Source organism: Ranitomeya imitator, chromosome 6, assembly GCF_032444005.1.
Source record: "Ranitomeya imitator isolate aRanImi1 chromosome 6, aRanImi1.pri, whole genome shotgun sequence".
Classification (NCBI taxonomy): Eukaryota; Metazoa; Chordata; class Amphibia; order Anura; family Dendrobatidae; genus Ranitomeya; species Ranitomeya imitator.
Genome location: NC_091287.1, coordinates 6,131,533 through 6,192,480, shown reverse-complemented (window position 1 = coordinate 6,192,480; position 60,948 = coordinate 6,131,533). Strand labels below are relative to the sequence as shown.

At 45.6% G+C, this 60,948-nt stretch overlaps 1 protein-coding gene and 1 pseudogene across 1 annotated transcript; both read left to right on the top strand.

The window, feature by feature from the left end:
• Window positions 1-3,892: 3,892 nt before the first annotated feature.
• Window positions 3,893-48,996, top strand: LOC138642375 (zinc finger protein 850-like; annotated as a pseudogene).
• On the top strand, window positions 48,969-49,797 carry LOC138642372 (gastrula zinc finger protein XlCGF71.1-like; the record flags this gene model as incomplete). The annotated part of the gene is made up of 1 exon (XM_069730495.1): window positions 48,969-49,797. A coding segment is annotated over one exon (291 nt), but the record flags the coding sequence as incomplete, so codon positions are not given.
• Window positions 49,798-60,948: the final 11,151 nt, after the last annotated feature.

The following is a 60,948-nucleotide window of genomic DNA, read 5'->3' as shown; positions in this document are numbered from 1 at the left end:
TGCAGCTACAACTGTTACTCCAAGAAGGGGGGCTTAGCCCACACAGGCTAGAGAACTACTTATGATATTTCATACCATATCGTGACAACCCCCCAGATCTTCTCCAATCAGCCTCTCATGCTGGAGTCCGGCCTCAATGACTTTTTTTTTTGCAATATTGTGGAATTTTCTCTGACTTCTGTATATACTGTGCTTGTGATATGTGTACACATATTATATGTACTGTATATTGTGATTACATGACATCTCTGGGATGTAAATCTATTTGTCATCCATAAATCCTGATGAGCAGAGTCCTTGTGACCCCCTGCCCCTCTCTAGAGAAGGATAACCCTGCTGTGCCCCGTCTGATCCCTAACAGGTCACCGCAAACTGAAGACTGAAGATTTTCAGAGCAGTTTGGAGAGTAAATGACACCTGTGGAAATCCAAAGATGGGGGCTGCAGTGTCCTGAGAGGGGACTGTGGTGTCCTGAGAGTGGGCTGATCCTGCTGCTCAGACACTCACCCGGCAGGGGCTCCTCCTGCTGCTCAGACATTCACCTTGTGAGGGCTGCTCCTGCTGCTCAGACACTCACCTTGTGAGGGCTCCTCCTGCTGCTCAGACACTCACCTTGTGAGGGGCTGATCCTGCTGCTCAGACACTCACCTTGTGAGGGCTCCTCCTGCTGCTCAGACACTCACCCGGCAGGGGCTCCTCCTGCTGCTCAGACACTCACCTTGTGAGGGCTCCTCCTGCTGCTCAGACACTCACCCAGCAGGGGCTCCTCCTGCTGCTCAGACACTCACCTTGTGAGGGCTCCTCCTGATGCTCAGACACTCACCTTGTGAGGGCTCCTCCTGCTGCTCAGACACTCACCCGGCAGGGGCTGCTCCTGATGCTCAGACACTCACCTTGTGAGGGGCTGCTCCTGCTGCTCAGACACTCACCTTGTGAGGGCTCCGCCTGCTGCTCAGACACTCACCTGGTGGGGGCTGCTCCTGCTGCTCAGACACTCACCCAGTGGGGGCTCCTCCTGCTGCTCAGACACTCACCCGGCAGGGGCTGCTCCTGATGCTCAGACACTCACCTTGTGAGGGGCTGATCCTGCTGCTCAGACACTCACCTTGTGAGGGCTCCTCCTGCTGCTCAGACACTCACCCGGCAGGGGCTCCTCCTGCTGCTCAGACACTCACCTTGTGAGGGCTGCTCCTGCTGCTCAGACACTCACCCGGCAGGGGCTCCTCCTGATGCTCAGACACTCACCTTGTGAGGGCTCCTCCTGCTGCTCAGACACTCACCCGGCAGGGGCTGCTCCTGATGCTCAGACACTCACCTTGTGAGGGCTGCTCCTGCTGCTCAGACACTCACCTTGTGAGGGGCTGCTCCTGCTGCTCAGACACTCACCTTGTGAGGGGCTGCTCCTGCTGCTCAGACACTCACCTTGTGAGGGCTCCGCCTGCTGCTCAGACACTCACCTGGTGGGGGCTGCTCCTGCTGCTCAGACACTCACCCAGTGGGGGCTCCTCCTGCTGCTCAGACACTCACCTTGTGAGGGGCTGCTCCTGCTGCTCAGACACTCACCTTGTGAGGGCTCCGCCTGCTGCTCAGACACTCACCTGGTGGGGGCTGATCCTGCTGCTCAGACACTCACCTTGTGAGGGCTCCTCCTGCTGCTCAGACACTCACCCAGCAGGGCCTCCTCCTGCTGCTCAGACACTCACCTTGTGAGGGCTCCTCCTGCTGCTCAGACACTCACCCGGCAGGGGCTCCTCCTGCTGCTCAGACACTCACCTTGTGAGGGGCTGCTCCTGATGCTCAGACACTCACCTTGTGAGGGGCTGCTCCTGCTGCTCAGACACTCACCTTGTGAGGGCTCCGCCTGCTGCTCAGACACTCACCTGGTGGGGGCTGCTCCTGCTGCTCAGACACTCACCCAGTGGGGGCTCCTCCTGCTGCTCAGACACTCACCCGGCAGGGGCTGCTCCTGATGCTCAGACACTCACCTTGTGAGGGGCTGATCCTGCTGCTCAGACACTCACCTTGTGAGGGCTCCTCCTGCTGCTCAGACACTCACCCGGCAGGGGCTCCTCCTGCTGCTCAGACACTCACCTTGTGAGGGCTCCTCCTGCTGCTCAGACACTCACCCGGCAGGGGCTCCTCCTGATGCTCAGACACTCACCTTGTGAGGGCTCCTCCTGCTGCTCAGACACTCACCCGGCAGGGGCTGCTCCTGATGCTCAGACACTCACCTTGTGAGGGCTGCTCCTGCTGCTCAGACACTCACCTTGTGAGGGGCTGCTCCTGCTGCTCAGACACTCACCTTGTGAGGGGCTGCTCCTGCTGCTCAGACACTCACCTTGTGAGGGCTCCGCCTGCTGCTCAGACACTCACCTGGTGGGGGCTGCTCCTGCTGCTCAGACACTCACCCGGCAGGGGCTGCTCCTGATGCTCAGACACTCACCTTGTGAGGGGCTGATCCTGCTGCTCAGACACTCACCTTGTGAGGGCTCCTCCTGCTGCTCAGACACTCACCCGGCAGGGGCTCCTCCTGCTGCTCAGACACTCACCTTGTGAGGGCTCCTCCTGCTGCTCAGACACTCACCCGGCAGGGGCTCCTCCTGATGCTCAGACACTCACCTTGTGAAGGCTCCTCCTGCTGCTCAGACACTCACCCGGCAGGGGCTGCTCCTGATGCTCAGACACTCACCTTGTGAGGGCTGCTCCTGCTGCTCAGACACTCACCTTGTGAGGGGCTGCTCCTGCTGCTCAGACACTCACCTTGTGAGGGGCTGCTCCTGCTGCTCAGACACTCACCTTGTGAGGGCTCCGCCTGCTGCTCAGACACTCACCTGGTGGGGGCTGCTCCTGCTGCTCAGACACTCACCCAGTGGGGGCTCCTCCTGCTGCTCAGACACTCACCTGATGGGGGCTGCTCCTGCTGCTCAGGCACTCACCCAGTGGGGGCTCCTCCTGCTGCTCAGACACTCACCTGGTGGGGGCTGCTCCTGCTGCTCAGACATTTACCCGGCGGGGGCTGCTCCTGCTGCTCAGACACTCACCCGGCCAGGGCTGTTCCTGCTGCTCATACAGTAAGGGTAGTAATGCCCTGATGGCAGATAACTGTTTTTCAAGTCTAACTCCATCATCAGAAGCTCTAGTGAAAATAAGGTAGCCGCTTAGCCATGCTCCTCCCAGGTGGGCCTGGCCCCGTGGCACAGCGGGTGTACGATCCACCGGCAATGCAATAATAAAAAACGAAGAAATATAAACCAGCTCACCCGTGATGCATAAACCAATCTTCGGGAGCACGGACCCGCTGTGTCCAGGCGTATAGAGTCCAAAAAAGAAGGGAATGTCCAGCTTCACCGAATCCGTAAAAAAGAGTTTTCTTTATTCACAAACTTTAAACATAGAGGATACAGACTTCAGCACGAACCATATGAGTAAGAATCTCAACGCGTTTCTGGAGACTAGGCTCCCTTAATCATGAATCAGGTCGTGCTGAAGTCTGTATCCTTTATGTTTAAAGTTTGTGAATAAAGAAAACTCTTTTTTACGCATTCGGTGAAGCTGGACATTCTCTTTTTTTGAATAATAAAGAACACCCCGCCTGGTAACACCCAGCTGTCAATATATCCATACACTATCAGTAAGAAAAATAGAGGAATGATATAAAGAGAGAAGCTCCAGAATTATATTATGGGAAATGTAAGGATTTACTAAAGCCGTCGTGTCCGGAGACCTGATGGCTCCTCTTTACTGATCTTCTCTGGTCATCTAGAACTTTCCATGTGACTTTTCCTTTGGTCGTTTTCTTGTGTTACTTTTCCTTCTGTCTGTGATTTTTCATTTATTTCTTTCGCAGCTTTGAAATTGTGGTGAAAATCGGAAAAATCTTACTACAGCCATAATGGAGAAAGAAGAGCGTGATGAGCGGAGTGGTGAGCGGAGCGCAGAGGACGATCCCACAGGTAACCACCCCGGTGAGGAGCCACCATTAAAAAAAGCAGAGAAGAGTCACGTTCTCCTCATTCTCTGGAATGGACAGCTCTGAGCCGGAGGTTTTCTTTTGTGTTTTCTCAGTTTCTTCAGCCATAGATTCCCCCATTCAGATAAATACAGGTGATATCTGGTGATAATGTGATAGCGCTATATGTGATAACACCACTGTGCATCTATAACATTGGGTGTAAGATACAGCGGGAACATGGAGGTGACATAGGAGTGTGACCAGAGCCGATACCTTCATCATCTGCTGTCACTAGAGATGAGAGGAGGATTTGCCCAATTTTGGGCCCACGGAGCCATTAGTTGCTCAGACACCTCACAGCCATAAATGTTGTGATTGGAAATGAGCGGATCTGACAAAATGTGAATTTTCCAAATTGTCTGCAAATTGAAAGTCCCTTATTATGTTCTGAGGTCTCTGGAACCTACAGCTTAATAAATGAAAGATAGGAAAAAAAATCCTTCTATTGACTCCCTGCTCACCTCTGTGACCCCTCCGCTCCTCACCGTCACCCGTCTGGTTCTCTGCACATCTTCTTATCACCGTTGAGCACAGACTCATCGGGCCGGGACTTGTGGCTCTGAGGCCTGAGGTGTTTCCGGACAAGTATGAGTAAGGTCACGACATCATGCCTGGAAACTGCTTTCACCAGAGCCGTAACTTCTGACTTGGCGTGAAGAGGTCGAGGATTCGTGCTCAATGGCGATGAGAAGATGCGCAGAGGACCAGACGGGTAATGGTGAGGAGCTGAGGGGCCGGAGAGGTGAAAAGTGAAGTGAGCATAAATGTTAACTTATTTTTAACCTTTTGATGGACTTTTTCAGTCCAGTAAAATGGCGACCAGCAGCTGTCATATTACTGAATCTGCGCAGAAGTGAGTTACAAAAAAATCCACATTTTGCCAAATGCTGATTGCAAGCTGATTGCAAGCCCAAGGTCCTGGTGGGCACACGGGCCACAGGCATTGGTGCTCCAAACGGGTGATGCACACAGGATATGGATAGCAGACAGGAGACTGTTAGCAGAGGTACTAGAAGCCACAGACCTGCAAATCATGGACTGGAAGCCTCAGGCAGCCAGTAGATGTCTTGAAGACTGTAGGCAGTTACTAGTGGTACTGAAAGCCGCAGACAGATAGCAGAGTTACTAGAAGCTATAGGCAGACAAGAGACATCCTGGAGACTGCAGACAGGTAGCAGAATTACTGGAAGCTGCCTGCAGTCAGGTAACAAAGTTATTGGAAGCCAGTGGCAGACCGGTACCAGAGTTACTGGAAGACTGGTGACATCCTGGAGTCTTTAGACAGTTAGCAGCAGTAATGAAAGCTGCAGGCCGGCCGAAGACATCCGGGAGACCACAGATGTGTAGCAGAGTTGCTGGAAGACACTGGCTAATAGGTACCATAGTTACTGAAAGCCACTGGCAAACAGATTACAGAGTTACTAGAAGCCACAGGAAAACAGATTTCCTGGAGACTGTAGATAGCTAGCAGTGGTACTGAAAGCTGCAGAGAGTCAGTTAGCAGAGTTAGTGAAAGCTGTAGGCAGGCAGGAAACATCCTGGAGACTGCATACAGGTAGTAGGGTTACTGAAAGCCGTAGGCAGACCGTAGACATCTGTGAGACCGAAGACAGGTAGCAGAGTTACTAAATACCACAGGTATCAGAGTTATTGAATGCCACTGACAGGTTGCAGGGTTACTGGAAGCCGTAGGCAGACAATAGGCATCCTGGAGACTGTATGTTACTTTTCACGGGGAGGATAACTTTATCATCCCCAAGGCTCACACCAATTTGTCATGAACCGGGGTTGTTTGGTTGCCCCTGGTTCTTTTCTGAAGGGGATTTATCTATATCCCACTTCCCAGTTGCGGTTTGCAACTTGCAGCTCTCTGGCGCCTCCTTACCAGCAGGTCAGACCGGGTACTGCACCTAGGATAACTAGTTGCCAGAAAGGCTGCCTTACTTTGTACTGGCTAATGGGCACGCTGGAGCGAGGGCGATATAACTACTCCCACTCAGGCGAGAAGAATAATTATCAACGCCGTCCGTCGCTACAAAGCCTCCCAAATGCACAGGACAAATCTGCTGCCACCAAATCCGATTTCTTAATTAATAACAGGTCTGGAGCCCAACCAGATTAGTAACGTAATTTATTTCTAGAGGACATGACAGTACGTTATAGAGCAAGGAGAAACAAGGCTAGTAATTTTATATTTTACTCCAAAAAGCTAGGCAGTGATTACAGAAGTATAAAAAGATATTATAAAAATAGACACGTATCGTATGTACAGTACAATTACAAATAAAATGGGATTCAAGTTGGAATACACTTACAGTTCGTTATGTTATTTCATCTCATGGCTGACCATGGGCTGTGGGGGATGGGCGAGCATATATCCAGATGCATTGCAGAACAGTCTTGCAGCTAGACCCAGGACAAAAGACTAGTGAAGTCTGATGCCTCACTCATTTATCTCCCAGCCCAAAACCAAGGCACTCTCCCTATGGTGACTTTACTCAGAGGCTGAATTCTCCGCCTTCTTAGAGTTATGACAAACCATTTCTATACATACCTCGCTGTATGAACCTCGTATAAGAACGACACAATGATCAGGATGTTCACCACATCAGGGGGGTTCTTTTAAGTATAAACATGTCGTAGATATATGACCCACTTACGGAGAAATCCGCTCCTTGCAACTCGTTGGGTTTATCTCTTCTATATACATATACAGTATATATATATATAAAATCCTTATATCTCTAGCCCTGATCGGTGCCAGTATACATAACTTTAAAAGAACAAAAGAATCCCATGCAGTTTGGAAAGTGGCTGTACCAGTTTTGGCTGGTATTAGGCGGGAGGGGGAATGAAGGGTTTTGACAGAGACTGGCTGTGCTACACAGAGCCATAAAAATTCCTCAGTGAATGTGCTGGCTGGTCTCACATTACAGTGAGATAGCAGGGAAAGGAAATTGCAGCGGAGAGCTATGTATGTGTAATTGACATAATAAGAAATTCTTCTTATTTCCTGACACTGTACATAGTTTACAATGGTACTGAAAGCCGCAGACAGCCAGGTAGCAGAGTTCCTGGAAGCTGCAGGCAGACAGGAGACATCCCAGAGATTGCATACAGGTAATAGGGTTACTATAAGCCGCAGGCAGTCCGGACACATCTGGAAGACCACAGACAGGTGACAGAGTTACTGAATACTGCTGACAGGTTGAAGGGTTTCTGGAAGCCGCAGGCAGACAAAAGGCTTCCTGAAGACTGTACATAGTAGGCAGTGGTACTGAATGCCACAGACAGCAGAGTTACTGGAAGCTGTAGGTAGACAGGGACCATCCTGGAGACTGCATACAGGTAATAGGGTTACTATAAGCCGCAGGTAGTATGGAGACATCTGGAAGACCACAGACAGGTGACAGAGTTACTGGATGCTGCTGACAGGTTGGAGGGTTTCTGGAAGCCGCAGGCAGACACAAGGCTTCCTGAAGACTGTACATAGTTAGCAGTGGTACTGAATACCACAGACAGCAGAGTTACTGGAGGCTGTAGGTAGACAGGGACCATCCTGGAGAATGCAGACAGGTATTAGGTTTACTAGAAGCCTCAGGCAGACTGGAGACGTCCAGGAGATAGCAGACAGGTAGCGGAGTTACCGAATGCCACAGGTAGACAGGTAGCAGAGTTATTGGATGTGGATGACAGATATGTTGCAGAGCTACTGGAAGCCACAGGCAGACAAGAGGCATCCTAGAGTCTGCAGTTAGCAGGTTTACTGAAAATCATAGGCAGACTGGAAACTCAGAGTGGAAGCCACAGGCACACAAGTGGCATCAAGGAGACCGCAGACAGGTTGCAGAGTTACCGAAGACCGCAGGCAGATTGCAGAGTTACTGTAGACTGCAGACAAATTGGAGACATGAGAACTGGAAGCCGCAGACAGACAGGAGGCATCATGGAGACCACAGGCTAAACTCTGGAGTAATAAGAAAGTGTAAATACCATGGAAGCCGGTGGCAGTTAGGAGATGCTCTGGAAACCACAGGCAGACACACAGTAAAGGTCCTAGAGAACCGGGAACAGGTAAAAGACAGAACTGTGGAGTAACTATAAAGTCTGAAAGCAATGGAAGCCGCAGGCAGATAGGAGCCGTCCTGAAGACTGTTGACAGGAACTTTGCACGGAAAAACTAAAAGTGTTACTAGAAAGCCTTTATACCAAGGTCTTGGGAGGTCTTATATGGTCCTAGGAAGTTCAAAAGATGGGAGCCTGCTGGGCTACTTGCAAAGCCTGATGTGGACCACAAGAAAATTTAGCAGATCGGGGTATAGTAAGCAGAGCCTAGACTAAGGACAGGCGCCTAACAAGAACTCCACCGTCAGACTCCTCTGGCATTGCTTTAATATCCCAGAGAACCAATGGGTTCAGTGTTTCAAGGATTCAATTCAAGGATTCAATTTACACTGTCTGCGGAGCATTGGGAGGGCCACATACACATTAGATGAACATCCGATTATTCTGACTAATGTGAATGGGACTGTAACTGGTCTCCTGGTCCCTGCTGTGAGGTCATAGTTCACACCTCTGAACACATTAGACTCCTCTGACAATTTAGACATCTGTTGGGCAGAGTGAATTTAATCTCCTAACCCTTCTGTTCTCCAGGGGAGTCTGGAAGCGCTTTCTCTGTTGTCTGAAATGTCGTTTTGGCAAAATATCTTTCATCACCTGATGCCATTGATGTTGTAGGGCCAGGAGTGCGGCTGTATTGTTTAGTATTAATCACAATATGTCAGGCCATGTCATATAGGCTCACACATTCAGGTGAATTCGTTAAGCCGTACAGTAGATATAAAAAGTCTGCACACCCCTATTAATATTCCAGGTATTTGTCATGTAAAAAACATCCCACCATCACTTCAGCGCTTTTCCATCTTTAAATGGAACCTGTCACCAGAGATAACGCTATTAACCTGGTGATATGGGGTTAATCTGCAGGAGAATAGCATTATTATGGTGCCCGGCATCTGCACACAGCCGAACGGTGTGGGGAGAAAATTGACTTTTTTCTTGCCGCCAGCATTCAGTGTCAGTTACGGGGCGGTGCGGGTTCAGTCATCACTTTGAGAATACATGACGGTAACTATAACCGCCCCTGGCCTTGACTTACAGCCGACCCCAAAGTAGAGGGAGGGTCAGTCACGGGGTGGCCCTGGCTCAGTCATTGCTTTGAGAATACATGACGGTAACTATAACCGCCCCTGGCCTTGATTTACAGCCGGCCCCAAAGTAGAGGGAGGGTCAGTCACGGGTTGGCCCTGTGTTATGATCAGGCGGCCTTGGAACAACATGAAAAGACCTTCGCTGGAGTAGTGGTAACTATACAGACCGCTAACCCTGATCTTATCACAGACACTAGAAGTAGCCGTGGGGTGTGCCTATCCAGACCTAGACACCTCGACACAGCCGGAGGACTAAATATCCCTAAAGATGGAAAATAGGAAAACTGACTTGCCTCAGCGTAGACCCCCAAAGTATAGGCAGCCCCCCACAAATAATGACAGTGAGTAGGAGAGGAAAAGACACACGTAGGCGGAAAACAGATTAAGCAAAGGAGGCAACTTCTACCTAGATAGGAAAGTATAGTACAGGATACTGAGCGGTCAGCACAAAATCTACAAAATATCCACAGCAGAAAAATACAAAAACTCCACCACCTAACTAAAGATGTGGAGAGTATATCTGCAACTCCAGCGAATCCAACCAGACTGAGAAAACAACAGGACAGTCGAAGCTGGAACAAAATAGAAACTAAGAATAGCACTGAAAAATAGACAAACAGCCTGTGAGCCTAAGAAAAAGAATCAGACACTTATCTTTAGCTGAAATGGCAGCAGGCATGAGAGGCCAGGCAGAGAAAAATTACTGGCAATAGAACATTGACAACTGGCAGGGACTAATGAGTCCTGCAAAGCTAAATACCCGAGTCAGCTCTGCAATTAGCAGATACACCTGTTCAATCCTGCAGTCCAGGCACAACTGCATTACCATCTACAACCACCGGAAGGAGCCCAAAAGCAGAATTCACAACAGTACCCCCCCTTGAGGAGGGGTCACTGAACCCTCACCAGAACCCCCAGGCCGATCAGGACGAGCCAGATGAAAGGTACGAACCAAATCAGCGGCATGGACATCAGAGGCAGAAACCCAAGAATTATCCTCCTGGCCATAACCCTTCCATTTGACAAGGTACTGAAGCCTCCGCCTCGAAAAACAAGAATCCAAAATCTTCTCAACCACATACTCCAACTCCCCATCGACCAACACAGGGGCCGGAGGATCAACAGAGGGAACAACGGGCTCCACATACAGTGGGGCAAAAAAGTATTTAGTCAGTCAGCAATAGTGCAAGTTCCACCACTTAAAAAGATGAGAGGCGTCTGTAATTTACATCATAGGTAGACCTCAACTATGGGAGACAAACTGAGAAAAAAAAATCCAGAAAATCACATTGTCTGTTTTTTTAACATTTTATTTGCATATTATGGTGGAAAATAAGTATTTGGTCAGAAACAAAATTTCATCTCAATACATTGTAATATATCCTTTGTTGGCAATGACAGAGGTCAAACGTTTTCTGTAAGTCTTCACAAGGTTGCCACACACTGTTGTTGGTATGTTGGCCCATTCCTCCATGCAGATCTCCTCTAGAGCAGTGATGTTTTTGGCTTTTCGCTTGGCAACACAGACTTTCAACTCCCTCCAAAGGTTTTCTATAGGGTTGAGATCTGGAGACTGGCTAGGCCACTCCAGGACCTTGAAATGCTTCTTACGAAGCCACTCCTTCGATGCCCTGGCGGTGTGCTTTGGATCATTGTCATGTTGAAAGACCCAGCCACGTTTCATCTTCAATGCCTTTGCTGATGGAAGGAGGTTTGCACTCAAAATCTCACGATACATGGCCCCATTCATTCTTTCATGTACCCGGATCAGTCGTCCTGGCCCCTTTGCAGAGAAACAGCCCCAAAGCATGATGTTTCCACCACCATGCTTTACAGTAGGTATGGTGTTTGATGGATGCAACTCAGTATTCTTTTTCCTCCAAACACGACAAGTTGTGTTTCTACCAAACAGTTCCAGTTTGGTTTCATCAGACCATAGGACATTCTCCCAAAACTCCTCTGGATCATCCAAATGCTCTCTAGCAAACTTCAGATGGGCCCGGACATGTACTGGCTTAAGCAGTGGGACACGTCTGGCACTGCAGGATCTGAGTCCATGGTGGCGTAGTGTGTTACTTATGGTAGGCCTTGTTACATTGGTCCCAGCTCTCTGCAGTTCATTCACTAGGTCCCCCCGCGTGGTTCTGGGATTTTTGCTCACTGTTCTTGTGATCATTCTGACCCCACGGGGTGGGATTTTGCGTGGAGCCCCAGATCGAGGGAGATTATCAGTGGTCTTGTATGTCTTCCATTTTCTAATTATTGCTCCCACTGTTGATTTCTTCACTCCAAGCTGGTTGGCTATTGCAGATTCAGTCTTCCCAGCCTGGTGCAGGGCTACAATTTTGTTTCTGGTGTCCTTTGACAGCTCTTTGGTCTTCAGCATAGTGGAGTTTGGAGTCAGACTGTTTGAGGGTGTGCACAGGTGTCTTTTTATACTGATAACAAGTTTAAACAGGTGCCATTACTACAGGTAATGAGTGGAGGAAAGAGGAGACTCTTAAAGAAGAAGTTACAGGTCTGTGAGAGCCAGAAATCTTGATTGTTTGTTTCTGACCAAATACTTATTTTCCACCATAATATGCAAATAAAATGTTAAAAATACAGACAATGTGATTTTCTGGATTTTTTTTTCTCAGTTTGTCTCCCATAGTTGAGGTCTACCTATGATGTAAATTACAGACGCCTCTCATCTTTTTAAGTGGTGGAACTTGCACTATTGCTGACTGACTAAATACTTTTTTGCCCCACTGTATTTCTGCAACAAAGATCTATGGAAGACATTATGAATAGCAAAAGAGGCCGGAAGCGCCAGGCGAAAGGACACCGGATTAATAATCTCAGAAATCCTATAAGGACCAATAAACCGAGGCTTAAACTTAGGGGAAGAAACCTTCATAGGAACATGACGGGAAGATAACCAAACCAGATCCCCAACCCGAAGCCTGGAACCAACACACCGACGACGGTTAGCAAAACGTTGAGCCTCCTCCTGAGACAACACCAAATTGTCCACCACATGAGCCCAAATCTGCTGCAACCTGTCGACCACAGAATCCACACCAGGAAGGTCAGAAGGCTCAACCTGCCCAGAAGAAAAACGAGCATGAAAACCAAAATTACAAAAAAAGGCGAAACCAAAGTAGCCGAACTAACACGATTATTAAGGGCAAACTCGGCCAATGGCAAAAAAGCCACCCAATCATCCTGATCAGCAGACACAAAGCATCTCAAATAGGTCTCCAAGGTCTGATTAGTTCGCTCGGTCTGGCCATTCGTCTGAGGATGGAATGCAGAAGAAAAAAACAAATCAATGCCCAGCTTGGCACAAAAGGCCCGCCAAAACCTAGAAACAAAGTGGGAACCTCTGTCGGACACAATATTCTCCGGAATACCATGCAAACGGACCACATGCTGAAAAAACAAAGGAACCAAATCAGAAGAAGGCAATTTAGGCAAAGGCACCAAATGAACCATCTTAGAGAATCGGTCACAAACAACCCAAATAACCGACATCCTTTGGGAAACAGGAAGATCGGAAATAAAATCCATAGAAATATGCGTCCAGGGCCTCTCAGGGACCGGCAATGGCAAAAGCAACCCACTAGCACGGGAGCAACAAGGCTTGGCCTGCGCACAAGTCCCACAGGACTGCACAAAAGACCGCACATCACGCGACAAAGAAGGCCACCAAAAGGACCTACCAACCAAGTCTCTGGTACCAAAAATACCAGGATGACCAGCCAACACAGAACAATGAACCTCAGAAATCACTCTACTAGTCCATCTGTCAGGAACAAACAGTTTCCCCACAGGACAACGGTCAGGTTTGTCAGCCTGAAAATTCTGAAGAACCCGTCGTAAATTAGGAGAAATGGCAGAGAGGACCACCCCTTCCTTCAAAATACCGACTGGTTCCAAGACCTCAGGAGAATCAGGCAAAAAACTCCTAGAGAGGGCATCAGCCTTAACATTCTTAGTACCTGGAAGGTACGAGACCACAAAATCAAAACGAGAAAAAAACAAGGACCATCGAGCCAGTCTAGGATTCAACCGTTTGGCAGACTCGAGGTAAATCAAATTCTTATGGTCGGTCAAAACCACAATACGGTGCTTAGCTCCCTCAAGCCAATGTCGCCACTCCTCAAACGCCCACTTCATAGCCAACAACTCTCGATTGCCGACGTCATAATTGCGTTCCGCAGGCGAAAATTTACGGGAAAAGAAGGTACACGGTTTCATCAAGGAACCAATAGGATCCCTCTGAGACAAAACGACCCCTGCCCCAATCTCAGAAGCGTCAACCTCAACCTGAAATGGAAGAGAAACATCCGGTTGGCGCAACACTGGAGCAGAAGAAAAACAACGTTTAAGTTCTTAAAAGGCAGAGACAGCCGCAGAGGGCCAATTCGCCACATCAGCACCATTCTTAGTCAAATCAGTCAAGGGTTTAACCACGCTGGAAAAATTAGCAATGAAACGGCGATAAAAATTAGCGAAACCCAAAAATTTCTGAAGACTCTTCACGGATGTGGGCTGAATCCAATCATGAATGGCCTGAACCTTAACCGGATCCATCTCTATAGATGAGGGAGAAAAAATAAAGCCCAAAAAGGAAACCTTCTGCACCCCAAAAAGACACTTAGACCCTTTCACAAACAAGGCATTGTCACGAAGGATCTGAAATACCATCCTGACCTGCTGCACATGAGACTCCCAATCATCGGAAAAAATCAAAATATCGTCCAAATATATGATCAAGAACTTATCAAGATAACTCCGGAAGATATCATGCATGAAGGACTGAAAAACAGATGGAGCATTAGAGAGTCCAAATGGCATCACAAGGTATTCAAAATGGCCTTCGGGCGTGTTAAACACAGTTTTCCATTCATCACCCTGCTTTATACGAACAATATTATAAGCCCCCCGAAGGTCAATCTTAGTAAACCAACTAGCTCCCTTAATCCTAGCAAACAAATCAGAAAGCAAAGGCAAGGGGTATTGAAACTTGACCGTGATCTTATTTAAGAGGCGATAATCAATACAGGGTTTCAAAGAACCATCTTTTTTAGCAACAAAAAAGAACCCCGCTCCCAACGGTGAAGAAGATGGACGAATATGCCCCTTCTCCAAAGACTCCTTAATATAACTCCACATGGCGGTATGTTCAGGTACAGAAATGTTGAAAAGTCGACCCTTAGGAAACTTACAGCCTGGAATCAAGTCAATAGCACAATCGCAGTCCCTATGCGGTGGAAGGAAACTGGAATTAGGCTCATCGAATACATCCTGAAAATCAGACAAAAACTCTGGAATTTCAGAAGAGGGAGAAGGGGTGATTGACATCAGAGGAACATCATTATGAACCCCCTGACAACCCCAACTAGTTACAGACATGGACTTCCAATCCAAAACAGGATTATGGACCTGCAACCACGGGAAACCCAGCACGACAGCATCATGCAAATTATGCAACACCAGAAATCGACAATCTTCCTGGTGGGCTGGCGCCATGCGCATGGTCACCTGTATCCAAAACTGGGGCTTATTTTTAGCCAAGGGTGTAGCATCAATGCCCCTTAAAGGAATAGGAATCTGCAAAGGCTGCAAGGGAAAACCACAACGCCTAGCAAAGTCAAAGTCCATCAAATTCAAGGCGGCGCCTGAATCCACAAACGCCATGACAGAAAATGACGACATTGAACAGATCAAGGACACAGATAACAGAAATTTAGGTTGTACAGTACTGATGGTAAATGAACTGGCGACCCTTTTTGTCCGCTTAGGGCAGACAGAAATAACATGAGAAGCGTCGCCACAATAAAAACACAACCTATTGAGACGTCTGAAACCTTGTCGTTCCGTTTTAGACAGAATCCTATCACACTGCATAGGCTCAGGACCTTGTCCTGAAGATAATGCCATATCACGCACAGCCCTGCGCTCCCGCAAGCGCCGGTCAATCTGAATGGCCAAAGACATAGAATCACTCAGATTGGAGGGTGTGGGAAACCCCACCATAACATCCTTAACGGATTCAGAAAGACCCTTTCTGAAAATTGCCGCCAAAGCATCATCATTCCATTTAGTCAGCACAGACCATTTTCTGAATTTCTGACAATACAATTCAGCCGCCTCTTGCCCCTGAGATAGGGCCAACAAGGTCTTCTCAGCTTGATCCACCGAATTAGGCTCATCATACAATAATCCCAATGCTTGAAAGAAAGAATCAACATCAGGCAAAGCAGGATTGCCAGATTCCAGGGAAAATGCCCAATCCTGTTGGTCACCACGCAGCAGGGAGATGATGATTTTAACCTGCTGAATGGGATCACCAGAGGACCGGGGTCTCAATGCAAAAAACAGTTTACAGTTATTTTTGAAACTCAAAAATTTGGATCTGTCACCAAAAAACAAATCAGGAGTGGGAATCTTAGGTTCTAAAGCATCAGTCTGAACAATATAATCTGAAATATCCTGTACCCTAGCAGCAAGCTGATTCACACGAAAAGCTAACTCCTGAACATTCATGTTAGTACTAGGTTCCTCAGCCACCCAGAGATTAAGAGGGAGGAGAAGACAAAACAGGCTGAGGAAAAAAAATGGCTCAAAACCTTTCCTCCCTTCTTCTGAGATGCAATTAACTCATTGTTGGCCAGTTGTACTGTTATGATCAGGCGGCCTTGGAACAACATGAAAAGACCTTCGCTGGAGTAGTGGTGACTATACAGACCGCTAACCCTGATCTTATCACAGACACTAGAAGTAGCCGTGGGGTGTGCCTATCCAGACCTAGACACCTCAACACAGCCGGAGGACTAAATATCCCTAAAGATGGAAAATAGGAAAACTGACTTGCCTCAGAGTAGACCCCCAAAGTATAGGCAGCCCCCCACAAATAATGACGGTGAGTAGGAGAGGAAAAGACACACGTAGGCGGAAAACAGATTAAGCAAAGGAGGCAACTTCTACCTAGATAGGAAAGTATAGTACAGGATACTGAGCGGTCAGCACAAAATCTACAAAATATCCACAGCAGAAAAATACAAAAACTCCATCACCTAACTAAAGGTGTGGAGAGTATATCTGCAACTCCAGCGAATCCAACTAGACTGAGAAAACAACAGGACAGTCGAAGCTGGAACAAAATAGAAACTAAGAACAGCACTGAAAAATAGACAAACAGCCTGTGAGCCTAAGAAAAAGAATCAGAAAGAATCAGACACTTATCTGTAGCTGAAATGGCAGCAGGCAGGAGAGGCCAGGCAGAGAACCATTAGTGGCAATAGAACATTGACAACTGGCAGGGACTAATGAGTCCTGCAAAGCTAAATACCCCAGTCAGCTCTGCAATTAGCAGATACACCTGTCCAATCCTGCAGTCCAGGCACAACTGCATTACCATCTACAACCACCGGAGGGAGCCCAAAAGCAGAATTCACAACAGCCCTGGCTCAGTCATTGCTTTGAGAATACATGACGGTAACAATAACCGCCCCTGGCTTTGACTTACAGCCGACCCCAAAGTAGAGGGAGTGTCAGTCACGGGGTGGCCCTGGCTCAGTCATTGCTTTGAGAATACATGGCAGTAACTATAACTGCCCCTGCCCTGACTGACAGCCGACCCCAAAGTCGAGGGAGTGTCAGTCACGGGGTGGCCCTGGCTCAGTCATTGCTTTGAGAATACATGGCAATAACTATAACTGCCCCTGGCCCTGACTTACAGCTGGCCCCAAAGTAGAGGGAGTGTCAGTCACGGGGCGGCCCTGGTTCTTCAGTCATCGCTTTGAGAATACATGGCAGTAACTATAACTGCCCTGGCCCTGACTGACAGCCGACCCCAAAGTAGAGGGAGTGTCAGTCACGGGGTGGTCCTGGCTCAGTCATCGCTTTGAGAATACATGGCGGTAACTATAACCACCCCTGCCCTTGACTGACAGCTGGTTCCAAAGTGGAGGTAGTGTCAGTCACGGGGCGGCCCTGGTTCAGTCATCGCTTTGAGAATACATGGCGGTAACTATAACTGCCCCGGCCCTGACAGCCGACCCCAAAGTAGAGGGAGTGTCAGTCACGGGGTGGCCCTGGCTCAGTCATTGCTTTGAGAATACATGACGGTAACTATAACCACCCCCGGCCCTGACTGACAGCCGACCCCAAAGTAGAGGGAGTGTCCATCACGGGGCGGCGCAGGTTCAGTCATCACTTTGAGAATACATGGCGGTAACTATAACCACCCCCGGCCCTGACTGACAGCCGACCCCAAAGTAGAGGGAGTGTCAGTCACGGGGCGGCGCAGGTTCAGTCATCACTTTGAGAATACATGGCGGTAACTAGAACCTCCCCTGCCCTGACTGACAGCCGACCCCAAAGTAGAGGGAGTGTCAGTCACGGGGCGGCGCTGGTTGTCATCACTTTGAGAATACATGGCGGTAACTATAACTGTCCCTGCCCTGACTGACAGCCGGCCCCAATGTAGAGGGAGTGTCCGTCACGGGGTGGCCCTGGCTCAGTCATTGCTTTGAGAATACATGGCGGTAACTATAACTGTCCCTGCCCTGACTGTAGAGGGGGGTGTCAGGGCCGGGGAGCAGTTACAGCGGCTCTTCTGTATTCTCAGAGTGGTGACTGTCAGGTTAGTGACGCCATTATCCTGCAGATTAACTTCGTATCACCAGGCTAATCGCGTTATCTCTGGTGACAAATTCCCTTTAATGTCGTCCATAATCTGCACAATTCAATAGAAAAATAAGTTGAAAACTTGTCATGTGGAAAAATAAAAATCCAGAGGTAATATCTGCACACCCTCCACTGGTACTTTGCTGCAGTCCCCTGAGCATTCCTGGCAGCATTCAGTGTTTTTGGGTCGGGGTCCCAGCACGGCTCATCCAGGTGGTCTTCGCCGACTCCTCCCTGCTCAACATCTGGCAGTGCGACTTCTCCTGGGGACAGCGCCCTCTTCAGGTCACCACAGATTGTCACTTGGAAAAATTAATTCCAGGGAACTGAACCTGTGAAAAACAGTTGTAATAGAATCTATTTAAAAAATGAAAGTTTACAACGTTCAAGAGACAAAGAAAATGTGAATGACTGAGGAGGAGGGGAGCGAAGAGCAGACGCGTTTCCAAAAAAGTTCCTCATTCATTGCCTGCACACGTGCTGCCCGGCGTTTTATGTCAGATCCTGGCTAAACACGTGAGGAAGCATAACCAATCCTAAAGAAGAAAGTTATTAAACACAATAATAAAACAATGCAATGCAGAAGAAAAGAATGATTCGTAATGATGAAATCAAATCATATTTTAGATTTATTCCTAAAGGGAACCTCGTGCTTCGTTCATACATCCACCGAGGTTCACGGTTCAGTCATTTTCTTTGGTGGTCTCCTCTCTGAGGTTTGTTAACTCTTTCTATTCCTGCCACAATGCACAATGATGTGTCCCCATTATTGGTCACGGCTGAACATTTGGTGGTGAGCTTGTATGTGGCCTCCGACAGACGCCTTCTAACCCTAGCGGTCAGTAGGACGCCTGACATAGCGGACATTGCAGAAGTTACAGGTAATCACATACATTATATGGATGAATCGCAGTTGATAACATTTTTCATTATGTTTTGCGGGAACAGATGATGTGAAGCTAGTTGTGTCCAGTATAAATGTGCAGATATTGTGTCCGCCCTGAATGCGGCCTGTAGGGTGTAACCGGGCGTTTAGCGGAGGGAGATGAAGGCTAGGAGATAACAGACTCCCTGATCGGGGGCTTTTCTGGCTGAAAATCTGATGGGATTAGGAAGAATATTTTTCCGTTCTTTCTCCTGGTAAAGAATACTTGTGACGGGGTGTGAATTGGTTTGCAGTCCTGATGTTTCTTACCGCCGTCCTCCTCCTTTTACGTTTTTTGAATGATCCATATTTTCAGAGTTAACTTTAGCTGAGCTTTTATTATAACCAGTGAAGGCGAACCTTTCTGAGACCGAGTGCCCAAACTGCAGTCTAAAACCCACTTATTTATCGCAAAGTGCCAACACGGCAATTTAACCGGAATACTGAGGTTTTAGATTAGAAAAACAGCTACATTAGCGTGCTATAGCAAGGAGCTTGTAAGCGCTGCACTCCAAGCCTAAGATACCTGCCATGGATTGCAGTGGAGGTCTGTTCTTGAGAATGAAGGGGCTTTTTAATCAAAAGTAAAATTGCCAAGTTGTTTGTTTTTTACAACCTCTTTGTAATTGTAGCCCTTTATCATGATAAGAATAACCCTTTAAGCATGGGATGTCAAACTAAATATACACAGGGCCAAAATGAAAAGCTTTGACAAAGTCGAGGGCCAACCTTGATATTTGTAAAAAAAAAAAAAAAAATGTCTACAATTGAGGAAGTTTTTTCTTATCAAATAAAACGATTAACTTTTGGAATTGTAGTGGAATAATAGAATATTATGTAACAGCAGTGAAAAGCAGATGGAACAATGGCCGGATATAAATATGTAAGAGATACATAAACATAATATTCCTCCGTACACTGTATGATGAGGATACTTTATCCTCCTCCCTCAATTCCCACAACAAAGAATCATGACAACATCACAGTGTGAGTCTCCAAAGGTAATCCCCATGCAGCCCTCCATACAGTATAATGTGCACAAGATGTCCTCCATACAGTACAATGGCCCCACATAGTGCTCTACACAATATAACGGGGCCTTGCATTGCCTTCCATCCAGTATTATGGCCCCACATGATGCTCCATTCTGTATAATGGCCCTATATACTGTTTCATACTGTAAAATGGCCCAACATGATGCTTCATACGGTTAAAGGCCCCACATTATGCTTCATACTGTATAATGGCCCCACATGATGCCCAATACTATATAATGGCCTCATATAATGCTCCATACTGTGTAATGGCCCCACATGATGCTCCATACTGTATAATACCGGTGGATACCGCGTCTGACAGCGGCACGATACTTCCCACCTATTTTAGTGTTCTTCCGGTCCGGATTAGTCTTAAGACGCCGCTCCCTTTAGTGCCCTGTGACCCTATGGTCTCATTCTCCACAATATAGTACGTTACTGACGAAGGTCCGTATGAAGGACCGAAACGTTTATTGGGTACTACAATAAATTTTGCACAAAAGCATCAAGTTGAGTGCTAGGTTCTTTTCATTAACCATATTGTATAATGGCCCCGCTTGATGCTCCATTCTGTATAATTGCCCCAACTGATGCTCCATACTATATAATGGCCCCACATGCTGCTCAAGTCTGTATTATGGCCCCACATGATGCTCCATTCTGTATAATGGTCCCACATGATGCTCCATTCTGTAGAATAGTCCCACATGATACTCCATACTGTATAATTGCCCCAGATGATGTTCCAAACTATATAATGGCTCCACATGATGCTCCATACCGTATAATGGCCCCAGATAATGCTCCATACTGTATAATGGCCCCACATGATGTTCCATACAGTATAATGGCCCCCCATGATGCTCCATACTATATAATGGCTCTACATGATGCTCCATACCGTATAATGGCTCCCAGATAATGCTCCATACTGTATAATGGCCACACGTGATGATGCATACTGTATAATGGCCCCAGATAATGCTCCATACTGTATAATGGCCACACATGATGCTCCATATTGTATAATGGCCACACATGATGCTCCATACTGTATAATGGACCCACATGATGCTCCATACTGTATAATGGACCCACATGATGCCTGATTCTTTACTATGGTCTCACATGATGCTCCATACTGTATGATGGCCCCACATGATGCTCCATACTATATAATGACCTCACATGATTCTCCATACTGTATAATTGCCCCAGATGATGCTCCAAACTATATAATGGCTCCACATGATGCTCCATACCGTACAATGGCCCCAGATAATGCTCCATACTATATAATGGCCCCATATGATGTTCCATACAGTATAATGGCCCCCCATGATGCTCCATACTATATAATGGCTCCACATGATGCTCCATACCGTATAATGGCCCCAGATAATGCTCCATACGGTATAATGGCCCCAGATAATGCTCCATTCTGTATAATGGTCACACGTGATGATGCATACTGTATAATGGCCCCAGATAATGCTCCATACTGTGTAATGGCCCCACATGATGCTCCTTAATGTATAATGGCCACACATGATGCTCCATACTGTGTAATGGCCCCATGTCACGATTCACACCATGACCATCACCCCTACTGTTGAGAATTCTGCTCTTGGGCTCCCTCCGGTGGTTGTTGATGGTAATGCAGTTGTCCATGGGCGGCAGTCTTGGACAGGTGTTTCTGCTAATTGCAATTCTGACTGGGGTATTTAGCTTTGCAGGACTCATTAGTCCTTGCCAGTAGTCAATGTTCTTTTGGAAGTGTTGGTTCTCTGCCTGGCCTCTCCTGCTTGCTACCAATTCAGCAAAGATAAGTGTTTGCTTCATTTTCTTAGACACACAGGCTGTGTGTTTATTTTCTGTGCTGTTCTTGTTTTTATTTTGTCCTGCTTAGACTGTGCCGGATGTTTTTCTCAGTCTAGTTGGATTCGCTGGAGTCGCAGATATACTCTCCACATCTTTAGTTAGGTGGTGGAGTTTTTGTATTTTTCTGCTGTGGATATTTTGTAGTATTTTGTGCTGACCGCATAGTATCCTGTACTATCCTTTCCTATCTAGGTAGAAGTGGCCTCCTTTGCTTATTCCTGTTTTCAGTCTGCGTGTGTCTTTTCCTCTCCTACTCACAGTCATTATTTGTGGGGGGCTACCTTTCCTTTGGGGGTCTACTCTGAGGCAAGAAAGTTTTCCTATTTCCATCTTTAGGGATATTTAGTCCTCCGGCTGTGTCGAGGTGTCTAGGTCTGGATAGGCACACCCCACGGCTACTTCTAGTTGCATGATAGGATCAGGGTTTGCGGTCAGTATAGTTAGCACTACTCCAGTGAAGGCTATTTCATGCTGCTCCAAGGCCACCTGATCATAACACCCTACGTCACGGGTTGGGGTGACTTTAGGCCAACAGACGGCTATCACATGTGCAGGGGGGCTTATTTTAGTTATCCCTCCACTCCACAATGTGATGAAAAAAAACACACAAGGCTATTGACCTCTTAGTTTACAGCAGGGGCTTATTCTAGGTATCCCACTGCTCTTCAAGATACCACAAACTGCAGGGATTTATGTATATCCCGCTTACAGTTCCACTTAAGACTTGCAGCTCTCTGGCGCCCCCATTACTCTCAGGTCAGATGAGGTACTGCACCTGGGGTAATTAGTCGCCAGAAAGCCTGCCTGCTATGTACTGGCTATTGGGCACGCTGCAGCGACGCGATAAACTACTCCCACTCAGGCAGGAACAATAATTATCAACGTCGCAGTTGCTACATCGACACCCAAAAGCCTGCACAAATGTACGCTGCCACCAGCTTCGATTAAACGGGTCCGAATCTAACCCAAAAACAGTAGCGTAATTCCCTTCAGGAGACTTAGGGTACGTTTTAGGGCAGGAGGAATGAAAACTAGTAATTTTATATATTTTACTCCGAAATTAAGGCAGTGTTATAAAAAGATGTTACAATATGAGACAATTGAAAATATGTACAAGATAATTATGAAATAAACAGGGATTAAATAAGAAAAGGTACAACTCACATGTTCTCAGTTCATATCAGTTCAGGCAAAAAACCATGCTGCAGGCACAGCCCAGATGTCCCAATGCATAGTAGAGATCCAGTCCTCAGGCAACAAAACTCCAACTGCTGGCTGGGTTAAGTGTGGGGGCTTATATACTCCAGCCTTGGGACATCACTAATGATATTCACTGAGGTCTCCGAGATATTTACGTTTTGAGACTCTCCAGAGAAAGACATTCCTGACTAAGAAGGGAGGGACCACAGGTGGCTTTGAGGGATTGTTCACCTGCAGGTTAAAGCCACACCCTGCTCACACACAAGCTTCGGGTTACCCAGTGTCTGCCCTAGGGCTGGTTGGTGGTAGTCAGGAAGGGGAAAGAGAGGGGGGGTTTACAGCTACCATGTGTTTTTCTGCACCATGGGTAGAAGTTCAGAACTCCCTCAGCTATGGTGCTAACAGGCAGAGAAACTACTACTTATATTATACATTTTTTCCTCACACCCCACATGATGCTCCATTCTGTATAATTGCTCAAAATGATGCTCCATTCTGTATAATTGCTCAAAATGATGCTCCATATTGTATAATGGCCACACATGATGCTCCATACTGTATAATGGCCCCACATGATGCTCCATACTGTATAATGGCCCCACATGATGCCCGATTTTATATTATGGTCCCACATGATGCTCCATACTGTATAATGGCCCCACATGATGCTTCATACTGTTTAATGGCCCCACATGATGCTCCATACTGTATAATGGTCCCATATGATGCTCCATACTGTATATTGGCCCCAGATAATGCTCCATACTGTATAATGGCCCCACATGATGCTTCATACAGTATAATGGCCCCACATGATGCTCCATACCGTATAATAGCCCTACATGATGCTCCATACAGTATAATGGCCCCACATGATGCTCCATACTGTATAATGGACCCACATGATGCCTGATTCTTTACTATGGTCTCACATGATGCTCCATACTGTATAATGGTCCCACATGATGCTCCATACTATATAATGACCTCACATGATTCTCCATACTGTATAATTGCCCCAGATGATGCTCCAAACTATATAATGGCTCCACATGATGCTCCATACCGTACAATGGCCCCAGATAATGCTCCATACTGTATAATGGCCCCATATGATGTTCCATACAGTATAATGGCCCCCCATGATGCTCCATACTATATAATGGCTCCACATGATGCTCCATACCGTATAATGGCCCCAGATAATGCTCCATACGGTATAATGGCCCCAGATAATGCTTCATTCTGTATAATGGTCACACGTGATGATGCATACTGTATAATGGCCCCAGATAATGCTCCATACTGTGTAATGGCCCCACATGATGCTCCTTAATGTATAATGGCCACACATGATGCTCCATACTGTGTAATGGCCCCATGTCACGATTCACACCATGACCATCACCCCTACTGTTGAGAATTCTGCTCTTGGGCTCCCTCCGGTGGTTGTTGATGGTAATGCAGTTGTCCATGGGCGGCAGTCTTGGACAGGTGTTTCTGCTAATTGCAATTCTGACTGGGGTATTTAGCTTTGCAGGACTCATTAGTCCTTGCCAGTAGTCAATGTTCTTTTGGAAGTGTTGGTTCTCTGCCTGGCCTCTCCTGCTTCCTACCAATTCAGCAAAGATAAGTGTTTGCTTCATTTTCTTAGACACACAGGCTGTGTGTTTATTTTCTGTGCTGTTCTTGTTTTTATTTTGTCCTGCTTAGACTGTGCCGGATGTTTTTCTCAGTCTAGTTGGATTCGCTGGAGTCGCAGATATACTCTCCACATCTTTAGTTAGGTGGTGGAGTTTTTGTATTTTTCTGCTGTGGATATTTTGTAGTATTTTGTGCTGACCGCATAGTATCCTGTACTATCCTTTCCTATCTAGGTAGAAGTGGCCTCCTTTGCTTATTCCTGTTTTCAGTCTGCGTGTGTCTTTTCCTCTCCTACTCACAGTCATTATTTGTGGGGGGCTACCTTTCCTTTGGGGGTCTACTCTGAGGCAAGAAAGTTTTCCTATTTCCATCTTTAGGGATATTTAGTCCTCCGGCTGTGTCGAGGTGTCTAGGTCTGGATAGGCACACCCCACGGCTACTTCTAGTTGCGGTGATAGGATCAGGGTTTGCGGTCAGTATAGTTAGCACTACTCCAGTAAAGGCTATTTCATGCTGCTCCAAGGCCACCTGATCATAACACCCTACGTCACGGGTTGGGGTGACTTTAGGCCAACAGACGGCTATCACATGTGCAGGGGGGCTTATTTTAGTTATCCCTCCACTCCACAATGTGATGAAAAAACACACACAAGGCTATTGACCTCTTAGTTTACAGCAGGGGCTTATTCTAGGTATCCCACTGCTCTTCAAGATACCACAAACTGCAGGGATTTATGTATATCCCGCTTACAGTTCCACTTAAGACTTGCAGCTCTCTGGCGCCCCCATTACTCTCAGGTCAGATGAGGTACTGCACCTGGGGTAATTAGTCGCCAGAAAGCCTGCCTGCTATGTACTGGCTATTGGGCACGCTGCAGCGACGCGATAAACTACTCCCACTCAGGCAGGAACAATAATTATCAACGTCGCAGTCGCTACATCGACACCCAAAAGCCTGCACAAATGTACGCTGCCACCAGCTTCGATTAAACGGGTCCGAATCTAACCCAAAAACAGTAGCGTAATTCCCTTCAGGAGACTTAGGGTACGTTTTAGGGCAGGAGGAATGAAAACTAGTAATTTTATATATTTTACTCCGAAATTAAGGCAGTGTTATAAAAAGAAGTAAGACAGGCAATTAACAGTAAAAAGAAAGCATTTGCACTATTAAAGCAGGATGGCACCATTGAAGCTCTAAAAAACTATAGGGAGAAAAATACTTTATCTAAAAAACTAATTAAAGCTGCCAAAAAGGAAACAGAGAAGCACATTGCTAAGGAGAGTAAAACTAATCCCAAACTGTTCTTCAACTATATCAATAGTAAAAGAATAAAAACTGAAAATGTAGGCCCCTTAAAAAATAGTGAGGAAAGAATGGTTGTAGATGACGAGGAAAAAGCTAACATATTAAACACCTTCTTCTCCACGGTATTCACGGTGGAAAATGAAATGCTAGGTGAAATCCCAAGAAACAATGAAAACCCTATATTAAGGGTCACCAATCTAACCCAAGAAGAGGTGCGAAACCGGCTAAATAAGATTAAAATAGATAAATCTCCGGGTCCGGATGGCATACACCCACGAGTACTAAGAGAACTAAGTAATGTAATAGATAAACCATTATTTCTTATTTTTAGGGACTCTATAGAGACAGGGTCTGTTCCGCAGGATTGGCGCATAGCAAATGTGGTGCCAATATTCAAAAAGGGCTCTAAAAGTGAACCTGGAAATTATAGGCCAGTAAGTCTAACCTCTATTGTTGGTAAAATATTTGAAGGGTTTCTGAGGGATGTTATTCTGGATTATCTCAATGAGAATAACTGTTTAACTCCATATCAGCATGGGTTTATGAGAAATCGCTCCTGTCAAACCAATCTAATCAGTTTTTATGAAGAGGTAAGCTATAGACTGGACCACGGTGAGTCATTGGACGTGGTATATCTCGATTTTTCCAAAGCGTTTGATACCGTGCCGCACAAGAGGTTGGTACACAAAATGAGAATGCTTGGTCTGGGGGAAAATGTGTGTAAATGGGTTAGTAACTGGCTTAGTGATAGAAAGCAGAGGGTGGTTATAAATGGTATAGTCTCTAACTGGGTCGCTGTGACCAGTGGGGTACCGCAGGGGTCAGTATTGGGACCTGTTCTCTTCAACATATTCATTAATGATCTGGTAGAAGGTTTACACAGTAAAATATCGATATTTGCAGATGATACAAAACTATGTAAAGCAGTTAATACAAGAGAAGATAGTATTCTGCTACAGATGGATCTGGATAAGTTGGAAACTTGGGCTGAAAGGTGGCAGATGAGGTTTAACAATGATAAATGTAAGGTTATACACATGGGAAGAGGGAATCAATATCACCATTACACACTGAACGGGAAACCACTGGGTAAATCTGACAGGGAGAAGGACTTGGGGATCCTAGTTAATGATAAACTTACCTGGAGCAGCCAGTGCCAGGCAGCAGCTGCCAAGGCAAACAGGATCATGGGGTGCATTAAAAGAGGTCTGGATACACATGATGAGAGCATTATACTGCCTCTGTACAAATCCCTAGTTAGACCGCACATGGAGTACTGTGTCCAGTTTTGGGCACCGGTGCTCAGGAAGGATATAATGGAACTAGAGAGAGTACAAAGGAGGGCAACAAAATTAATAAAGGGGATGGGAGAACTACAATACCCAGATAGATTAGCGAAATTAGGATTATTTAGTCTAGAAAAAAGACGACTGAGGGGCGATCTAATAACCATGTATAAGTATATAAGGGGACAATACAAATATCTCGCTGAGGATCTGTTTATACCAAGGAAGGTGACGGGCACAAGGGGGCATTCTTTGCGTCTGGAGGAGAGAAGGTTTTTCCACCAACATAGAAGAGGATTCTTTACTGTTAGGGCAGTGAGAATCTGGAATTGCTTGCCTGAGGAGGTGGTGATGGCGAACTCAGTCGAGGGGTTCAAGAGAGGCCTGGATGTCTTCCTGGAGCAGAACAATATTGTATCATACAATTATTAGGTTCTGTAGAAGGACGTAGATCTGGGTATTTATTATGATGGAATATAGGCTGAACTGGATGGACAAATGTCTTTTTTCGGCCTTACTAACTATGTTACTATGTTACTATGTAATATGAGACAATTGAAAATATGTACAAGATAATTATGAAATAAACAGGGATTAAATAAGAAAAGGTACAACTCACATGTTCTCAGTTCATATCAGTTCAGGCAAAAAACCATGCTGCAGGCACAGCCCAGATGTCCCAATGCATAGTAGAGATCCAGTCCTTAGGCAACAAAACTCCAACTGCTGGCTGGGTTAAGTGTGGGGGCTTATATACTCCAGCCTTGGGACATCACTAATGATATTCACTGAGGTCTCCGAGATATTTACGTGTTGAGACTCTCCAGAGTAAGACATTCCTGACTAAGAAGGGAGGGACCACAGGTGGCTTTGAGGGATTGTTCACCTGCAGGTTAAAGCCACACCCTGCTCACACACAAGCTTCGGGTTACCCAGTGTCTGCCCTAGGGCTGGTTGGTGGTAGTCAGGAAGGGGAAAGAGAGGGGGGGTTTACAGCTACCATGTGTTTTCCTGCACCATGGGTAGAAGTTCAGAACTCCCTCAGCTATGGTGCTAACAGGCAGAGAAACTACTACTTATATTATACATTTTTTCCTCACACCCCACATGATGCTCCATTCTGTATAATTGCTCAAAATGATGCTCCATTCTGTATAATTGCTCAAAATGATGCTCCATATTGTATAATGGCCACACATGATGCTCCATACTGTATAATGGCCCCACATGATGCTCCATACTGTATAATGGCCCCACATGATGCCCGATTTTATATTATGGTCCCACATGATGCTCCATACTGTATAATGGCCCCACATGATGCTTCATACTGTTTAATGGCCCCACATGATGCTCCATACTGTATAATGGTCCCATATGATGCTCCATACTGTATATTGGCCCCAGATAATGCTCCATACTGTATAATGGCCCCACATGATGCTTCATACAGTATAATGGCCCCACATGATGCTCCATACCGTATAATAGCCCTACATGATGCTCCATACAGTATAATGGCCCCACATGATGCTCCATTCTGTATAATGGTCCCACATGATGCTCCATTCTGTAGAATAGTCCCACATGACGCTCCATACTGTATAATGGCCCCAGATGATGTTCCAAACTATATAATGGCTCCACATGATGCTCCATACCGTATAATGGCCCCAGATAATGTTCCATACAGTATAATGGCCCCTCATGATGCTCCATACTATATAATGGCTCCACGTGATGTTCCATACCGTATAATGGCCCCAAATAATGCTCCATACTGTATAATGGCCACACGTGATGATGCATACTGTATAATGGCCCCAGATAATGCTCCATACTGTATAATGGCTCCACATGATGCTCCTTAATGTATAATGGCCACACATGATGCTCCATACTGTATAATGGCCCCACATGATGCTTCATACTGTGTAATGGCCCCACGTGGTGCTCTATTCTGTATAATTACTCAAAATGATGCTCCATATTGTATAATGGCCACACATGATGCTCCATACTGTATAATGGACCCATATGATGCTCCATACTGTATAATGGACCCACATGATGACCAATTCTTTACTACGGTCCCACATGATGCTCCATACTGTATAATGGCCCCACATGATGCTCCATACTATATAATGACCTCACATGATTCTCCATACTGTAAAATTGCCCCAGATGATGCTCCAAACTATATAATGGCTCCTGTTATGATTAGGTAATTCAGAACCACAATGGACCTGATGGTTAAGAGCACACAAGTGACCTGATAGTTACAAATAAAATAGGACAAGCTCTGAGACGTGGGAACTCTGCTGACCGCAATCCCTAATCCTATCATACCACACTAGAGGTAGCCGTGGATTGCGCCTAACACTCCCTATGCAACTCGGCACAGCCTGAGAAACTAGCTAGCCCTGAAGACAGAAACATAAGCCTACCTTGCCTCAGAGAAATTCCCCAAAGGAAAAGGCAGCCCCCCACATATAATGACTGTGAGTAAGATGAAAATACAAACACAGAGATGAAATAGATTTTAGCAAAGTGAGGCCCGACTTACTGAATAGACCGAGGATAGGAAAGAGAGCTTTGCGGTCAACACAAAAACCTACAAACAACCATGCAGAGGGGCAAAAAGACCCTCCGCACCGACTAACGGTACAGAGGTGCTCCCTCTGCGTCTCAGAGCTTCCAGCAAGCAAGAAAAACCAAAATAGCAAGCTGGACAGAAAATATAGCAACAAAAGTAACACAAGCAGAACTTAGCTTATGCTGGGCAGACAGGCCACAGGAACGATCCAGGAGAAAGCAAGACCAATACTGGAACATTGACTGGAGGCCAGGATCAAAGCACTAGGTGGAGTTAAATAGAGCAGCACCTAACGACTTAACCTCATCACCTGAGGAAGGAAACTCAGAAGCCGCAGTACCACTCACATCCACCAACGGAAGCCCATAGACAGAATCAGCCGAAGTACCACTTGTGACCACAGGAGGGAGCTTGACCACAGAATTCACAACAGTACCCCCCCTTGAGGAGGGGTCACCGAACCCTCACCAGAGCCCCCAGGCCGACCAGGATGAGCCATATGAAAGGCACGAACAAGATCAGCAGCATGGACATCAGAGGCAAAGTCCCAGGAATTATCTTCCTGACCATAACCCTTCCACTTAACCAGATACTGGAGTTTCCGTCTCGAAACACGAGAATCCAAAATCTTCTCCACTATATACTCCAACTCCCCCTCCACCAAAACCGGGGCAGGAGGATCAACAGATGGAACCATAGGTGCCACGTATCTCCGCAACAACGACCTATGGAATACGTTATGGATGGAAAAAGAATCTGGAAGGGTCAAACGAAAAGACACAGGATTAAGAACCTCAGAAATCCTATACGGACCAATGAAACGAGGCTTAAACTTAGGAGAGGAAACCTTCATAGGAATATAACGAGATGACAACTGTTATGGAAGGCAATTCAGTACCACAATGGACATAGCGGTCAGAACACATACAGTGATCTGACAATAACCCAAAATAATAGAACGAGCTCTGAGACGTGGGAACTCTGCAGACCGCAATCCCTAATCCTCTCCAAACAACACTAGAGGCAGCCGTGGATTGCGCCTAACGCTCCCTATGCAACTCGGCACAGCCTGAGAAACTAACTAGCCTGAAGATAGAAAATAAGCCTACCTTGCCTCAGAGAAATACCCCAAAGGAAAAGGCAGCCCCCCACATATAATGACTGTGAGTAAGATGAAAAGACAAACGTAGGATGAAATAGATTCAGCAAAGTGAGGCCCGACTTTCTAAACAGAGCGAGGATAGGAAAGATAACTTTGCGGTCTACACAAAACCCTAAAGAAAACCACGCAAAGGGGGCAAAAAGACCCTCCGTACCGAACTAACGGCACGGAGGTACACCCTTTGCGTCCCAGAGCTACCAGCAAAACAAATAGACAAGCTGGACAGAAAAAATAGCAAACAAATAGCAAAGAAGCACTTAGCTATGCAGAGCAGCAGGCTACAGGAATGATCCAGGGAAAAACAAGTCCAACACTGGAACATTGACAGGAAGCAAGGATCAAAGCATCAGGTGGAGTTAAGTAGAGAAGCACCTAACGACCTCACAAGATCACCTGAGGGAGGAAACTCAGAAGCCGCAGTACCACTTTCCTCCACAAACGGAAGCTCCCAGAGAGAATCAGCCGAAGTACCACTTGTGACCACAGGAGGGAGCTCTGCCACAGAATTCACAACAGTACCCCCCCTTGAGGAGGTGTCACCGAACCCTCACCAGAGCCCCCAGGCCGACCAGGATGAGCCACATGAAAGGCACGAACAAGATCGGTAGCATGGACATCAGAGGCAAAAACCCAGGAATTATCTTCCTGAGCATAACCCTTCCATTTAACCAGATACTGGAGTTTCCGTCTTGAAACACGAGAATCCAAAATCTTCTCCACAATATACTCCAACTCCCCCTCCACCAAAACCGGGGCAGGAGGGTCAACAGATGGAACCATAGGTGCCACGTATCTCCGCAACAATGACCTATGGAATACGTTATGTATGGAAAAAGAATCTGGAAGGGTCAGACGAAAAGACACAGGATTAAGAACCTCAGAAATCCTATACGGACCAATGAAACGAGGTTTAAACTTAGGAGAGGACACCTTCATAGGAATATGACGAGAAGATAACCAACCCAGATCCCCAACACGAAGTCGGGGACCCACACAGCGTCTGCGATTAGCAAAACGTTGAGCCCTCTCCTGGGACAAGGTCAAATTGTCCACTACATGAGTCCAAATCTGCTGCAACCTGTCCACCACAGTATCCACACCAGGACAGTCCGAAGACTCAACCTGTCCTGAAGAGAAACGAGGATGGAACCCAGAGTTGCAGAAAAATGGCGAAACCAAGGTAGCCGAGCTGGCCCGATTATTAAGGGCGAACTCAGCCAAACGCAAAAAGGACACCCAGTCATCCTGATCAGCAGAAACAAAACATCTCAGATATGTTTCCAAGGTCTGATTGGTTCGTTCGGTCTGGCCATTAGTCTGAGGATGGAAAGCCGAGGAAAAAGACAAGTCAATGCCCATCCTACCACAAAAGGCTCGCCAAAACCTCGAAACAAACTGGGAACCTCTGTCAGAAACGATATTCTCTGGAATGCCATGTAAACGAACCACATGCTGGAAGAACAATGGCACCAAATCAGAGGAGGACGGCAATTTAGACAAGGGTACCAGATGGACCATCTTAGAAAAGCGATCACAGACCACCCAAATGACTGACATCTTTTGAGAAATGGGAAGATCCGAAATAAAATCCATAGAGATATGTGTCCAAGGCCTCTTCGGGACCGGCAAGGGCAAAAGCAACCCACTGGCACGAGAACAGCAGGGCTTAGCCCGAGCACAAATCCCACAGGACTGCACAAAAGTACGCACATCCCGTGACAGAGATGGCCACCAAAAGGATCTAGCCACTAACTCTCTGGTACCAAAGATTCCAGGATGACCAGCCAACACCGAACAATGAACCTCAGAGATAACTTTATTCGTCCACCTATCAGGGACAAACAGTCTCTCCGCTGGACAACGATCAGGTTTATTAGCCTGAAATTTTTGCAACACCCGCCGCAAATCAGGGGAGATGGCAGACACAATTACTCCTTCCTTGAGGATACCCGCCGGCTCAGACAAACCCGGAGAGTCGGGCACAAAACTCCTAGACAGAGCATCCGCCTTCACATTTTTAGAGCCCGGAAGGTACGAAATCACAAAGTCAAAACGGGCAAAAAACAGCGACCAACGAGCCTGTCTAGGATTCAACCGCTTGGCAGACTCGAGATAAGTCAAGTTCTTATGATCAGTCAATACCACCACGCGATGCTTAGCTCCTTCAAGCCAATGACGCCACTCCTCGAATGCCCACTTCATGGCCAGCAACTCTCGGTTGCCCACATCATAATTTCGCTCAGCAGGCGAAAACTTCCTGGAAAAGAAAGCACATGGTTTCATCACTGAGCAATCAGAACCTCTCTGCGACAAAACAGCCCCTGCTCCAATCTCAGAAGCATCAACCTCGACCTGGAACGGAAGAGAAACATCTGGTTGACACAACACAGGGGCAGAAGAAAAACGACGCTTCAACTCTTGAAAAGCTTCCACAGCAGCAGAAGACCAATTGACCACATCAGCACCCTTCTTGGTCAAATCGGTCAATGGTTTAGCAATACTAGAAAAATTGCAGATGAAGCGACGATAAAAATTAGCAAAGCCCAGGAACTTTTGCAGACTTTTCAGAGATGTCGGCTGAGTCCAATCATGGATGGCTTGGATCTTAACAGGATCCATCTCGATAGTAGAAGGGGAAAAGATGAACCCCAAAAATGAAACCTTCTGCACACCAAAGAGACACTTTGATCCCTTCACAAACAAAGAATTAGCACGCAGGACCTGAAAAACCGTTCTGATCTGCTTCACATGAGACTCCCAATCATCCGAGAAGATCAAAATGTCATCCAAGTACACAATCAGGAATTTATCCAGGTACTCTCGGAAGATGTCATGCATAAAGGACTGAAACACTGATGGAGCATTGGCAAGTCCGAACGGCATCACTAGATACTCAAAATGACCCTCGGGCGTATTAAATGCAGTTTTCCATTCATCGCCTTGCTTAATTCGCACCAGATTATACGCACCACGAAGATCTATCTTTGTGAACCAACTAGCCCCCTTAATCCGAGCAAACAGATCAGATAACAATGGCAAGGGGTACTGAAATTTAACCGTGATCTTATTAAGAAGGCGGTAATCTATACAAGGTCTCAGCGAACCATCCTTCTTGGCTACAAAAAAGAACCCTGCTCCTAATGGCGACGATGACGGGCGAATATGCCCCTTCTCCAGGGATTCCTTCACATAACTGCGCATAGCGGTGTGCTCAGGTACGGATAAATTAAACAATCGACCTTTTGGGAATTTACTACCAGGAATCAAATTGATAGCACAATTACAATCCCTATGCGGAGGTAGGGCATCGGACTTGGGCTCATCAAATACATCCCGGTAATCAGACAAGAACTCTGGGACCTCAGAAGGGGTGGATGACGAAATAGACAGAAATGGGACATCACCATGTACCCCCTGACAACCCCAGCTGGACACCGACATGGATTTCCAATCTAATACTGGATTATGGACTTGTAGCCATGGCAACCCCAACACGACCACATCATGCAGATTATGCAACACCAGAAAGCGAATATCCTCCTGATGTGCAGGAGCCATGCACATGGTCAGCTGGGTCCAGTACTGAGGCTTATTCTTGGCCAAAGGTGTAGCATCAATTCCTCTCAATGGAATAGGACACTGCAAGGGCTCCAAGAAAAACCCACAACGCTTAGCATACTCTAAGTCCATCAAATTCAGGGCAGCGCCTGAATACACAAATGCCATGACAGAATACGATGACAAAGAGCAGATCAAGGTAACGGACAGAAGAAATTTTGACTGTACCGTACCAATGGTGGCAGATCTAGCGAACCGCTTAGAGCGCTTAGGACAATCAGAGATGGCATGAGTGGAATCACCACAGTAGAAACACAGACCATTCAGACGTCTGTGTTCATGCCGTTCAACTCTGGACAAAGTCCTATCGCACTGCATAGGCTTAGGTTTAATCTCAGGTAATACCGCCAAATGGTGCACAGCTTTACGCTCACGCAAGCGTCGACCGATCTGAATGGCCAAAGACATAGATTCATTCAGACCATCAGGCATAGGAAATCCCACCATGACATCTTTAAGGGCTTCAGAGAGACCCTTTCTGAAAATCGCTGCGAGCGCAGCTTCATTCCATTGAGTGAGTACAGACCACTTTCTAAATTTCTGACAATATACCTCTATCTCATCCTGACCCTGACACAAAGCCAGCAAATTTTTCTCTGCCTGATCCACTGAATTAGGCTCATCGTACAGCAATCCGAGCGCCAGGAAAAACGCATCAATATTACTTAATGCAGGATCTCCTGGCGCAAGGGAAAATGCCCAGTCTTGAGAGTCGCCACGCAAAAAAGAAATAATAATTCTCACTTGTTGAGCTGGGTCACCAGAGGAGTGAGGTTTCAAGGCCAGAAACAGTTTGCAATTATTTTTGAAATTCACAAACTTGACTCTATCACCATAAAACAAATCAGGAATAGGAATTCTTGGTTCAAAAATAGGCTTCTGAACCACCAAATCTTGAATCTTTTGTACATTTATAACGAGATTATCCATTGAAGAGCACAGACCCTGAATCTCCATGTCCACACCCGTGTCCTGAATCACCCAAATGTCTAGGGGAAAAAAAAGGCAAAACACAGTGCAAAGAAAAAAAAATGGTCTCAGAACTTCTTTTTTCCCTCTATTGAGAATCATTAGTACTTTTGGCTTCCTGTACTGTTATGGAAGGCAATTCAGTACCACAATGGACATAGCGGTCAGAACACATACAGTGATCTGACAATAACCCAAAATAATAGAACGAGCTCTGAGACGTGGGAACTCTGCAGACCGCAATCCCTAATCCTCTCCAAACAACACTAGAGGCAGCCGTGGATTGCGCCTAACGCTCCCTATGCAACTCGGCACAGCCTGAGAAACTAACTAGCCTGAAGATAGAAAATAAGCCTACCTTGCCTCAGAGAAATACCCCAAAGGAAATGGCAGCCCCCCACATATAATGACTGTGAGTAAGATGAAAAGACAAACGTAGAATGAAATAGATTCAGCAAAGTGAGGCCCGACTTTCTAAACAGAGCGAGGATAGGAAAGATAACTTTGCGGTCTACACAAAACCCTAAAGAAAACTACGCAAAGGGGGCAAAAAGACCCTCCGTACCGAACTAACGGCACGGAGGTACACCCTTTGCGTCCCAGAGCTACCAGCAAAACAAATAGACAAGCTGGACAGAAAAAATAGCAAACAAATAGCAAAGAAGCACTTAGCTATGCAGAGCAGCAGGCCACAGGAATGATCCAGGGAAAAACAAGTCCAACACTGGAACATTGACAGGAAACAAGGATCAAAGCATCAGGTGGAGTTAAGTAGAGAAGCACCTAACGACCTCACAAGATCACCTGAGGGAGGAAACTCAGAAGCCGCAGTACCACTTTCCTCCACAAACGGAAGCTCCCAGAGAGAATCAGCCGAAGTACCACTTGTGACCACAGGAGGGAGCTCTGCCACAGAATTCACAACAGACAACCAAACCAAATCCCCAACACGAAGTCGGGGACCCACACAGCGTCTGCGATTAGCGAAACGTTGAGCCTTCTCCTGGGACAAGGTCAAATTGTCCACTACATGAGTCCAAATCTGCTGCAACCTGTCCACCACCGTATCCACACCAGGACAGTCCGAAGACTCAACCTGCCCTGAAGAGAAACGAGGATGGAACCCAGAATTGCAGAAAAATGGCGAAACCAAGGTAGCCGAGCTGGCCCGATTATTAAGGGCGAACTCAGCCAAAGGCAAAAAGGACACCCAATCATCCTGATCGGAAGAAACAAAGCATCTCAGATATGTTTCCAAGGTCTGATTGGTTCGTTCAGTCTGGCCATTTGTCTGAGGATGGAAAGCCGAGGAAAAAGACAAATCAATGCCCATCCTAGTACAAAAGGCTCGCCAAAACCTCAAAACAAACTGGGAACCTCTGTCAGAAACGATGTTCTCTGGAATGTAACCGAACCACATGCTGGAATAACAATGGCACCAAATCAGAGGAGGAAGGTAATTTAGACAAGGGTACCAAATGGACCATCTTAGAGAAGCAATCACAAACCACCCAAATGACCGAGATTTTTTGAGAGACGGGGAGATCCGAAATAAAATCCATAGAGATATGTGTCCAAGGCCTCTTCAGGACCGGCAAGGGCAAAAGCAACCCACTGGCAAGGGCTTAGCGCGAGCACAAATCCCACAGGACTGCACAAAAGAACGCACATCCCGCGACAGAGACGGCCACCAAAAGGATCTAGCCACTAAATCTCTGGTACCAAAGATACCAGGATGACCAGCCAACACCGAACAATGAACCTCAGAGATAACCTTATTCGTCCACCTATCAGGGACAAACAGTTTCTCTGCTGGGCAACGATCAGGTTTATTAGCTTGAAATTTTTGCAGCACCCGCCGCAAATCAGGGGAGATGGCAGACACAATTACTCCCTCTTTGAGAATACCCTCCGGCTCAGATAAACCCGGAGAGTCGGGCACAAAACTCCTAGACAGGGCATCCGCCTTCACATTTTTAGAGCCCGGAAGGTACGAAACCACAAAGTCAAAACAGGAGAAAAACAGCGACCAACGAGCCTGTCTAGGATTCAACCGTTTGGCAGACTCGAGATAAGTCAAGTTCTTGTGATCAGTCAAGACCACCACGCGATGCTTAGCTCCTTCAAGCCAATGACGCCACTCCTCGAATGCCCACTTCATGGCCAGCAACTCACGATTGCCAACATCATAATTTCGCTCAGCAGGCGAAAACTTCCTGGAAAAGAAGGCGCATGGCTTCATCACCGAGCAATCAGAACCTCTTTGCGACAAAACAGCCCCCGCTCCAATTTCAGAAGCATCAACCTCGACCTGGAACGGAAGCGAAACATCTGGTTGACACAACACAGGGGCAGAAGAAAAACGACGCTTTAACTCTTGAAAAGCTTCCACAGCAGCAGAAGACCAATTGACCACATCAGCACCCTTCTTGGTCAAATCGGTCAATGGTTTAGCAATACTAAAAAAATTACAGATGAAGCGATGATAGAAATTAGCAAAGCCCAGGAACTTTTGCAGACTCTTCAGAGATGTCGGCTGAGTCCAATCATAAATGGCCTGTGCCTTAACAGGGTCCATCTCGATAGTAGAAGGGGAAAAAATGAACCCCAAAAATGAAAGCTTCTGAACACAAAAGAGACACTTTGATCCTTTCACAAACAAAGAATTAGCACGCAGGACCTGGAACACCATTCTGACCTGCTTCATATGAGACTCCCAATCATCCGAGAAGACCAAAATGTCATCCAAGTATACAATCAGGAATTTATCCAAGTACTCTCGGAAGATGTCATGCATAAAGGACTGAAATACTGATGGAGCATTGGCAAGTCCGAATGGCATAACTAGGTACCCAAAATGGCCCTCGGGCGTATTAAATGCAGTTTTCCATTCATCGCCCCGTTTAATACGCACAAGATTATATGCACCACGAAGATCTATCTTGGTGAACCAACTAGCCCCCTTAATCCGAGCAAACAAATCAGATAGCAGCGGCAAGGGGTACTGAAATTTGACCGTGATTTTATTTAGAAGGCGGTAATCAATACAAGGTCTCAGTGAACCATCCTTCTTGGCCACAAAAGAGAACCCTGCTCCCAATGGCGATGATGACGGGCGAATATGACCCTTCTCCAAGGATTCTTTTACGTAACTCCGCATAGCGGCGTGCTCAGGTACAGATAAATTAAACAGTCGACCTTTAGGAAACTTACTACCAGGAATCAAATCGATAGCACAATCACAATCCCTATGCGGAGGTAGGGCATTGGACTTGGGCTCATCGAATACATCCCGGTAATTAGACAAGAACTCTGGGACCTCAGAAGGGGTGGATGATGAGATAGACTGAAATGTAACATCACCATGTACCCCCTGACAACCCCAGCTGGACACAGACATTGATTTCCAATCTAATACTGGGTTATGGACTTGTAGCCATGGCAACCCCAACACGACCACATCATGCAAATTATGCAACACCAGAAAGCGAATATCCTCCTGGTGCGCAGGAGCCATGCACATGGTCAGCTGGGTCCAATACTGAGGCTTATTCTTGGCCAAAGGCGTAGCATCAATTCCTCTCAATGGAATAAGACACTGCAAGGGCTCCAAGACAAACCCACAGCGCCTAGCAAACTCCAAGTCCATCAAATTCAGGGCAGCGCCCGAATCCACAAATGCCATGACAGAATAGGAAGACAAAGAGCAAATCAGAGTAACGGACAAAAGAAATTTCGACTGTACCGTACCAATGGTGGCAGACTTAGCGAACCGCTTAGTGCGCTTAGGACAATCGGAGATAGCATGAGTGGAATCACCACAGTAGAAACACAGCCCATTCCGACGTCTGTGTTCTTGCCTTTCAGCTCTGGTCAAAGTCCTATCGCACTGCATAGGCTCAGGTTTATGCTCAGATAATACCGCCAAATGGTGCACAGATCCACGCTCATGCAAGCATCGACCGATCTGAATGGCCAAAGACATAGACCCATTCAGGCCAGCCGGCATAGGAAATCCCACCATGACATCCTTAAGGGCTTCAGAGAGACCCTTTCTGAAGATAGCTGCCAGCGCTCCTTCATTCCATTGAGTGAGCACGGACCACTTTCTAAACTTCTGACAATAAATCTCAATCTCATCCTGACCCTGACACAGAGCCAGCAATTTTTTCTCTGCCTGATCCACTGAATTAGGCTCATCGTACAGTAATCCGAGCGCCAGAAAAAACGCATCAATATTACATAATGCAGGATCTCCTGGCGCAAGGGAAAATGCCCAGTCTTGAGGATCGCCACGTAATAAAGAAATAATGATCTTAACTTGTTGAACTGGGTCACCAGAGGAGCGAGGTTTCAAAGCCAGAAACAGTTTGCAATTATTTTTGAAACTCAGAAGTTTAGCTCTATCTCCAGAAAACAAATCAGGAATAGGAATTCTTGGTTCTAACATAGAATTCTGAGCCACAAAGTCTTGAATATTTTGTACTCTTGCAGTGAGATGATCCACACATGAAGACAGACCTTTGATGTCCATCACTACACCTGTGTCCTGAACTACCCAAATGTCTAGGGGAAAAAAAAAGGCAAAACACAGTGCAAAGAAAAAAAAATGGTCTCAGAACTTCTTTTTTTCCCTCTATTGAGATGCATTAGTACTTCGGGCCTCCAGTACTGTTATGATTAGGTAATTCAGAACCACAATGGACCTGATGGTTAAGAGCACACAAGTGACCTGATAGTTACAAATAAAATAGGACAAGCTCTGAGACGTGGGAACTCTGCTGACCGCAATCCCTAATCCTATCATACCACACTAGAGGTAGCCATGGATTGCGCCTAACGCTCCCTATGCAACTCGGCACAGCCTGAGAAACTAGCTAGCCCTGAAGACAGAAACATAAGCCTACCTTGCCTCAGAGAAATTCCCCAAAGGAAAAGGCAGCCCCCCACATATAATGACTGTGAGTAAGATGAAAATACAAACACAGAGATGAAATAGATTTTAGCAAAGTGAGGCCCGACTTACTGAATAGACCGAGGATAGGAAAGAGAGCTTTGCGGTCAACACAAAGACCTACAAACAACCACGCAGAGGGGCAAAAAGACCCTCCGCACCGACTAACGGTACGGAGGTGCTCCCTCTGCGTCTCAGAGCTTCCAGCAAGCAAGAAAAACCAAAATAGCAAGCTGGACAGAAAATATAGCAACAAAAGTAACACAAGCAGAACTTAGCTTATGCTGGGCAGACAGGCCACAGGAACGATCCAGGAGAAAGCAAGACCAATACTGGAACATTGACTGGAGGCCAAGATCAAAGCACTAGGTGGAGTTAAATAGAGCAGCACCTAACGACTTAACCTCATCACCTGAGGAAGGAAACTCAGAAGCCGCAGTACCACTCACATCCACCAACGGAAGCCCATAGACAGAATCAGCCAAAGTACCACTTGTGACCACAGGAGGGAGCTTGACCACAGAATTCACAACAGGCTCCACATGATGCTCCATACCGTATAATGGCCCCAGATAATGCTCCATTCTGTATAATGGCCCCAGATGATGTTCCATACAGTATAATGGCCCCCCATGATGCTCCATACTATTTAATGGCTCCACATGATGCTCCATACGGTATAATGGCCCCAGATAATGCTCTATACGGTATAATGGCCCCAGATAATGCTCCATACTGTATAATGGCCCCAGATAATGCTCCATACTGTATAATGGCTCCACATGATGCTCCTTAATGTATAATGGCCACACATGATGCTCCATACTGTATAATGGCCCCACATGATGCTCCATACTGTGTAATGGCCCCACATGATGCTCCATTCTGTATAATTGCTCAAAATGATGCTCTATTCTGTATAATTGCTCAAAATGATGCTCCATATTGTATAATGGCCACAAATGATGCTCCATACTGTATAATTGCCCCACATGATGCTCCATACTGTATAATGGACCCACATGATGCCCGATTCTATATTATGGTCCCACATGATGCTCCATACTGTATAATGGCCTCACATGATGCCTCATACTGTTTAATGGCCCCACATGATGCTCCATACTGTATATTGGCCCCAGATAATGCTCCATACTGTATAATGGCCGCACATGATGCTTCATACAGTATAATGGCCCCACATGATGCTCCATACCGTATAATAGCCCTACATGATGCTCCATACAGTATAATGGCCCCACATGATGCTGCATACATTATAATGGCCCCACATGATGCTCTATTCTGTATAATGGCCCCACATGATGCTCCATTCTGTATAACAGTCCCACATGATGCTCCATTCTGTATAACGGCCCCACATGATGCTCCATTCTGTATAATAGTTCCACATGATGCTCCATACTGTATAATGGCCCCACATGATGCTCCATACTGTATAATGACCCCACATGATTCTACATACTGTATAATTGCCCCCATGATGCGCATACTATATAATGGCTCCACATGATGCTCCATACCGTATAATGGCTCCCAGATAATGATCCATACTGTATAATGGCCCCACATGATGTTCCATACAGTATAATGGCCCCCATGATGCTCCATACTGTATAATGGCCCCCCATGATGCTCCATACTGTGTAATGGCCCCACATGATGCTCCATACTGAATAATTGCCCCACATGATGCCCATACTATATAATGGCTCCACATGATCCATACCGTATAATGGCCCGAAATAATGCTCCATACTGTACAATGGCCCCACATGATGGCCATACAGTATAATGGCCCCACTTGATGCTCCATACTGTATAATGCATGTAGAAAAGCTGCGGAGACACCATCACATGTTTCTCTATGCAAGCAATGAATTGCCAGGTCTTTCACCGGGAAGGAACAACCGCGAGAAGGGCAGCATCCAATAAAGGAAAACCACCTATGCCAAAACATGGTATACATCCACAGCTGTTTCGGGGTATTTGCCCCTCATCAGTATGGAGTAGGAAACTGGCTATTAGGAGCAGTGCCTAGTGAAAAGACTATAAACATAAGGATGAATGACCTCGGGGAGATCAAAACATCCAACACCGCGGAGGAGACACCATCACGTGTTTCTCAACGCAGTGATCCAGAACACTGCCCCCATCCCTTATGGGAAATATGCCAGTTTCCTACTCCACACTGATGAGGGACAAATACCCCGAAACAGCTGTCTGTGGATGGATACCATGTTTTGGCATAGGTGGTTTTCCTTTATTGGATGCTGCCCTTCCCGTGGTTGTTCCTTCCCGGTGAAAGACCTGGCTATTCATTGCTTGCATTGAGAAACACGTGATGGTGTCTCCGCAGCTTTTCTACATGCATTTGCATATTTCCCATAAGGGATGGGGGCAGTGTTCTGGATCACTGCATTGAGAAACACGTGATGGTGTCTCTGCGGTGTTGGATGTTTTGATCTCCCCGGGGTCATTCATCCTTATGTTTATAGCCATACTGTATAATGGCCACACATGATGATGCATACTGTATAATGGTCCCAGATAATGCTCCATACTGTATAAGGGCCTCACATGATGCTCCTTTACTGTACAATGGCTCCACATGATGCTCCTTATTGTATAATGGCCACACATGATGCTCCATTCTGTATAATCAAATAAATAAGGCAGCACTCTGTAGCGCCAAACTTGCACACATGAAATATGAAAATTGAATTGCATCAGTGCACTAGAAATATGAAAAATTGAGAAAGTTTTGCGCATAAATTGGCCAATTCATGTGTATCTGGAAGCCACGATAAGGCATTTCTCGTTTACCAGGACCTAACAATGCCAATCCTTGCTTAGAATAAAGTCTTCATCTGTATGGGAACCTGTGAATCCTCTCTTAGACTAAAATCTATATCTCTGTGGAGGGGTAGGGTCCTGCCTTGATTAATAACGCCTGTAGCTAAGAGACGGAGTGCTCAGTCAGAAGGCTAATGAATACAAATTGAAAGAAAACTGACCGTCACATCCAAACATAGACTAGGTGTGAACAGGTGCTAACCTAGAGTCACCAACTCATGTACAATCAAATAAATAAAGTAGCACTCATGGATCAATCGTCCTGGTCCCTTTGCAGAGAAACAGCCCCAAAGATTGATGTAGCCACCCCCATGCTTCACAATAGGTATGGTGTTCTTTGGATGCAAATCAGTATTCTGTCTCCTCCAAACTCGTCAAGTTTTATTTCTACCAAACAGTTCTACTTTGGTTTCATCAGAGCATATGACATTCTCTCAATACCTTTCTGGTTAATCCAAATGCTCTCTAGCAAACTTAAGAAGGGCCCGGACATGTACTGGCTTAAGCAGGGGGACACGTCTGGCACTGCAGGGTCTGAGTCCCTGGTGGCGTAGTGTGTTACTGATGGTAGTCTTTCTTATGGTGGTCCCAGCTCTATGCAGGTCATTCACTAGGTCCCCCGTGTGGTTCTGGGATTTTTGCTCACCATTCTTGTGATCATTTTGACCCCACGGGGTGAGCTCTTGTGTGGAGCCCCAGATCGAGGGAGATTATCAATGGTATTGTATGTCTTCCATTTTCTTATTATTGCTCCCACAGTTGATTTCATCACACCAAGCTGCTTCTTGATTGCAGATTCAGTCTTCTCAGCCTGGTGCAGGGCTACAATTTTGTTTCTGGTGTCCTTCGACAGCTCTTTGGTCTTCACCATAGTGGAGTTTGGAATGTGACTGTTTGAGGTTGCAGACAGGTATCTTTTATACTGATAACGAGGTCAAACAGGCTCCATTACTACAGGTAATGAGTGGAGGACAGAGGAGCCTCTTAAAGAAGAAGTTACAGGTCTGTGAGAGCCAGAAATCTTGCATGTTTTAGGTGACCAAATACTTACCTTCCACCATAATTTGCAAAATAAGTCTTGCCAAATCAGACAAGGTGATTTTCTGAATTTGTTTTCTCATTTTGACTCTCGTAGTTGTGGTCTACCTATGATGTCAATTAGAGGCCTCTCATCTTTTTAAGTGGGAGAACTTGCACAATTGGTGGCTGATTAAATACTTTTTTCCCCACTGTACATGAGCAGAATACTGCCAATCAGTGCTGTGGGCTGGGTTTTACAGAGCTCAGCATTCAGAGCACTAGGGTTGAGCGACCTTGACTTTTTTAGGGTCGAGTCAGGTTTCGCGAAACCCGACTATCTCTAAAGTCGAGTCGAGTGAAATCGGCCGATTATGGCGAAAAGTCGGGGTTCGACCGAAACACGAAACCCAATGCAAAGTCAATGGGAATTTTTTTTTTATTTTTGTTTTTTTTGTTCTCTCTCTCTCTCTCTCTCTCTCCCTCCGTCCCTGAACAGAAAAGCTGGTGTTACACTTTTCAAATCGCTACAGCGCACAAGCGACAAGATGACGATAGGCGTCCACGCCCCTAAGACCTATGTCATCACTCTGCCCACGCTCCTTCATTGGCTGAAAAAATCGTGCAAAGTGCGTCATACGAAACGCGACTTTGGCGCAAAAGTCGCGTACCGCATGGCCGACCCCACACAGGGATCGGGTCGGGTTTCATGAAACCCGACTTTGTCAAAAGTCGGCGACTTTTGAAAATGAACGATCCGTTTCGCTCAACCCTACAGAGCACTGCTAGATCTCCAGCAGGTAAAACTGAGATTTTATTAAAATGACAGCAAGCAGCCCTGTAAGGTATACATCACTGGAATGAGGGTTTCTGCCCCTATATCATGCTGCTAACAACCTGGTGACAGATTTGCTTTACTGCTGCTTTGATATGTTGCAGTTTTTTGCTGCAGTCTTGAGATTTTGTTGCGGTTGCAGTACAGAAACGCCGCCCTGTTGTAGCATGTGAGTGCCGCCTCAGGATCCTCTTACATGGACAGATAATGGCCTCTAGCGAGCACTGAGTGAAGATGGAGGGAGGTGATTATCCACTTTCATGTTCCTATATCAGTGATGATTTGTTCCCGCTTCTCATGTATTTTTTATTGTTGGCAGCACATCCTGTATTTACAGCGGGGAAATGCTGCCTACAACGATCATTTTTATGCTTGTATAAAATCGATCACAAATTTTTATTTTTTTTTACGATTACGCTGAACAATGATCCGGAATGAACGTTAGAAGAATTTATCATTTATTCTGGGTTCATCCAAAGTAGATGACACTTTAGTCGGTTAATAATAGAGTTTTCTACATACCTTACAATTTTACAAAAAAAAACAACAAAATAAACTGGAGTAAAAATTGGTAGCCATTTAAAAAAGGAGCATGTTCACACAGGCCATTAAACAGACAAAACCTAAGACAGACACAAAATGCTCACACACCCTGCTATAAGTCAGTAAGTAAAAGCCATAGTGCATAGAAATAACACAGGGTCCTTAGTAATCACCGTTTTTAATAAAACGTGAACATGCTCCTATTTTGCATGGAAACCAACTTAAACTCCAGTTTTTTTTTGTTAAGTTTCAGTCTTCAGCACCTAGTGTAGGTCCAGATGTGGCTTTCCTTTCTTTGACCTGGACATCACGTTTATTTAACTTCCCATTTTTCTGGGTAGTCGTATTGCTCAGCCCTTATTCACATTGATGTCGCTTTGAGACATGATAAGGTTTTAGTACTAGAGGTTAGGACCATCCCTGTTCGGGTACACCTTGATCCTGGAGGGATGACTTTTACGCTTTTTTAAAAATAAAAAACAAACGGTGTTTATTAAGTGCCCTGTGTCATTTCTATGCACTATTGCTTTTACTTATTAACTTACCGCAGGGTATACACTTATTTTTTTCTGCCATTTGTATGGGCTTTAATTTTTTTATATTTTTTTGTAATATTCAGATAAATGTAATATTTTAGGTTTTATTAATCAAAAATAATAACATGCATTTTATTCTTCACAGATCGCTGTACCAAGAGCGTCGAGGGACGCCTGATCTCTTTAGAATTTAAAGCAGATGATTATAATATCTCACAAGATACATGTACACAGCATGCCGACATCTCAGATATACCACCAGCTGTTCACAGCAGAGATCAATCATCTGATGATTTTAATGAATTATTATCTCCTAATTCATCACAGACTGTTAAGCAAAATAAAAGTCGCAGAAGAAATGCTGAAGGTGAAAGAGCTCCTAGAAGAGAGAAGCCATATTCATGTTCAGAATGTGGGAAATGTTTTACTTCTAAATCATATATTGTTTCACATGAGAGAATTCACACTGGAGAGAAGCCATATTCATGCTCAGAATGTGGGAAATGTTTTACTCAGAAATCACAACTTGTTTCACATGAGAGAAATCACACAGGAGAGAAGCCATTTTCATGTTCAGAATGTGGGAAATGTTTTCCTTATAAATCATATCTTGTTTCACATGAGAGAAGTCACACAGGAGAGAAGCCATATTCATGCTCAGAATGTGGGAAATGTTTTTCTTATAAATCAGATCTTGTTTCACATGAGAGAAGTCACACAGGAGAGAAGCCATATTCATGTTCAGAATGTGGGAAATGTTTTCCTTATAGATCATATCTTGTTTCACATGAGAGAAGTCACACAGGAGAGAAGCCATATTCATGTTCAGAATGTGGGAAATGTTTTCCTTATAAATCATATCTTGTTTCACATGAGAGAAGTCACACAGGAGAGAAGCCATATTCATGCTCAGAATGTGAGAAATGTTTTACTTTGAAATCAAATCTTGTTTCACATGAGAGAAGTCACACAGGAGAGAAGCCATATTCATGTTCAGAATGTGGGAAATGTTTTCCTTATAAATCATATCTTGTTTCACATGAGAGAAGTCACACAGGAGAGAAGCCATATTCATGCTCAGAATGTGGGAAATGTTTTCTTTATAAATCATATCTTGTTTCACATGAGAGAATTCACACTGGAGAGAAGCCATATTCATGTTCAGAATGTGGGAAATGTTTTCCTTATAAATCACATCTTGTTTCACATGAAAGAAGTCACACAGGAGATAAGCCATATTCATGTTCAGAATGTGGGAAATGTTTTCCTTATAAATCATATCTTGTTTCACATGAGAGAAGTCACACAGGAGAGAAGCCATATTCATGCTCAGAATGTGGGAAATGTTTTACTTTGAAATCAAATCTTGTTGTACATCAGAGACGTCACACAGGAGAGAAGCCATATTCATGTTCAGAATGTGGGAAATGTTTTCCTTATACATCATATCTTGTTTCACATGAGAGAAGTCACACAGGAGAGAATCCATATTCATGCTCAGAATGTGGGAAATGTTTTACTCAGAAATCACAACTTGCTGCACATGAGACAATTCACACAGGAGTGAAGCAATATTCATGTTCAGAATGTGGGAAATGTTTTCCTTATAAATCACATCTTGTTTCACATGAGAGAAGTCACACAGGAGAGAAGCCATATTCATGCTCAGAATGTGGGAAATGTTTTACTTTGAAATCAAATCTTGTTGTACATCAGAGACGTCACACAGGAGAGAAGCCATATTAATGTTCAGAATGTGGGAAATGTTTTCCTTATAAATCATATCTTGTTTCACATGAGAGAAGTCACACAGGAGAGAATCCATATTCATGCTCAGAATGTGGGAAATGTTTTACTCAGAAATCACAACTTGCTGCACATGAGACAATTCACACAGGAGTGAAGCAATATTCATGTTCAGAATGTGGGAAATGTTTTCCTTATAAATCACATCTTGTTTCACATGAGAGAAGTCACACAGGAGAGAAGCAATATTCATGTTCAGAATGTGGGAAATGTTTTCCTTATAAATCACATCTTGTTTCACATGAGAGAAGTCACACAGGAGAGAAGCCATATTCATGTTCAGAATGTGGAAAATGTTTTCCTTATAAATCATATCTTGTTTCACATGAGAGAAGTCACACAGGATAGAAGCCATATTCATGCTCAGAATGTGGGAAATGTTTTACTTTGAAATCACATCTTGTTGTACATGAGAGACGTCACACAGGAGAGAAGCCATATTCCTGTTCAGAATGTGGGAAATGTTTTCCTTATAAATCATATCTTGTTTCACATGAGAGAAGTCACACATTAGAGAAGCCATATTCATGCTCAGAATGTGGGAAATGTTTTACTTTGAAATCACTTCTTGTTGCACATGAGAGAAGTCACACAGGAGAGAAGTCATATTCATGTTCAGAATGTGTGAAATGTTTTCCTTATAAATCATATCTTGTTAGACATGAGAGACTTCACACCGGAGAGAAGCCATACCCATGCTCACAATGTGGGAAATGTTTTACAGATAAATCACAACTTGTTACACATAAGAGATATCACACAGGAGAGAAGCCATTTCATGTTCAGAATGTGGGAAATGTTTTAATCAGAAATCACATCTTGATGCACATGAGACAATTCACACGGGAGAGAAGCCACGTAAATCTTAACTTGTTACACATAAGAGATTTCACACAGGAGAGAAGCTATTTTCATGTTCAGAATGTGGGAAATGTTTTACACACAAATCGCATCTTATTCAATATGAGAAAATTCATACAGGAGAGAAGCCATTTTCATGTTCAGAATGTGGGAAGTGTTTTGCAGATAAATCACAACTTGTTCCACATAAGAGAGTTCACACAGGAGAGAAGCCATATTCATGTTCAGAATGTGAGAAATGTTTTTCTCATAAATCCACTCTTATTCATCATCAGCGTCATCACACAGGAGATAAGTAGTATTCATGTCATAAAACATGAGAGACATCACTTAGGAGATAAGCCATATTTATGTTCACAATGTGGGGAATGTTTTGGTAAGAAATCAAGGCTTGGTTTCTATAGTCCTATTACCTTCCTGGAGCGAAGCTCCTGCTCTTAAACCCTTTGGTGACAAGCTGCTCATCATAGTTACACAAGCAGTGGTCACTATAACATACAATATGACGAATGTGTCTATATTTTCATTATTCTGTTTTCCTCTTGTAGTTTGAATATCTCTTTGGTCGCGGCTCCACACTAGTAGTAATCCACCATAAGCAGGAGAGTGATGGCTCCTCTTCTCATATACAGAAGTCCCGTCCATCTCATGTAACCCTCCAGACAGCAGATACATAGCTCACATTTCACTTTCTCACAAATGATAATTGTTCTTCTTGTAAAATCTCGTTCCTGTGACTGAGAACTTACAATTTGTGTTTGCTTTTCTGTGTTCTGCTCTTCTGTCTCCATTACTATTGATTGTGTGCACATTCGATTAAAAGTTTTCTCCTCCTGACGCCTTTTTCCCGATTTGTTTGTTACTCTGGCAGGATACCAATATGGGGGATGTGCGAAGAAGAATTTACATATAAAAATATAGAGAGGTATAATACGGGTACTTTGCATCCTAGACATGGAATACAGTTGTGTGAAAAAGTGTTCACCCACTTCATGATTTCTTATTCTTTTGCTTGTTTGTCACACTTACCGTATTTTTTGGACAAGAAGACGCACCGGACCATAAGACACACCCCAAATTTTGGGGTGAAAATATCAGAAAAAAAGATTTTTATAAGATGGGGGTCCATCCTATTGTCCGAATGTAAGGTATCTTACCTGAGGGCTGGCGGTGGTACAGCATGGTCACAGGAGGCATGGTGGCAGCAGAGGTGCGATGATGCTAAGGTGCAGTGGGTGGTGCGGCATGCGCCTGAGCAAGGTCCCTTACTACTAAGGTGGGCGACGCCATGGCCTGGTGTCCACGGAGGGGTTGTGGCAATGGTGTGGTGGCGGCAGAGGTGTGGTGATGCTGAGGTGCCATGGGCGGTACAGCGTGCACCTGAGCAGGGCCCCTTCCTCAGGTGAGGTGACGCTGCGGCCCGGTATCCAAGGCAAGCAGCAGAGCCGGGTTAATCATGGGTTTCTCAGTGGTGGTGGCCATCTTCCTGAGGCCGCGCGTGCGCAGATTGAGTACTCTGCTTCCCAGGGCTTCAGGAAAATGGCTGCGGAAAGCAGCGCATGCACAGATGGAGATTGCGGCAGCCATTTTCCTGAAGCCGAGATCTCAATCTGCGAACTCGGCTTCAGGAAAATGGCCACCGCGATCTCAATCTGCGCACGCCCCGCCTCCCGCAGCCATTTTCCTGAAGCCCCGGGAAGCAGAGAACTCAATCTGTGCACGCGCGGCCTCAGGAAGGTGGCCGCCGCCACAGAGAAACCCGTGATTCACCCGACTCTGCTGCTCGCCTTGGATACTGGGCCGTGGCATCACCCTACCTGACGAAGGGACCCTGCTCAGATGCACGCCGTACCGCCCGCCGTGCCTCATCATTACGCACCTCTCCCACCGCCACACCACTGCCGCAACCAACCGGTAAGCCTGCGTTCGAACTATAAGATGTACCCCCCATTTTCCTCACAATTTTTTAGGGGAAAAAGTGCATCTTATTGTCCGAAAAACATGGTAAATGTTTCAGATCACCAAACAAATGTAAATATTAGTCAAAGATAACACAAGTAATCACACAATGCAGTTTATAAATGAAGGTCTTTATTATTTAGGGAAAAAGAAATCCAATCTACCGGGCCCTGTGTGAGAAAGTGATTGCCCCCCTAAACCTAACAACTGGTTGGGCTGCCCTTTGCAGCAACAACTGCATTCAAGCATTTGCTATAACTGGCAATGAGCCTTTTACAACGCTCTGGAGGAATTTTGGCCACTCATTTTTGCAGAATTGTTTTAATTAAGGCATATTGGAGTTTTTTTGGTAGACGGTGCAATTCTTGGTTTCATTTACCACAGCAAGTTTTCCAGGTCCTGAAGCAGCAAAACAGACCCAGACCATCACACTGCCACCACCATATTTTACTGTTGGTACGATGCTCCTTTTCTGAAATACTATGCTACTTCTACGCCAGATGTAATGGGACATACATATTCCAAAATGTTCAACTTTTCTCTCATCAGTCCACAGAGTATTCTCCCAAAAGTCTTGGGGATCATTAAGATGTTATCTGGCAAAACTGAGACAAGCCTTTATGTTCTTATTGCTTAGCAGTGGTTTTTGTCTTGGAACTCTGCCATTGAGGCCATTTTTGCCCAGTCTCTTTCTTACTGTGGAGTCATGAACACTGACTTTAACTGAGGCAAGTGAGACCTGCAGTTCTTTGGATGTTGTTGGGGGCCCTTTTATGACCTCTTGGGGTAATTTCGGTTGGTCCACTCCTGGGAAGTTTTATCACTGCTCCATGTTTTCGCCACTTATGGATAATGGCTCTCACCCTGGTTCCCTGGAGTCGCAAAGTTTTAGAAATAGCGTTATAACCTTTTCCAGACTGATAGATCTCAATTACTTTGTTTCTCACTTGTTACAGAATTTCTTTGGATTGCGGCATGATGTCTAGCATTTGAGGATTCTTTGATCTATTTCACTTTGTCAGGCAGGTTCTATTTAAGTGATTTCTTGATTGAGAACAGGTATGGCAGTAATCAGTCCTGGGTGTGGCCAGGGAATTTGAACTCAGCTTCCCAAAAATATCACAGTTAATTTATGTTTTTAGGAGGAGAGCAATCACTTTCTCACACAGGGCCCTGGAGGTTTGGATTTCTTTTTCCCTTAATAATAAAAACCTTCATTTATGAACTGCATTTTGTGATTAATTGTGTTAAATTTGTCTAAAATTTACATTTGTTTGGTGATCTGAAACAGTTAAGTGTGACAAACATGCAAGAGAATAGGAAATCAGGAAGAGGCAAACACTTTTACACATGACTGTATATGCAGGTTACAGGGGAATTAACAAATATCACATACAGTATTGTCAAAATTTTGCACACACCAATTTATGCAACGATTTTCTTTATTTTTATTGTTATGTGCACATTGTAGATTGAGACTGAAGTCAGAAAAACCATAAATTAACCAATATGGAAACCCAAAGTAAAGAGACGTGTGAAACAAACCAGAATATGTGTTGTACCTTAGATCAGACATGGACAACGTGCGGCCCGCGGGCCACATCTGGCCCTCTTCGTGTTCCAGTCCGGTCCAAGAACCGAAACAGCTGAAGGGATGAAACAGCGGCCCAAAGGTTGCACAGTGCCCTCCCCCACCTGGCCACCACCGCCGTCTCTGCCACTGTTATCTGCATCCTCAGTATGCAGACAGCGAGGAATATATCGGTGGAGGAGGGGCCGCTAGCCACTTCTTTCATCAATCAGCGTGAGACATCTTACGCAGTGATGTCATTTCATTGCATCAGCTGTGCACTGTGGAGAGTCCGTGCATCAGAGACAGGAGCAGAGGCATGGCGCCGGGGGAAAAGGAGAGAGGTATGTGTTTTTTTTTTCATGCACACTGGATGTTTTCATGTATATAGGCGGCTGTGTGGGGTGTTATGATCTGGTGGCCTAGGAGCAACATGAGACGATCTCTGGAGTAGGTGGTACCTGTACTGACCGCAACTCTGAACCTAATGCCGCAACTAGCAGTAGCCGTGGAATGTACCTAGCGCTCCCTAGACATCTCGTCACAGCCGGAGGACTAAATAACCCTAAAGATAGAAAAGGGAAAACTATCTTGCCTCAGAGAAAATCCCCAAAGTATAGACAGCCCCCCACAAATATTGACTGTGAGAGAAGAGGGAAATAACATACGCAGACTGAAATCAGGATTTAGCAAAGGAGGCCATTCTAGCTAGATAGAAAGGATAGGACAGAGTACTGTGCGGTCAGCATTAAAACACTAGAAAATATCCACCACAGAAGATACAAAAATCTTCACAACTAACTAAAGGCATGGAGGGTATATTTCTGCATCTCCAGAGATACCAGCTTGGATAAACAAATCCTTATACAGACCAAGCTGGACTAGACAAACATGAGGAAGCACTGACAATAAGGCCCACAGCATGTGGACTGCAAAAAACAAGGCCAGAACTTATCTTGGAAGAAATGAACAGCCAAGCAGCAGAGATCAGGCAGGGATGTGAATCCTCCATAAACAATGGACAACTGGCACTAACTAAAGGGTCAAGCAAGACTAAATAGCACAGTTAGAATTGCAATCAGTGGACACACCTGATGGCTGCTGTGATCCACAGACAGCAGCACTACCACTTATAACCACCGGAGGGAGCCCGAGAGCAGAATTCACAACAGTACCCCCCCCCTTGTGGAGGGGTCACCGAACCCTCACCAGAGCCCCCAGGCCGATCAGGACGAGCCAAATGAAAGGCACGAACCAAATCGTCAGCATGAACATCGGAGGCAACAACCCAAGAATTATACTCCTGGCCATAACCCTTCCATTTGACAAGATACTGAAGCTTCCGCCTCAAAAAACGAGAATCCAAAATCTTCTCAACCACATACTCCAACTCCCCATCAATCAATACCGGGGCCGGAGGATCAGCAGAGAGAACAACGGGCACCACATATTTCCGCAACAAAGATCTATGAATAACATTATGGATAGAGAAAGAGGCTGGAAGGGTCAAACGAAAAGACACTGGATTGATAATCTCAGAAATCCTATAAGGACCAATAAACCGAGGCTTAAACTTAGGGGAAGAAACCTTCATAGGAACATGACGAGAAGACAACCAGACCAAATCCCCAACCCGAAGCCGGGAACCAACGCACCGGCGACGGTTAGCAAAACGCTGAGCCTCCCGAGACAACACCAAATTGTCAACAACATGAGCCCAAATTTGCTGCATCCTGTCAACCACAGAGTCCACCCCAGGACAATCAGAAGGCTCAACCTGTCCTGAAGAAAAACGAGGATGAAAACCAGAATTACAAAAGAAGTGTGAAACCAAGGTAGCAGAACTAGCCCGGTTATTAAGGGCAAACTCGGCCAATGGCAAGAAAGCCACCCAATCATCCTGATCAGCAGACACAAAGCATCTCAAATAAGTTTCCAAAGTCTGATTAGTTCGCTCGGTTTGGCCATTTGTCTGAGGATGGAACGCGGAAGAAAAAGACAAATCGATGCCCAGCTTAGCACAAAAGGCCCGCCAAAACCTAGAAAGAAACTGGGAACCTCTATCAGACACAATATTCTCCAGAATGCCATGCAAACGAACCACATGCTGAAAGAACAACGGAACCAAATCAGAAGAGGAAGGCAATTTAGGCAAAGGTACCAAATGAACCATCATAGAAAACCGGTCACAAACCACCCAGATAACCGACATCCTCTGGGAAACCGGAAGATCTGAAATAAAATCCATAGAAATATGCGTCCAAGGCCTCTCAGGGACCGGCAAAGGCAAAAACAACCCACTAGCCCGGGAACAGCAAGGCTTGGCCCACGCACAAGTCCCACAGGACTGCACAAAAGAACGCACATCCCGTGACAAAGAAGGCCACCGAAAGGACCTACCAACCAAGTCTCTGGTACCGAAAATCCCCGGATGACCAGCCAACACAGAACAATGAACCTCAGAAATCACTCTACTAGTCCATCTATCAGGAACAAACAGTTTCCCCACAGGACAGCGGTCAGGTTTATCAGCCTGAAATTCCTGAAGAATCAGTCGCAAATCAGGGGAGATGGCAGAAAGAATCACCCCTTCCTTCAGAATGCCGACCGGCTCAAGGACCCCAGGAGAATCAGGCAAAAAGCTCCTAGAGAGGGCATCCGCCTTAACATTCTTAGAACCCGGAAGATACGAGACCACAAAATCAAAACGGGAGAAAAACAGGGACCAATGGGCCTGTCTAGGATTCAGCCGTTTAGCAGACTCGAGATAAAACAGATTCTTATGATCGGTCAAGACCACAATACGGTGCTTGGCCCCCTCAAGCCAATGTCGCCACTCCTCAAATGCCCACTTCATAGCCAACAATTCACGATTGCCGACATCATAATTGCGTTCCGCAGGCGAAAACTTTCGAGAAAAGAAGGCACACGGCTTCATCACGGAACCATCAGAATTCCTTTGAGACAAAACAGCCCCTGCCCCAATCTCAGAAGCGTCAACCTCAACCTGAAATGGAAGAGAAACATCCGGCTGACGCAACACAGGGGCAGAAGTAAATCGGCGTTTAAGCTCCTGAAAGGCAGAGACAGTCGCAGAGGGCCAATTCACATCAGCGCCTTTCTTGGTCAAATCGGTCAGGGGTTTAACCACACTGGAAAAGTTGGCATTGAAACGGCGATAAAAATTAGCAAAGCCCAAAAATTTCTGAAGGCTTTTCACGGATGTGGGCTGGATCCAATCATGAATGGCCTGGACCTTAACCAAAGCCATTTCCATAGATGAGGGAGAAAAAATGAAGCCCAAAAAAGAAACCTTCTGTACTCCAAAGAGACACTTAGACCCCTTCACAAACAAAGTATTATCACGAAGGATCTGAAATATCATCCTGACTTGTTTCACATGAGACTCCCAATCATCTGAAAAAATCAAAATATCATCCAAATATACAATCATGAATTTATCAAGATAATTCCGAAAGATATCATGCATGAAGGACCGAAACACAGATGGAGCATTAGAGAGCCCGAATGGCATCACAAGGTATTCAAAATGACCTTCGGGCGTATTAAACGCAGTTTTCCATTCGTCACCCTGCTTAATACGAACAAGATTATATGCCCCTCGAAGGTCAATCTTAGTAAACCAACTAGCTCCCTTAATCCTAGCAAACAAGTCAGAAAGCAAAGGCAAAGGGTATTGGAATTTGACCGTGATCTTATTCAAGAGGCGATAATCAATACAGGGTCTCAAGGAGCCATCCCTCTTAGCAACAAAAAAGAACCCCGCTCCCAATGGTGAAGAAGAAGGCCGAATATGCCCTTTCTCCAAAGACTCCTTAACATAGCTCCACATAGCGGCATGTTCTGGCACAGACAGGTTAAAAAGTCGGCCCTTAGGAAACTTACAGCCTGGAATTAAATCAAACTGGACTTGGGCTCATCGAATACATCCTGAAAATCAGACAGAAACTCAGGAATTTCAGAAGAGGGGGAGGAGGCAATTGACATCAAAGGAACGTCACCATGAACCCCCTGACAACCCCAACTAGTCACAGACATAGATTTCCATTCTAATACCGGATTATGCATCTGTAACCATGGGAAACCCAGCACAACAGCATCATGCAAATTATGCAACACCAGAAAACAACAATCTTCCTGATGGGCTGGTGCCATGCACATGGTCAGCTGTGTCCAAAACTGAGGTTTATTCTTAGCCAAAGGTGTAGCATCAATGCCCCTCAAAGGAATAGGACTCTGCAAAGGCTGCAAAGGAAAACCACAACGTCTGGCAAATTCTAAGTCCATCAAGTTTAAAGCGGCTCCTGAATCCACAAATGCCATGACAGAAAAAGACGATAATGAGCAGATCAAGGTCACAGACAACAGGAATTTAGGCTGTACAGTACTGATAGTAACGGAACTAGCGATTCTCCTGGTACTCTTAGGGCAATCAGAAATAACATGAGCAGAATCGCCGCAGTAAAAACACAACCCATTCTGATGTCTGAATCCTTGTCGTTCAGCTCTAGACACAATCCTATCACACTGCATAGGCTCAGGACTCCGCTCGGAAGACCACGACACAGTGTGCACCACTCTGCGCTCACGCAAGCGCCGATCAATCTGAATGGCCAGAGACATAGAATCACTCAGACCAGCAGGTGTGGGGAACCCCACCATAACATCTTTAACGGATTCAGAAAGACCCTTTCTGAAAATTGCCGCCAAGGCATCCTCATTCCATTTAGTCAGCACAGACCATTTTCTAAATTTCTGGCAATATGATTCCGCTGCTTCTTGACCCTGACACAGGGCCAACAAGGTCTTCTCAGCATGCTCCACTGAATTAGGTTCATCATACAATAACCCTAGCGCCTGAAAAAATGTATCAACATTAAGCAAGGCCGGATTCCCAGATTCTAGGGAAAATGCCCAATCCTGAGGGTCACCATGCAGCAGAGAGATGACAATCTTAACCTGTTGGGTGGGATCACCAGAGGAACGGGGTTTCAGAGCAAAAAACAGTTTACAATTATTTTTAAAGCTCAAAAATTTGGACCTGTCCCCAAAAAACAAATCAGGAGTAGGAATTCTAGGCTCTAAAACCGGAGTCTGAATGATATAATCAGAAATACCCTGTAATCTAGCCGCAAGTTGATCCACACGAGAAGCCAATCCCTGAACATCCATGCCAGCACCAAACTCCAGAGCCACCCAGAGGTAAAGAGGTAAAAAAGACACAACAGACTACAGAAAAAAAAATGGCTCAGCACTTTCTTTCCCTTCTTCTGAGATGCGATTAACTCATTGTTGGCCAGTTGTACTGTTATGATCTGGTGGCCTAGGAGCAACATGAGACGATCTCTGGAGTAGGTGGTACCTGTACTGACCGCAACCCTGAACCTAATGCCGCAACTAGCAGTAGCCGTGGAATGTACCTAGCGCTCCCTAAACATCTCGTCACAGCCAGAGGACTAAATAACCCTAAAGATAGAAAAGGGAAAACTATCTTGCCTCAGAGAAAATCCCCAAAGTATAGACAGCCCCCCACAAATATTGACTGTGAGAGAAGAGGGAAATAACATACCCAGACTGAAATCAGGATTTAGCAAAGGAGGCCATTCTAGCTAGATAGAAAGGATAGGACAGAGTACTGTGCGGTCAGCATTAAAACACTAGAAAATATCCACCACAGAAGATACAAAAATCTCCACAACTAACTAAAGGCATGGAGGGTATATCTGCATCTCCAGAGATACCAGCTTGGATAAACAAATCCTTATACAGACCAAGCTGGACTAGACAAACATGAGGAAGCACGGACAATAAGGCCCACAGCATGTGGACTGCAAAAAACAAGGCCAGAACTTATCTTGGAAGAAATGAACAGCCAAGCAGCAGAGATCAGGCAGGGATGTGAATCCTCCATAAACAATGGACAACTGGCACTAACTAAAGGGTCAAGCAAGACTAAATAGCCCAGTTAGAATTGCAATCAGTGGACATACCTGATGGCTGCTGTGATCCACAGACAGCAGCACTACCACTTATAACCACCGGAGGGAGCCCGAGAGCAGAATTCACAACAGTGGGGCTCACGCTGTATATAGGGGGACTGTATGGGACCCTGTGTGGGGCTTATACTGTATATACAGAGGCTATGTAGGACTCACACTGTTTATAGGGGCTATGTGGGGCTCACACTATATAGCGGTTATGTGGGGCTCATACTGTATATACAGAGGCTATGTGGGGATCACACTACATATTGGAAACTATGTGGGGTTCATACTGTATATATTGGAGACTATGTGGGGTTAATACTGTATATATGAGAGACTATGTGGGGCTCATACTGTATATACAGAGACTATGTAGGGATCACACTGTATATAGAGGCCATGTGGGGTTCATACTGTATATATTGGAGACTATGTGGGGTTAATACTGTATATATGAGAGGCTATGTGGGCCTCAAACTGTATATATTGGAGGTAGTGATGAGCGACTATGCTCGTTACTTGAGATTTTCCGAGCAGGCTTGGGTGGTCTCTGAGTATTTTGACATGCTCGAGTAATGAGTAAACTCACTCATCATTAATTGGAGGCTATGTGTTACGATCAGGCGGCCTTGGAACAACATGAAAAAACCTTCGCTGGAGTAGTGGTAACTATACAGACTGCTAACCCTGAACTTATCACAGACACTAGAAGTAGCCATGGGGTGTGCCTATCAAGACCTAGACACCTCGACACAGCCGGAGGACTAAATATCCCTAAAGATGGAAAATAGGAAAACTGACTTGCCTCAGAGTAGAACCCCAAAGTATAGGCAGCCCCCCACAAATAATGACGGTGAGTAGGAGAGGAAAAGACACACGCAGGCAGAAAACAGATTTAGCAAAGGAGGCACTTCTACCTAGATAGAAAGTATAGTACAGGATACTGAGCGGTCAGCACAAAATCTACAAAATATCCACAGCAGAAAAATACAAAAACTCCACCACCTAACTAAAGGTGTGGAGAGTATATCTGCAACTCCAGCGAATCCAACCCGACTGAGAAAACATCAGGACAGTCAAAGCTGGAACAAAATAGAAACTATGAACAGCACTGAAAAATAGACACACAGCCTGTGAGCCTAAGAAAAAGAATCAGACACTTATCTTTAGCTGAAATGGCAGCAGGCATGAGAGGCCAAGCAGAGAACCATTACTGGCAATAGAACATTGACAACTGGCAGGGACTAATGAGTCCTGCAAAGCTAAATACCCCAGTCAGCTTTGCAATTAGCAGATACACCTGTCCAATCCTGCAGGCCAGGCACAACTGCATTACCATCTACAACCACCGGAGGGAGCCCAAAAAGCAGAATTCACAACAGTACCCCCCCTTGAGGAGGGGTCACTGAACCCTCACCAGAGCCCCCAGGCCGATCAGGATGAGCCCGATGAAAGGTACGAACCAAATCAGCGGCATGGACATCAGAGGCAGAAACCCAAGAATTATCCTCCTGGCCTAACCCTTCCATTTGACAAGGTACTGAAGCTTCCACCTCGAAAAACAAGAATCCAAAATCTTCTCAACAACATATTCCAACTCCCCATCGACCAATACAGGGGCCGGAGGATCAACAGAGGGAACAACGGGCTCCACATATTTCCGCAACAAAGATCTATGGAAGACATTATGAATAGCAAAAGAGGCCGGAAGCGCCAGGCGAAAGGACACCGGATTAATAATCTCAGAAATCCTATAAGGACCAATAAACCGAGGCTTAAACTTAGGGGAAGAAACCTTCATAGGAACATGATGGGAAGATAACCAAACCAGATCCCCAACCCGAAGCCTGGAACCAACACACCGACGACGGTTAGCAAAACGTTGAGCCTCCTCCTAAGACAGCACCAAATTGTCCACCACATGAGCCCAAATCTGCTGCAACCTGTCGACCACAGAATTCACACCAGGAAGGTCAGAAGGCTCAACCTGCCCAGAAGAAAAACGAGGATGAAAACCAAAATTACAAAAAAAAGGCGAAACCAAAGTAGCCAAGCTAGCCCGATTATTAAGGGCAAACTCGGCCAATGGCAAAAAAGCCACCCAATCATCCTGATCAGCAGACACAAAGCATCTCAAATAGGTCTCCAAGGTCTGATTAGTTCGCTCAGTCTAGCCATTTGTCTGAGGATGGAATGCAGAAGAAAAAGACAAATCAATGCCCAGCTTGGCACAAAAGGCCCGCCAAAACCTAGAAACAAACTGGGAACCTCTGTCGGACACAATATTCTCCGGAATACCATGCAAACGGACCACATGCTGAAAAAACAACGGAACCAAATCAGAAGAAGAAGGCAATTTAGGCAAAGGCACCAAATGCACCATCTTAGAGAATCGGTCACAAGCAACCCAGATAACCGACATCCTTTGGGAAACAGGAAGATCGGAAATAAAAT